This window comes from Heterodontus francisci, chromosome 25 (assembly GCF_036365525.1).
Source record: "Heterodontus francisci isolate sHetFra1 chromosome 25, sHetFra1.hap1, whole genome shotgun sequence".
NCBI classification, from domain to species: Eukaryota; Metazoa; Chordata; class Chondrichthyes; order Heterodontiformes; family Heterodontidae; genus Heterodontus; species Heterodontus francisci.
Window position 1 is genome coordinate 55,583,412 of NC_090395.1, and position 72,089 is coordinate 55,655,500.

Genomic DNA, 72,089 nt, shown 5'->3' on the forward strand with positions numbered 1-72,089 from the left:
TTAAAGGGATCATCAACCACTTTCAGGTTAGTTGCTGATTGATTTCTGCTAGCTGTTGCTGAGTTAGTAGAAGTGTTTGGAGCTTTGTACTGCAGCCTAAAGTTGATAATGTCTACAGGGTGTGACATTGTGAAGGTGTTGGTCTTCACTTCAAGGGTTCTGCTCACACCTTCAGCATGACGGGGTGAATGAGCAGAGGAATCACAGAGGAGGACAAACTACTTGAAGAGGGAAGAGAAGGAGGGGAGAAGGGCTGTCAGTAAGAAGTCAGTTTGATAAGGTTCCCCATGGTAGGCTATTGCAGAAAATACGGAAGTATGGGGTTGAAGGTGATTTAGAGCTTTGGATCAGAAATTGGCTAGCTGAAAGAAGACAGAGGGTGGTGGTTGATGGCAAATGTTCATCCTGGAGTTTAGTTACTAGTGGTGTACCGCAAGGATCTGTTTTGGGGCCACTGCTGTTTGTCATTTTTATAAATGACCTGGATGAGGGTGTAGAAGGGTGGGTTAGTAAATTTGCGGATGACATGAAGGTTGGTGGAGTTGTGGATAGTGCCGAAGGATGTTGTAGGGTACAGAGGGACATAGATAGGCTGCAGAGCTGGGCTGAGAGATGGCAAATGGAGTTTAATGCGGAAAAGTGTGAGGTGATTCACTTGGTAGTGTAGATGAGCAGAGAGATCTTGGTGTCCAGGTACATAAATCCCTGAAAGTTGCTACCCAGGTTAATAGGGCTGTTAAGAAGGCATATGGTGTGTTAGCTTTTATTAGTAGGGGGATCGAGTTTCGGAGCCACGAGGTCATGCTGCAGCTGTACAAAACTCTGGTGAGGCCGCACCTGGAGTATTGCGTGCAGTTCTGGTCACCGCATTGTAGGAAGGATGTGGAAGCTTTGGAAAGGGTGCAGAGGAGATTTACTAGGATGTTGCCTGGTATGGAGGGAAGGTCTTACGAGGAAAGACTGAGGAACTTGAAGTTGTTTTCGTTGGAGAGAAGGAAGAGGAGAGGTGACTTAATAGAGACATATAAGATAATCAGAGGGTTAGATAGGGTGGATAGTGAGAGTCTTTTTCCTCGGATGGTGATGGCAAACACGAGGGGACATAGCTTTAAGTTGAGGGGTGATAGATATAGGACAGATGTCAGAGGTAGTTTCTTTACTCAGAGAGTAGTAGGGGCGTGGAACGCCCTGCCTGCAACAGTAGTAGACTCGCCAACTTTAAGGGCATTTAAGTGGTCATTGGATAAACATATGGATGAAAATGGAATAGTGTAGGTCAGATGGTTTCACAGGTCGGCGCAACATCGAGGGCCGAAGGGCCTGTACTGCGCTGTAATGTTCTAATGTTCTAATGTAAAAAAAGAAGCCATATCCACTTAGAGTCTTCAGGGAGCAATTTTCCTATCTTAGCCTGAGTGAAGAATGGTATGCACAACGTCTTGGTTTCACTAAGGTGATTTTTTTTTCGAGATACAGCACTGAAACAGGCCCTTCGGCCCACCGAGTCTGTGTCGACCATCAACCACCCATTTATACTAATCGTACACTAATCCCATATTCCTACCAAACATCCCCACCTGTCCCTATATTTCCCTACCACCTACCTATACTAGTGGCAATTTATAATGGCCAATTTACCTATCAACCTGCAAGTCTTTTGGCTTGTGGGAGGAAACCGGAGCACCCGGAGAAAACCCACGCAGACACAGGGAGAACTTGCAAACTCCACACAGGCAGTACCCAGAATTGAACCCGGGTCGCTGGAGCTGTGAGGCTGTGGTGCTAGCCACTGCGCCACTGTGCCGCCCACAGATGCTCACAGAAATCTGTAACCTGCTGCCGAGGAGCAGGGTGCGGACGGCATTGTCAGTGGCTGTAAAGGTGACTATGGCCTTGAACAACTTCTTGTCTGAAGGAGAGGGTGGAGCACGTGACACCTCCAACATCTCATACCTCGCTGTCCATTGTTGTATAGGGAGGTTGCTGGCACTCTCTATGCAAAGAGAGGGGAATACATTTAATTCTCTTTTGCCAGAGAGAAGCAGTCAGAGTGGCAGCCTTCCCCACAGTATAGGGTGCCACTGACTGCACACACATCGCTTTGCAGGCATACCATGTCAATTCAGAGATATATCACAACCAAAAGGCTTCTAATCCCACTATGTCCAGCTGGTAAGCAACCATGCTCAGTACATCATGCAGGTCAGTGCCCAGTATCCTGGCAGCAGTCATGATTCCTTTTATTCTGTGCCTGTCTGCTGTACCATCAGTATTTCAAGCACCACAATAAACCAGAGGGTGGCTACTGGGTGGTGAGGGCTAGCCACTGACTACCTGGATTATGTCTCCGGTGCACAAGGTACGTATGCATGGGCAGCACACATATAACGAGCCATGTTGTCACATGAAATGTCATCAAGCAACACTTCTGCTGCCTGGACTGCTCTGGAGGAGCCCTGCAGTTCTCCAGAGCATGTGCGATGACTCATCATGGTTTGCTGCATCCTGCACAACCTCACCATCATGAGGAGACAGCCATTGCCGCCAGGTATACGATGAGTAGCTGAGGAGGAAGAGGAGGAGGAAGGGAGAAGGCGAACAACACAGCCTGTTTCCAGCCAAGCTATCCATGATCAGCTCATCGGACTGCAGTACCAGTGAATGCAAATCCAATTCAACCTTACCTTCCCTCCTGTTACTGACCATCACAGCATCCTCTTGGCCGTAGTGCTGAAATAAAAGCAACCACATTCCAAACCAACTTTTTTTTCAATCAAACCATCCAATATGCCATATAAAAGTCAACTAATCACACTTTTGCATTCCCTTAATGCCTGTCTTCCATGTGTCCTGGTGTTCCTATGCAGTGTTACCCAAGTAGCTGCAGCATAGCTGCTAAAAGATGGCTGACTTTCAGTGGGGGAGACTGCAGGTGGCCTTGCGAGGCTTTGGCTTTCTAGCAGTCCTGCCAGTGCACCAAGCTTTTCTGTGTGTTGCTATGAAAGTGCTTCAATTTTTTAATGTTTATTGAGGACTGTTTAAAAATTGTGGAAATTGATTCATTTGAAAGACAGAAGAAATTCCATAGATGCTGGACTTTTTTTTTAAAGGTCACTGGAAGGGCTTGGGACTTTAAAAACAAACCCTTACTGGAAGTCAGATGCCTTAAGTTAAGTAAACAGCAGGAGCCTTGATAACTTTGGGAGTTGTTTACAGAGAAGTGACATATTGAGATTTATGGTGATCAAGTGTTGGTTTTGTTTTTGGATATTGTTTTGTGTCAGTTGGAGGTAAGCCTGTGAAGAGAGAAGCCACCAGCTCATCCTTTTTCTACCTCTTTTGAGAAACCCTGAGAATCCAGTGTGATAGCTGAAACCCCTGATGCAGTGATTCTCCTGGAAAGCTTGCCAGATTAATCTTTGACGTTGCCTGAAAAGAACTGCTCCAAAAAGATTCCAGTGACCACCGTCTACGTGTATTTGGACACCAGAATAAAGGACCAGCTGGGAATATACCATATCTTATCCTTTTACTTCAAGAATTAACAAGTACTTGGCCAAAGATTTTTTTGTCTTTTTTGTAAAGAGATCTCTGCAGAGATCTTTATTTTTTCTTTAACCTGTGTGTGTGTGTGTGTGTGTTGGGTTAATTTAGAAAGGAACTTTCATATTTCAGTGTGTTAATAAGCTTTACATCTTTATTGAATAAGTCTTGTATTATAATTAAATAATTTTGTTGTTTGGTAAAGAAACCTGGTTAGTGAATTTTATTCTGAAACTAAAATAGATAAAGTATATAATTGGCCGTATCGGTAACTGGGTAAAACATTGAAATACATGTTGAGACCCGTGGGGAGGTGGAATTCGAGAAAGACAGTGCATTCCTCCAGCCTCAGTCGTAACAATGTATGATCATCAGTTTTTTTCTGTACGCTGTCCATCGACATCCTTATCTGAGACCTCTGCAGCAGAACTTGTGTGTGACTTCATCCTCCGGGGAGTTGGCACTTCTATCCTTTAACCAGCCCACCACCACCACCACGCACCCCCGTCACCCCCATGCCCTGGCTATAGGTGCTCATGCCCAGTATCTCACCATGTGCAAATCCTGCCTCTAAGTTACCATTTATAGTACAAGCAATATCAACATCTGAGCTTGTGGCTGCAAGCGTGAGAACGAGTGACAGTGCTTCTTCATCAGCCTCTTCTTCCTCTTCCACTTCTTGCTCCTGCACCATTGCCTGGCCAGGTTGCTGTTCTTGGGAATCTGAAAGGAGAAAGCACAAGGGTAGGGTTGTAGTGAGGGGACAGAAGGAAGTAAGAGGTTCATGCTTACACTATCTGCGGCTTGTAAATCAGAAGAGATTGTGGGATCAGTGGGAAGTGGGATGTGAGAGGAAGGATTAGCAAGAAGCATACCATCATCTTCGATTCTTTCAGCCCCGCCACTGACCATGGCCTCAGTCATGGCCGCTCTAGTGATGGCAAGTGCCAACTCCTCCATCGGGTTGAGGACATGCAGCCTTGCCTATCCCCCACCTGTTAGGTGCTGTTACCTCTGGTTATGTGCTAACTTATCCTGCAAGACAGTGGGAAGTATGGTAATGACTGTGGTACGATGTATTTGGGCCTGTCAAGCTTGAATAGCTCTGTGTGCAAGCTACGGGATGTGGATGTGAGGCTTGCAGCGGTGCTAAGTGTGTGAGGGGGAGGTGAAGCTATGAATGTTAGGTATAAGTCCTGATTAGTAGAGATTGTTGGTAGGTGAGTGATGGCAGTGTAGTGAATTGAGCAGTGCCTGAGGTGGTTGGTGCAGTTGATATGATATGGCATTTGAAGATGTGTTCACTGACCTCGATCACTCGTGTGATGTAATTGAAACTCTTGCAGCACTACATCCAGGGGTTCTACTTTGCATAGGTCTCTTCGGCTATCTACTCCCACTGCCTTTGCAGTGTCTGCCTGGAGAGCCTCCTGATTCCCTAATGAATAAAGGATCTCTCTCCTTTTGTCCATTTATTGTACCAAGGCCTCAGTGCTGTGTGGAGAAACGTAGAACCTGCTCTCTGCCGTGTTGTGTCATTCTTGAAACTTTCCCAGGTCAAGCTCATTCTGGATTGACTTGCAGCACCTTGACAGGCCACAACACACATCCCTTTTAAGAAATGCAGGCTGGCCTCTCTGGCAAATTTTATGCTCTACCCTGCGGAGGGTTTGGAGGTGGAGAGAGCATAAAATCGGGTAGGACGGAGGGTGAGGGTGCTTCCCGTCTCTGCCAAAATTTAGTCCGGGAAAGGAAGGCCTTCATTGCCAATTGAGGCCCTGAACTGGGCAATTAATCCCCAATTAAGGGCCTCATCCCACCGCTGCTGCAATTAGCCATGCGGTAGATGACCTTGTCACCACACTGGAAGCACAGTACAAAAAATCATGTGGGCTACTTCCCGGCTCCAGGGGGTGGGGGTGGTGGGGAATGCGGGTGCCTCTGTTACAAGTCACTTGGTGCCTGAACAAGGGACCTGGCATTGGGATGGCGGGGGACACTGAGAGTCACCCCCCTGCCCTTGCTAGTGACCCCCTGTGACCCCAAACACTACAAGAGGCCTCGCACCCTGACCAACCTGTGGCCTGGGTCCAGCGTCGCTACTGGACCTCAGGTAGTTGGTCCACTGGCAGCAGCCTCCGCCTGTGCAGTAGCAATACTCGATTGACTGGCAGCTCTCTGAGGGCTCTCTGATCTCGTGGAAGGCCTGCCGTTGTCCACGTAAGTGCCTGATTGGCACTAGATTCGGCGGGCCTTCCGGAGAAGAGGCGACACAGGATTCTCAGCATCACCTTTTCTGCATGTCGAGACCCCAGTCGCCAGCATAAAATCCCAGCCTCAGTATTCTGCACCCCCTGCTCATCCATGTGGTACTCAACAGCACACTTAGCGCTGGCTGCACTTTGCAATCATGTAAATAAGTAGGTAGCACAAAGTTTTCACTCTGCCTGCATTGGAAGGAACAGACGCTGGTTCGTTGCACATCACAATCCCCACATTCGTTTTTGGGCCCTAAAGAATTTTGCAGCCCTGCTGATTTTTGCACTCAGCATTCTTCATCAGTAACTTTAATTATTTTTTTATTATTATGCAAACCATTTATCTATGGATCTATCTATTTGTCTGAATAAAATTTTAGCAGCATCTGTCACACTTCAGATGTCACAATTCCAAGTGTCATTGTGACAAGAAAGAAAAAGAAAGCCAGTCATATAGAGAGTTGGAAATTGACACTTACCAATCTGTAAGCTTCACTCACCAAACAGTGATGAAACTTCGATTGATCTCATGTAATGTTTACCTGCAGGAATTCAATTGTTGGTTTCAAGGCAAGCTTAAACCCAAGCAGCAGAATAATATGGTATGGTATATATGGTATGGCACTTTTGTCACTGCAAGGATTCCTGTGGTGTTGCAATAAATCTCTAATAAGTAGAGCTAATAAGTTTGGAATCCTGACTCTAAATGAGGGAGAAATGTCAGATCAATAAAGATTTGATTTTTTTTTAAGGAGCGATTGTAACTTTAAAAAAAAAGGACAGGTTATTCAGATAGGGTGTGGATGTCAACTGCATTAAATTTCAGTGATTTTAGTTGTGGTACATGGCTACTATAAGCAGAGAGGCACTTCAGTATTTAGTAAACCATACCAGCAAATTTTGCACACAATGATAATGCTGTTTTATTTATAACTTTGCTACTGCTGGAATGAGTTGCCAAGTTCTGTGCAGGTTTAAGATATTATTTTACATTTAAGAGCCCCTCGTATAAGTATTTTTGCATAGAAAACTTTGCTTTGAACGTAACGAGATTGTTAATAAACAAGAGGGAACGGCCGTGCGATGTTGCAGAACTTTCATCATCTTAGGCATTGCTCTGTCCCAAATCAGGGGATTGGAGTTATTTGAATAATTGAGGCAGCCAACAATGTCCACCCTGTTCTACTGCAGAAATCTTGCCACTCTAACGGGAGGAACTTTATTTATGGCTTTATCTGCAACAACAACAACTTGCATTTAGATAGCACCTTTTAAAATAGTGAAACAACCCAAGGTGCTTCACAGAAATGTTGCATGACAAAATTTGATACTGAGCTGCATGAGCTATTAGGACAAATGGCCAAAAGCTTGGTCAAAGAGGTAGGTTTTAAGGAGCATCTTAAAGGAAAAGAGAGAAGGGCAGAGAGGTTTAGCAAGAGAATTCTGGAGCTTAGGGCTTAGACAGCTGAAATCACAGCCCCCGATGGTGGGATGAACAAGAGACCAGAATTGGAAGAACACAGAGTTCTTTGATGGTTGTAGGGCTGGAGGAAGTTACATAGATGGGAGAGGACAAGGCCATGGAGAGATTTGGACACAATTAAATAAATATTTTTCATTCTGCACAGGGAACATTTGCCCAACAGTTAAAAGATAAGCTATTCCTCTGGAATTGATGACATTTGCAAAATTTCATCTTTAGGCCTTTCTTTGACCCACAATGGAACCCATACCTGCTGTCAGCTCCCCTACCTAACACACTGAAAATAATATATCCTGCTATAGCTTTTTATAATGTTAAAGACCTTCTCTACCACTTAACCTGCTCAGCTCTAAACGTCTTCTCACGTTTATCTTCAAAACAGACTTCCTAGGACATTTTAAAGGAATAAACAATTGTCTTTGTCGCATTTTGGGTTTAATTCTGGTACTTGGATTCAACTTAACTGATTCTGTAAGTGGACCTCATATCTCCTATGAACTGGAGTGTGCCTTTCCCTGCCTCATAACTAGGCAATGACAGCAAGACCCATGGATTGAATACAGATTCCTTGCCACTGCATGCTTGCTTATTGGGATGTATGACATGCTAGCATGTGATTCTCCTAACTTTCAGTTGACATATTGAAAGTATACTCTATCAGATTTAGGCTCTGCTATAAACCAAGAGATAATTTATTTACTACGGGACAGGTAAATTAATGATACTCAGTGTGAAGCAATGTATTTATTATGACAAATAACATTACGGTGGTATAGTGGTTATGTTACTTAGACTAGTAATCCAGCGTCCTAGCCTAATCCAGAGAGCAGAGCTTAAATCCATTCATGGCAGTGAATGTACATTAACCTACAATCTATTGTTTTCCTTCATGATATAACAAAATAATAAAAATACCTTCCATGAACTTTGTTTGAACATAACGAGGTTGTTAACAAACTATTAAGCTGTGGAATTCTCTCCCTATACCTCTTTGCCGCTCTCCCTCTCTTTCCTTCCTTGACATTCCTTAAAATCTACCTTTTTGACCAAGCTTATGATCATCTGCCCTAATATCCCTTTATATGGCTCGATGTCAAATCTCATTTGATAAGACTCCTGTTAAGTGCCTTGGGTTGCTTTACTATTTTAAATAAGCTATGTAGCAAGTTACTATTGTTCTGGCTGTAAAAATTGTGCTATGTAACAAATGAGCAACTATCAGGCCATGGAGTCAAATTATGCCTGATCCTCTGCTGGTTTAGGCAACTCCCAATACATCCACAAATAGAAGCCCTGGCTATAGAACTGTCCATCAAATGATTACAATTAATCATTTACTTTGCCCCTTCTTACAGATCTCAGCCACATCTGCCAATCAAAACCCAGCACCCCAGGCTGGCTTTGTTCTTTGATCTTTATCAGATAACGTGAACTTTCTGTTCAAGAACCCGTGAAAACAAAAGATACTGCCAAGCTGTAGCACTTTTAAATACATAGATTGGCTGCCGCTTCAGTGTGCAGACACAGACATTCCTGTTGTGCGGAGAAGCTTTGAAACTAAGATAAACCTTTAAACAATTGATATATTAATGTCTTCATTATCAGAAAGGAATCAAAACTCAGAAACTGTGCCTCGAAGAAACAGACTGTGGCTGAAACTAAAATTAAACCTATGTGTACTGCAGCCCACAATATAAAAAGCAATCAATAAACTAACAGACAAAAATGTTTCATCTTTGTCAAAGTCCCCATCATCCATTCTCAGGCCATTTCCTCATAAGACCCTGTAAGAAAGCAGTAAATAATTTGCCGAGTTACTACATTATCTGGACGCAGAAAGTTGTACATTGCTGCAAAGCAATTGGCTCTGCATGCAATGCAAATAAACTGATCGGCTTTATTATTTGCCTTGAGCTCCATTTACATTAATTAAAGATCTAACAAAGCTCATACCCTAGTAAATTACCTCACCCTATAGGCATGGCTTCAATGAATGTACAATTAAAAAAAAAAGTCTAATTGTAGAAGCTATAACGAAAGCAAATGGGAGGAAATTCTGCTTTTGTAAACTGATGGACTTGCAACAGAATTCAGCTGTGTTCAGGTTGACTCTTAGAAGGCTTGAGGTTAACAGGGAGCAGATAGTAGAATGGGCTACAAATGAATTTTCTGCTTTTGAATACCTGTCAGAAATGATCCTGTATATTTATATTACAGAAGTAGAGTTAACAAAATGTATGGACTAATACAGTGTCATGATTAGGAACTAAGAATAAATTGAGGGACTGTAATGAGTGTAAGGGCCATTAGGATCCATTGTGCAATACAATCACATTATCTTAGACAAATTACTAACATACTAGGCACTATATCTATCATTGTTGGATCCTAATGGTAGATCAAAAAAGTTTCCCTTTCAGTTTTGTTTAATCACCTGCCAATAAACTAATCAGATTAACATTAAGTTGTCTAGATCCCTTTAGCCAAGCCTATGAATAATCACTTGGGAAGGATGATAATAGCATTCAGTAACCAAGTAATTACTTGGAGATGATACCAACAGATTAAAAGAGAATAATTCACAGTTCACAGCATTCTCAATAATCTACAGAACTATATATCAGGGTGAAAACTGCTTTAGGCCCTTTCGTCCCGAATGGTAGGCCCAATTTAGGTTAATTGGGTGAGCTGGCAGCATCTGTTGTGCCTCTTTGAAAAGAATTTCAGACTGCATGCCTCGCTGGTATTGGTGCAAAGGCAACTCCTGGGAGGTGGCAGAGGGCAAAGAGGAGACCTTGGTCATCAGATAAATGGCCTGAGCCAATATCAAGTCTTTGAACGTTGGTCCCCGAAATTGGCCCTTGTTATGCACGCTTGATGCCTGTAAAATGGGTCCAATTTTACCTCTATATGCTTTGAGTTTATTTTGTTAGTACAATTCTTATTGCTATGAAAAGGATTATAAGGGTTTAATTTTTTTTTGTTTATTTCTATCCTGTTAGTCACTTGACTTACAGTCCTGTTACAAGTCTTACAGTTATAAAGAGAGGGTCTCAAAAAATTTACTCAATTCTGCACTGGACAAAAAAATTGCAGGGAAATAAATTGCAAAATTGACAAATTTAATATTTTAATATTATCAAGACCAAGAGGAGTTTAAAGGGATATGCACTTAGTGTAGCACAATTTCAGATTTTTAAACTGACCAGAAGTCAAGACGATAGTAACAAGAATGGTACAGTTTTACCCTGGTGTAATGACTGTTGCTCCGCTTCAACAGCCCATGAAACAGCTCTATATGGCAGGAGTAATTTGGTGTTCCATCATGTGTCTCTATGCTGTGAATATGTTTGTGGGAAGCATTTTTCATATCAACTATTAAAGTCTGTAGAAGAACCCAAGCTCTGTGTTAGAGCTGCAACTCTATGGAATTTTTTACTTCCATAGTGTAATGAGATATCAGTTTAAGTATGAGCAGTTGAAGACATTTCCTCAATACCAGTATTAATATTGTAGTTAGGCAACAAGTTAAATCCAAATTGAGTGTGACCAGTCTGCAAGATGAAGGTTGTAAGCAAAGGCTGAGTTCTTGACTAAATCTCTAAATTAATTTATTTAAGCTGTAATAAGTATATTTATCGTCCATTCAAGATTATTGAGAACCTTAGCAACAATATAAGAATACACATAGTGTTGTGTGTTGTTGTATTCAGTAGCGTAGCTGGGGAATTCTGGAGAAAGTCACAGACTCAGGATAAGGTCAACTAAGAAATCTATTATTAACAGAACACTATATACACTCTCATCAAGCCTCCTAAGTTAGCATCCTTTGTGCTGCTGCCTCTTCTCCCAAACCTAACCTCATGTGACTGTTACATCATCACTCTTACAGTAGGAAGGGTTACTCTCTCACTCTTCACCATTAACCCTTTACATTCTTAGCATTCCTGTGGTACTACTCCCTCATCCCAGCACAGGAAAAGCAGTTCATGGAGTGCTGAGAGTATAGCAGGCTTGGCGCTCTTGATTATTTCAGGGGTAATGTCGTCCTTCCCAGGGGCTTCTCCACTGGCTAGAGAATCAATGGGATCACTAAGTTCCGATTTTGTTGGCTGTTCGTCCAGCTCATCCATGACTGGCAGAGACTGGGCTGCATTGAGGGCGGTATCAGTAACAACATTTTCCCTGGAGTACAGTTCTAGGTAGTGCTCCACCCAGCAGTCCATTTGCTTGCATTGGTCAGTGATTGTGTCCCCTGATTTAGACTTGAGGGGGGCGATCTTCTTGATGGTTGGCCCAAAAGCTCTCAATGCCATCATACATTCCTCTGATGTTTCCGGTGTCGGAGGCCACCTGAATACGACTGCATAGGTGTTGCCAGTAGTGATTTGCACAGCGCCTGGCTGTTCTTTGTGCAGTGCTTCTGGCTACTTTAAGTGCTACGGATGTTAACTCGCTGGGAGCTTCCTTGTAGTTCAACAGTGCAGTGTGCTTAGCGGCTATGACAGGTTCCAGCTCTTCAAAGTGAGATTGAAACCAGTCTGCATTCTGCTTCTCACGTTTGCCAAAGGTGGTCATTGCTGAGTCATAGATGGCATCTCTGATGTGGGCCCACTTGGTCTCTGCACCCCCTGCAGGAGTGTTTTGAAAGGCTTTTTCAAGTGAATTTAAAAACTTATTTATTTATTTAGAGATACAGCACTGAAACAGGCCCTTTGGCCCACCGAGTCTGTGCCGACCAACAACCACCCATTTATACTAATCCTACATTAATCCCATATTCCCTACCACATCCCCACCATTCTCCTACCACCTACCTACACAAGGGGCAATTTACAATGGCCAATTTACCTATCAACCTGCGAGTCTTTGGCTGTGGGAGGAAACCGGATATATGTAACAGCTGTGGATAAGAAATTCTGTTAGTGTTGATGTGCAGGCTGCCCTTCTGCTTGGAGTGATGTAGCTTTTTTGGTTTGAGTCTAACTTTGCTGCACACCAGGGAGCGGGATAAGGGAGCAGTAGCACAGCACGTGCGCGATGCCAATATCATCACCTAGGAACAAGGGTGACCGCGGTGACTGCAACAACTACCGTGGAATCTCCCTGCTCAGCATAGTGGGGAAAGTCTTCGCTCGAGTTGTTTTAAACAGACTCCAGAAGCTGGCTGACCGTGTCTACCCTGAGGCACAGTGTGGCTTTCGAGCAGAGAGATCCACCATTAACATGCTGTTCTCCCTTCGCCAGCTACAGGAGAAATGCCGCAAACAACAGATACCCCTCTACGTTGCTTTCATTGATCTCACCAAAGCCTTTGACCTCGTGGTCTCTTCAGACTACTAGCAAATATCGGATGTCCACCAAAGCTACTAAGTATCATCACCTCATTCCATGACCATATGAAAGGCACAATTCAGCATAACGGTGTCTCATCAGACCCCTTTCCTATCCTGAGTGGCGTGAAACAGGGCTGTGTTCTTGCACCTACACTGTTTGGGATCATCTTCTCACTGCTGCTCTCCCATGCGTTCAAGTCTTCAGAAGAAGGAATTTTCCTCCACACAAGATCAGATAGCAGGTTGTTCAACCTTGCCCGTCTTAGAGCGAAGACCAAAGTATGGAAAGTCCTCATCAGGGAACTCCTCTTTGCTGACGATACTGCATTAACATCCCACACGAGAAGAGTGTCTGCAGAGACTCATCGACAGGATTGTGGCTGCCAGCAATGAATTTGGCCTAACCATCAGCCTCAAGAAAATGAACATCATGGGACAGGACGTCAGAAATGCTCCACCCATCAATATCGGTGACCACGCTCTGGAAGTGGTTCAAGAGTTCACCGACCTGGGCTCAACTATCATCAGTAACCTATCTCTCGATGCAGAAATTCAACAAGCGCATGGGAAAGACGTCCACTGCTATGTCCAGACTGGCCAAGAGGGTGTGGGAAAATGGTGCATTGACACGGAACACAAAAGTTCGAGTGTATCAAGGCTGTGTCCTCAGTACCTTGCTCTACGGCAGCGTGGCCTGGACAATGTATGTCAGCCAAGTGCGACGTCTCAATTTATTTCATCTTCGCTGCCTCCGGAGAATCCTTGGCATCAGATGGCAGGACCGTATCTCCAACACAGAAGTCCTCGAGGTGGCCAACATCCCCAGCATATACACCCTACTGAGCCAGCGCCGCTTGAGTTGGCTTCGCCATGTGAGCCGCATGGAAGATGGCAGGATCCCCAAGGACACATTGTACAGCAAGCTCGTCACTGGGATCAGACCCCCCGGCCGTCCATGTCTCCGCTTTAAAGACGTCTGCAAATGTGACATGAAGTCCTATAACATTGACCACAAGTCGTGGGAGTCAGTTGCCAGTGATTGCCAGAGCTGGTGGGCAGCTATAAAGGCGGGGCTAAAGCATGGCGAGTCGAAGAGACTTAGCAGTTGGCAGGAAAAAAGACAGAAGTGCAAGGGGAGAGCCAACTGTGTAACTGCCCCGACAACCAATTTTATCTGCAGCACCTGTGGAAGAGTCTATCACTCTAGAATTGGCCTTTATAGCCACTCCAGGCTCTGCTTCACAAACCACTGACCACCTCCAGGCGCTTACCCATTGTCTCTCGAGACAAGGAGGCCAAAGAAGAAGGCTAGTTAGAGCACTTGTTGTGGTAACAGAATATGAATGTTTTATATTCAGTCAGGTTAGAGTTACTATCGGGAATTTTAAAAATCCTGTAGGATTTTTTGTCATATTTTTTCATGTTTTTTAAATGAATTGATTTGAACAATTTTGGGAAAGGAAAATAGATTTCATTGACAAGGCCTTTTAAATCAGTTACATGCAGGACAGAAACAATATACAATGTTTTAAAATTCACTTTGCTATTTTTCCTTTTGAAGCCACAACTATTTGGACTGAAACAGTGTCCACAAGGTGCCAATTTAAATGATTTCATAGCCAGAGTTCTAGTGAGTGAGGAATTATTTGCATCATTATCAGTGAGCCAGACTGAGTTTGGATTTTTGTATCACTTTGACCTGAACTGACCCTTGTTCAAGAGACATGAAACCGAATACAAATCGAGTCAAAGTCAAAAGTACAAGTGAAAATTTGGTTAAGCGCCACATTTTTTTGTGTGTGTTGAGGGTTTGTATTTCCTTTTTTGCAAGAAATCTGAGCCCGTGTGAGCAAACCGCACAAGTTGAAGAAAGTTTGACTCTTGAACCCAGAACCACATTCCTTATTGCTAATGCAGTCGTGGCATCTCCAATGACACATCCCTAGCCATATGCCTCTATTTAAATTCGCAGCAAGATTTAAGTGGAAAAAGCTGTGAAACCTGTCCTTACCACCTTCATTATCTTAAATTGATAGTGACACTCTAGTAAAGTACGTTGCAAGGGCATTTTTTTTCTATGGTCACAGTTTAAATGAAATGCATGGAGACTAATATCTGCACTGAATTCAAATCTAACAATGTTGCAATTGTGCAAGTTCATGATAAAAACATTATGAATTAAATGTTCTGTGATTATATAGATTTCTTATCCCAGTGAAGCACAAGGTTTATTCCAGTAGATTATCTCAATCATATCTTTATTCTATCTCATGGTTTTTTAAATGTGATTATGAAAGTCATTTGTGTTGCTTTCAACTGGAACAAATTCATTTTTAAAATCAAAATCCAATTATAGTATTTCTTGAAAATCATGCTTCCCAGCTTTCTTTGTCAAACAATTTTTACTTTAGCTTTGAAAAGCTTGTGTTGTCTGATTGCACTGCTGTGATATGGATTTGATGGTGAATCCCTTCAGTTTAAGTTTCCAACCAGAACAAATGAAAAGCATTACTCTTTCGACCGAGAGCTGCTTCATGATATCATAATTCAGCTGTGCATTCAGTTACATCACGACCATCACTCTGTCGCTGGCTAAACGCCTTGTTGTGACTTTCCTTTAACTTAATGCATTATGCATAAAGTATGTGTCATAGCTAACAAAGTGATTGATAAATATCATCTCAATTAAGGCTGACCAATAACTCTCAACCGTGCTATGGTCAGCTTAGTAAGCAAAGATGCTCATTATCTGACACTGCTGGCATTTTCTACTTATAGCATAAAAAATGCATTTTAATGAACACTTCTGTCATTTTTACAACCTAGAAAACTCTGTTGAAAGTATTTGTGAGGTTCCCATATCATTAAGGATATACATAACTTCCCTATCCCTCAAATTGTTTTCATGAATGTTACAAATATGTGATAATCCAAACTGAGATTTAAATTACCATTCCTGGACTAAAATGCATCTTCTGAATATTCTATAGGCACAGTAGTAATTTAAATTAAGATTTCCTTTTGAGTTTACCTTCCATTGATTCTGTAGCTGGTGTTGGTAGATTGTAAAATACAAGCAAGTGCATTGGTGAAGAGAATGGCAGCATTCATGCTTGCCTTTCTAGAATGAGTTTTATCTCCATGATTCAGTTGTAACCTCACCACGGAGGAAAATTTTCCCTTTGTATAGCAAAATTGTAAAGGTTCAAAGGATATGTTCAAAATCTTATTACACAGAGAAAACAGGAGAGATCTTTCCCTCCATGCATCTGTTAATGGCCATAATAAATTTAGCTCAGTTACAATTTAAATGCTGTCATGGTCTCCAGCACTTCAGATGCTTATTGGGTGATCATGCTTCCAAACACCTCGCTATGTTGAACAAGATCAGTGGGGTATTTGGAACATATCATGAAAAGGATATCATCCAAGTGACACTATATTTCTTATGCTTGATTTATTTTTTTTGTTCCCACCTATTCAAGACACCTGTGGAATGCAATAAAAGTTTTGTAGGAAATGGTTTAAATCATCATCATACATTTCTCAAAGTGACGCCTGACACTCCCAGGACAAATCACAAGAATCTGAAGGCTAATTACACATCATTTTACACCACTACAACTATTTATCCAAGACTCTGCTCTCCATGGATTGTGTAGTTAACCTTTATAGAATCAGTTATGATGGTTTTGTGATTGATGTAGTCAGAGTGAACAGTTAATGGCACAATATGAACACAAGCACACGATTGAAAAGTTAAGGAAGAAGAGAAAAGGTATAAGCTATATCATTCATCCTGCTTTTAATCTCTTTGCTCAATAATGAGTCAGAATTGACTTACTGATTTTTCCATTATTCACCTGAGAGGTTTCTGTGACCCAATATATTATAATTGTTTGTTTAGCTGGATGGATGGTTGATTGCATCATCTATGGAATAAAGTAACATAATTAACCTTAATGAGCTTTATAGCAGGTGGGAAGAGATATTTAAACAAAATGAGCAAGTTTATTCACACTTTCCTTTCCTTTCACTGTTGATCTTGTGTTCTGTGACTTGACGTGTTCAGAATCATTCTTGTTCACACATGGGCTCATCAACAGTAATGCGAGTATAATTAAACTCCTTGACTTTTCTTTCTTAATTAATGACGGCCTCTATTTAGACAATTTATGTGATTCATAAATTACTCACCTGTATATTTTTTCAATCCTGTTCAACTGTATTTTGTATCAAATATTCTCCATGTCTTCGGCTAGGTTTTACACTTCAAGTTAAGACTTAGGCCTTTTCATAATATTATCTGAAATAATTTTAAATTTTCCCCTCGACGCAGTATTGTAGGACCAACTTGAAAAGAAATTGAAAGCTACTATGATATAAACACTGATTTTATTGAAAGCAAGACAAATTCTGTTTTAGGTATTCAAACTTTCATACATGGGTTTAAAATTGGGGCCTATCTGCACCCCCGCCGTTACCCTAATTCATTAAAACATACCAGGGCCCCATATTTCCATAGAGCCCCTGGGCAGTGGCCCCATTAATTACCTGGGACCCTGGTCATGGGCCCTACAGACTCATGTGCTAATTTATGTCCCTCCCCCACTAATCCCCAACACACTGATCTAAAGCATTTCATGATTATTGAGTTATCTTTAAAAATATTGAATAATTTATTCAGATCTCTGTAAAGCCTAATTGGTAATGTAGGTAAAATGAAGTTTCTATAGCCCCAATTTTAACTCATGGCTTAAGGGACCAGTGGGGTGAGTGTCAGGCTCTCCCCAGTTTCCCAGTTTAAGTACCAGGCCACTTTAGCTCCCAGGCCTCATTTTGCATCAGAAAGGCTCAAATCCCATTTGAAACCGATGCTAATGTCATGGAGCCAGTGGCCAAATGCAGCTGGAGGTCATGGCCAGGAATTTTTCCTGGCATTCAATCTCAGTTGAGAAGCCTGAGCCCCAGGGATTTTCTTTTGAGGCATGGGAGGGTATATAAGGTTAGGGTAGTTTTAAAATGTATGTTGGGTTATTGGCATAAAGTGAATTGCAAATAATAAGCATTTTAGTTGGTGAATTGGGGACAAAGGCATTCTTGGTCAGAGGACATGGTGATAGGCAAGGTTCAGGATATGGGAGTTTTAGACAAGTTTATAGATGAAAGTTGAGGAGAATGGTAAAATAAAGTCTAGAGGTGTCAAAAATGTGGATAATGGTTGTAAAAGTACTGTTGGGAGCAATGTAAGGGAAAAGGTGAATGATGTTACAAAGTAAAAAATAAGCAAGCTTGGTGATGGATAGGATAGAGGGTTTGAAGTCCAATGCTTGTTGAAACAGAAGGCAAAGGTTGCACACATTTTGGCTCAATTAGAGCAAAGGTAGTCAGTGGTAAGAAGGCAGGGGCCAAAATGATCACTTTGATCATCCCATTGTTTAACTGGAAGAACTTCTGGCTTATGCCAGGCAGTCTGACTGCACAGAGGCACTTGTGGGATTGAGGGAAGTGGTGTGGACAGGTAAAGGTGAATGACATCAGCATACCTATGGATACTGAAACCCGGTCTACAGATGATGTCATTGAGAGGTAACATATAGATGAGATGAGGAACGGGAGGGATCCAAGAATGTTTTATCAGGAAATTTACTGGTGATGTGTCTGGGGGGTGGGGGAGGGGGGTGGGTGTGGCGGAGGAGGGAGGGAGGAAATGCCATTGCTATAAATATGTCCCAGAGGCTGGAGAGGATAGGAGCAGAAGAAAGAACCAGGAGGCAGCCTGCGGGGAAGCAGCAGTTCATATTTGAGTGAAGAAAGCTGAGCATTGCTGGCATAGGGTTCCATCAGTGGAAACAAGAAGTCAGGTTGCTGAGAGTCTGGGCTTCTTCTTCATGATTGATAGCCGAGCTTAGTATATTGATCAGGGCTCAGCGTCTACAGTCCGCCAGATGAGAGCGTTGGTCTGCTAGATGGGGTCTGTCACTGTTGGGTGGTTGTCAATCCAAGGCTATCGGGCAGGCAGGCAGACTGGTAACTCCAGCTGTTTGGCTCTTTCTGGTAAGTTGTGCTTGATGTTTTGACATTCAGTGATCCAGAGATCCAGGGGATGGCTTTCAGGAGCCTGAAGCATAGTGGTCTCAGTTCTTGATTATCTGCTTGGTTGACATCTACTGAGTTAATCAATAGTAAGTAGCATGAACAATATTAATTTCTACTGAGATCTGTGGTAGCTGGCAGGAGTTGGATGTCCGATATGTCATTCAATCACATTGTTTCCAGCAGAAACCTGGAGACGCAGCATGGTGTCTCCATGGAGCTGTTTCCACATCAGATAATTGGAGAAGAGTAATTCTCCAACATTATTTTAATACTATTTTGTGAGGAACATAAATTAAGTTAAAAGTACTTCTCCACTCCCCACTACTGTGTGTTTGCCCTTGCCATGATTCCAGCTGGAAAGACTAAAGCTGCACTGTAACTATTGTGGGATTATACATATATTACCATATTATCTGTAAAACAAAAACATATCAAAGGAAATAATGGACTCCAGGGAGTGATTAAAAGGCAGTCATTTTGAAGTTCCGATGTGGTCATAAACAAAGAGAGCTGAACCATAAGGTTATTGCAGCATCAATTCAGTTTTATCAAGAAATTATATGATGAATGACTTATTTCTAATGGAATCATTTTATGATTCTGCATAGCTAATACTGTTCTTTGAAGTATAGAAAGAAGTATTTTACCTAATAAAAAGTCATACTCATTATTGTTTGGCAAATGTCAACCACAGCATATGATTATGATTAGTTTTTATACTTAGAATTTATTCACTGAAACCTTGGCAAACAATTTTAGATTAAATTTATCCACAGTTATCTGGAAAAAATTATTTTGAGCATTTTCTATCCTACTCCAAAAAAAGGCCTATTCCTTTTTGGTTTACTCAAGTGACCTTGGGTTAGATTTTCAGTGGCATCACAGCGCAAATATAGGGCTGTAGCAGTTGTAAAATGGTGGGGAAATCTTACCATGCCTTTCAAGCTCCTGATCCATCCCTCTCCCCTGACATCACTTCCCCTTACAATGGACTTATTTTTGTATATTCATCTGAAAATACACAAGTAAAAAAAGAATCAGAGCTCAACATGAGATGGCTGTGCTAATACTGTTCAGTCTGCGGAATTATATATCTATAACATTCATTGCATACAAAATTACTTAGTTTTTTTTTATAGGGCACTGGGTAAAAACGGGAGGGAGAAAGTAAAAACTTCAGAACTTGGAGGAACATTACAGGAAGCCTGAAAGGAACCTCTGTTTTTACTTTCCCCTCCCCTTTTTATCCAGTGCCCTATAGAGACTATTGATCAGCTGAATGCATTTGAGACGTGGACATATCTGAGGATGTTCCGCATATCTTACACAGACAGAAAGACCAAATCAAAAGTGCTGGAAAAAGAGGAAATTAGTGATTCACATCAAAGAGAAAAAGATACAATACTTTGCTCTCATCATTAAAGCAGAACGTAGACAGAAACAATTATCGAAAGGAACGATCAATGGAAGAAGTAGGAAAGGGAAGCAGAGAAGAAAATGGATGACCGATATAATGGATTGGATGCAGCTGACCTATGCAGGACAGACAGAGGTGGAGATCCATGACAGTCAACCTTCTGGGAAGAAGATGACACCAACAAACGAATGAGTGTTCCTTCAACACCTCTCTATTTGAATTTGTGCTCAGTTAACCGACCTCGGATGGAACAACAGTCGGATTCCACAATCAGAATGTCCTAGGTGAGGGAGGGGGGATAAAACTAATCTCCCAGCTCCTGTTTGCTAGCCAGTGAAACCCTGTTCAATGTGTATATGTGTGGGTTTCACTGGAGGGCATGACTGACCACTGTTAAATATCTTGTCAAGATTAATTATTCAGCCTCACAAATGAAGAACACCCATTTGTGCAAGGGAGCTGAGAGTGAATGTTACCTGTGGAACCAATATGAGTTACTGCTCAGAAAAGGAGCAATAAAGGGAGAAAATGGAAAGGAAACTTGAAGGCACCTGAAAAAAAAATGTTCTAGCATACTTTAGCCACATCTGATCCCACCTTCCTCTTGATGAGTGACAACCAACCTTCCATCTCATGGGTAAATGATGAAACACTGTTTAGCCTGAAAGCCCTTCACATTTATTTTTATTTTATTGCAGCTCTTTTGCACTTAACTGACTGCATTTTCATATAATTTTTTGCAATGTATATGAATAATAAATACTTATGAAACTCTTGACAAATAGTACTTATTTAACAAAACAGCAGCACAATCACAATTAATTTTTGACTGTACAAAAAGAGTACATTTAAGATGCACTTGCGCATTTAACTGCACGTGTGCAGATCCCAGAAGTTGTTTTCAGTTTCACAGGGTAATACGGCAAATGCGGAACGTTCCACCGTCATTACAACTGCAAAATCCGGGCCTTTGTCAATGAACCTTGGCTCCCAGTCTTGGCTTCAGTGAGCAACAGCAGGGGACAGTAAGAGCCAAATCTAAGTGAAGAGGTATCACATTTAAATGGCAAGTCCTGGAAACTTCAAACAGGTAGCAGCCTAAATCAGAAGGCCTGAAACCCCATTGTAAGTATTAAAATAGACTAGAATATGTTTTATTTTAATTATTTAATATTGATGTATACTTCAAATGCACCTTCAAAAGTAAAGTCACTCTCGGGCTTTATTTTGGAGTCTGTTTTTCAAGTTTTCCATTACATGCGTCTCAGACTAATTATATAATCCACTAACCTAAAACTTTATAGAGTGGCTTTTATTGTAAATGTATTATAATGCTCATGTAATCAAAAAACAACATTTGGTGCGATATTATAAATTATAAGATATGGTTCAAAATAATTATGTAGAATAATCAGTTTACAAAACACTAAGTGCTAGATTCTCCTCCTGTTGGCAGGTTAAGGGCAGAGCAGAGCAAATGCCCAAACACATGACTTCACCATTCCCTCCCTGCAATTTCCTCCTGGCTCACTCACATGATATAGGTCAAGTTTGGAGTAGTGATACCATTTCAAGCACGGTCCCTGGGTGCCCATTTTCCCGCCTATACCAATATGGTGGGCGATGCACTGAGTATGCCTCCTGCTTATCCTATTGGAGGGTTAGGCACCGGAGTAGCACCCAAAGAATGAACACGATGCCATCACAATACTTACGCAAAGCTGAGTAAAAAGATCAATATGCAGACTAACTAACACCAACCTTTAGCGGCACTCAAAATGGTCTGCTCAATGTAATATCTGCCTCGGGGATTCCTACTGCTACTTACATAAGAGTGGTCATTATTTGTGGTGAGCTTGGAGTGGAATTTGGAGGAACTGGCCTCTGACTCTATTTGAATGCAACAGATTAGGCTCACAGTGAGTCTCAAAGTGAACTTATTGGCAGAATAATTCTAGTGTAGTTTCTTTAGCTATTTTGAGTGGTAACCTTTAAATATTCATTTTACTCTGGTTTATGTCCAAAAATACACCCCAAAACAGTTATAAAATTGACCATTTTTGTGCTGATGTCTGTAATAAAAAATATCCTTTCTGCAAGCATAAATTATCCTTTGATACTTGAAGAATGAATGGCTGGCAATTTTATTACCTTGAGTGCTTGCAAAGCAAGTGATGAAATAATCAAAATCAGACATTAACTGCTCCTAACTGACCTGAATCCTTAAAGTGCTAAGTGGAAAATACATAGAAAAAATGGAAATTAAAAATTAAAAATGCAAAATAGCCCGAGAGAAAAGAGGAAAGAACAAAGGGGAATTAAGGAAGCTAATGTGGCGAAATTAAGTTTTGTGATGTAAAGTTCAGCATACACATGCAATTATGGAAAAACATCACATCCATTAATGCTATTAATTATTTTTATTGATAAAATTGTGCCCTCAAATAACACCACAGGATAATGGCATATGAAATTTTATGTGCGAGTCTGAAATTCCTGATACTTTAATGCAGGTTGTGATGGAAATTCCACATGCCAAATGAAAAATATTAATTTTGTCATATGGAACTCTGCCTAAGACCTTTTTACTGGACATTGTTACAGCTAACTTTTAAGAGGCAGAACAGAGCAGCTAAAGATGGCCATGCACAATTTGCATATGAGAAGCCAAAAGCTGGCTGGGAAATAAGTGATTAGCTAGAACAATAGGAGTGCACTCTGATTCAATCACCTAGAATGGTTTGGTCAATGTTGGTCATCAAAAGCCATTGACACCCATTGACTTTGAAAGAGCCAAACCACCCCCTACCAAGTATGTCTGAACAACTTTGAATTTCAACAAACATTCCAGAAACTTCTGTTTCAAACAAAGAGGTGATCACATGACATGACTGCCTGTGTGACTGAGAGTTTGTGAATTGTGCTTTTGAAAGAAGACAGTAACTGCACTTTAAGGAAGAAAGCACCTCTCTCGTCTGTCTGTCTGTCTGTCTCTCTTTCTCTCTCCAGCAAAGTCCCAGGGTAGCCTCAGTGGCAGCTACTAAGCCTCAAGACTACAGATCGAAGGGACAATGGTTAAAGTCCCTCTCCTGCCTTCTGGAATCAGAGAAGCAAGCCCGAATTGTGCACGTAGCTCAGCGAGGACCTCAAGACGTTAACTCAAACGAAGGGCATTGAAACTCAGCATTTGAATTCCATTTATTACAGATTTTACTTCAACCTCACAACTCTCTTTCCCCCTCTGTATCTATTTGTGTGTGTGCGTGGGTTTCTTGTATGAATGTGAGCGTGGATGCATCGTGTATTTTAGTAACTGGTTTAGAGTGATAAGGTTAATAAATTTGCATCTTTCTTGTTTAAACTCAAGAAAACCTGTCTGATTCATTTACAATTATAAATAGAGGAGCAGGAGCAAACGCTCACTGAGACAAGTTAAATCACTGTGTTTAAAAGATAAACCCTGATGCGGTCAAAACAGAGAAGGGGCAAAAGGGGAGCCTGAGACTCCTTCCTCACCTGGTTGTAACAGAGTATTAACTCATTTATTTTAAATGGGTTTAATTTCATCTTTAAACTTGTAGAGAGGAATTTCACACAAACACATTGAACAATTGTACACTAGCATCCCACTGCAAAATGTCAGTATCCTGTTTTACATTAATAACAGTGGTTTATGCTGAACAGTTTTTCTCTGCTCTGTCATTATCAGAACTTTACATTCTGACTGTCCGAATAGAAGAAGTTTAATTTTTCAGAACCTATTCCACTCATAACTGTCCTATTTCTTTTAAGTTTTAAATTAATTTTTCAATATTCACCCCCGGATTTCATGCCATTTCTGAATTATATCACTTTTTACAAAAAACACATTAGTAAATCTGCCTAAAATCAATAGAAGCTAACCACAAATTAATGTAAATTTTAGACAAATGTCTTACAATTTACATGTGCAAATATGTTAATCTATACAAAATATGTTTCATTGGTGTCCATTTTTTGATTTCAGTAATACACTTTCAGATAATCTGTGTTAAAGGTGCTATATAAATGCAAATTGGTGCACAATTAAAGGGTTTATGCACAAAAACCTCTATCATAACTTTTCTATGCTTTTATGGGATGTGAGAGTCGCTGGCAAGGCCAGCATTTGTTGCCTATCCCTAACTGCCCTTGAGAAAGTGGTGGTGAGCCACCGCCTTCTTGAACTGCTGCAGTCCACATGTCACTGTAACACTTGAAAGTTATGCACTTATCATTCACTGCACTCATGATATGATATAATCGGGTAATACTTTGGTCAGTGCATACTCACCTCAGCCCTTTGCAGTCTTCTCCCAATTTGACAAGTTTGATCTTGTTATTAGTGCCTGTTGAAGTGAACAGAAATTCACTTTTGTTGATGTCATAAAGCAGAAAAGGTCTTGAGGTGAAGGAATCAGCCACATTAATCACTTGGATTCAGTTATCTGACCTAGGGTCATTTCTATCTGATTGAAGTCAAAATTATCTGGCTCTTCTCCATTGAAAATATGCTACAGTTATTAATCCTTTCATGATGTAAAGAAACAGCAGATAAATCTCAGAATAAACATTGAGATAAAACTGCTATTACTCACTTCAATAGCAAAAAATTTCCTAACGTGATGATTGACTTCTAACTGGCTCAGAAATTTAGCTGGAATCTGCAATATGTTATGCTTTCTAAAACGAAGCGAGAATTCACCTCAATGTAGCAACCTTTCTACTGGTTATTAGGTGTGAAATACTATTCAACTAAGTTCTATTTGATAGTAGAGGGGTAACTTAGCCTTGTCTAAAAAATTGCTTTAATCTCATTATTTTGATGACATTCACAGTTCTATGGGCTGAATTTTGTTGAGCTCCTGATATCGGGCTCTGTAGTGGGGGATGGGGAGGTGCTGGAAGATTGCAGTGGCAGTGGACCGCCAAGGAGGCCGACATCAGGAATCCCAGGCCCAAACTTCCTGGTGGCGGGGAAGCTCTGTGGCAACACATCCACCGCTCTGCGGCGGGAACTGGATTTCAATATTCAAATCACCTATTTATGTTCATTTAAATGGAAGTCGGAGTGATCTTGCCAGCAGTTCTGGATCTTCCGAGTGAAGTGCAACACTCCCATGCCTTCACTTTCCCATCCAGGGAAAGCTGGCACCACCGAGATGAGGAAGGGGGGATCTTTGCATTTGTAGTGAAGTTGGGGTGGGGTGCGAAGGGATCAACTCTGCACTTAGGTCATTTGGGGGATTAAAGGGGTCAACTCTGCACTTAGTGCAGTTGCAATGGAAAAGGGTAATCTGGGCTTTTCTGGTGTATTTGGGGTGGACGGGTCAAACTTTATTTTTTTGTTGAGGCTGTGGTGGGGGAGGGGACAGGGTCAACTTTGATCTGTCAATGCAGGCCCTTTAAAAATGGCGCCAGAACTTGCACAGAAACAGGTGACGCAATTGCCGAGGCCACGTGATTGGGGGAGGCAGGGGGCGGCCATGTGCATATTATAATGAGCCGCAACATGCTAGATTGCAGCTGCGCGCGGGCTGCCATTTTTGACAGGTGAATAACAGGGCGGCGCAGTGGTTAGCACCGCAGCCTCACAGCTCCAGCGACCCGGGTTCGATTCTGGGTACTGCCTGTGTGGAGTTTGCAAGTTCTCCCTGTGTCTGCGTGGGTTTCCTCCGGGTGCTCCGGTTTCCTCCCACCTCCAAAAGACTTGCAGGTTGATAGGTAAATTGGCCATTGTAAATTGCCCCTCGTGTAGGTAGGTGGTAGGAGAATAGTAGTAGAGAATATGGGATTACTGTAGGGTTAGTATAAATGGGTGGTTGTTGGTCGGCACAGACTCGGTGGGCCAAAGGGCCTGTTTCAGTGCTGTATCTCTAAATAAATAAAATAAATAAAATTCAGCCCATAGCTCTGTTCTTTTACCTTTCTAATGTGCATGCTATACGGTGGAGTATTATGGTAGAGGAGGCTGTGTGCATGAAGTTTGCAGTTTTGATAAGGAGTAAGATGGGTTTAATGGAGGATCTATGCTTGAGATTGGTGGTTTGCATAAAGTAAATCATGGATTTGCAACTTTGTAACTTTCAAGTGTCATATTAAAGTGAGTTGTAATCATGATACTGACCTTTATTTTGCATTAGCCCTTGCATTTGCAGCAACTTGCATTTATGTTGCACATTTAACATAGAAAATATCCCAAAGTGCTTCATTGCAATCAAATAAATGGACACCACACCACCATATTTTATATAAATTGACACATTTAAGTCGTAAGACTTTGTCTAAAATTTACATTAATTTTTCCTTAGCTTTTGTTGGTTTCAGGCAGACTTACTCATGGGCCGGAATTTTACGCCGCCCCAGCAGGTTGGATGCTGGCGTGGGGGTGGCGTAAAATTGAGTGGCAGTCTCTGGGAGGCCTACCCGCCCTGATTCCACCTCCGGACAAGTTTACAGAGGTCGGGCGTGGGGGTGGGAAATGGCCTGCCCGCCCGACCCTCGATCAAGACCCTCGACCCACTTAACGGCCACTTAAGGGCCTTCGCTCACCTCCACGGGTATTTTACCCATGGCAAGCGAGTGTGCTGGGGATGTGAAAGGCCGCCCAACGATGGCTGCCAGCCTTTCCACGCCCCTGGGTGTGGGGCACGGTAGTTGGGCACAGGGTGCCTGCCTCCCAACCCACCCCCAGGATCCAAGACGCCCCCTCCCCCCAAACGACCACCATAGCCTCACCAGAGCACGACTGATCCCCTTGGTGAGGCAACCCAAACTTACCCACTCTCTTGGGTCCATGGCGTCGGCTGCCCTGCAGTCCCAGCACTGGCTACCACTCCTGGTGGTGCTACTGAGACTAAGAGCTGCTGGCCCGCTGATTGGCTAGCAGTTCACTGAGGCGGGACCTCCTCCCTCAAGTGGGTGGAATTCCTGCCTCAGGACAATTAAAGCTCGGGGATCCATAAAATATGGGACGGATCCCCGGGCTAGGCGGAAGCGGGTTCATCACCAACATTTGCGTCTGAATCCGCCCACTGTAAAATTCCGGCCAGGGTACTCGTGGCTTTAGTAAAAAGTGATATAATTCAGAATGGCATGAAATTGGGGAGGGGGCTGACTGTTTAAAAAATAATTTAAACTTAAAATAAATAGGACAGTTATCACGAGTGGAATAGGTTCTGAAAAATTAAACCTCTTCTATTCTGACAGTCTGAAAGTGAAGTTTTGATAATGGCTGAGAGCAGAAAAACTGTTTCGCATAAACCACTGTAATTAATGATCAAACAGGATACTGAAATTTTGCAGTGGGACTCCAGTGTACAATTGTTTCATGTGTTTGTGTGAAATTTCTCTGTTACTTTAACGATAACGTTAAACCCATTTAAAAGAAATGAGTTAACACCTGCATTAAAATATCAGAGGAATTTCAGACACGCACATAAACATTTATACTCCAGTATACTGTGGTGGTATTTGAGGGCACAATTTTATCAGTAGAAGTAATTAATATCATTAATGGATGTGATGTTTTTCCCAAATTGTATGTGTTTTTTGAATTTTACATCACAAACTTAATTTTGCCAAATTATTTTCCTTCGTTCTTGGTTGATTAATTTTTGTTGCTTCTCTCTCTGGCTATTTTGTGTTTTATTTATTTTCTTCTCAGTTTTTCTTGTTTTTTTTTAATCAATTAGCATTTTAAGGATTCCGTTCATTTCAATTCATACCTTGTGATATCAAGGAATGGCTGAGCGCACTGATTATTTATTTATTTATTTTGAGATACAGCACTGAAACAGGCCCTTCGGCCCAACGAGTCTGTGCCGACCAAGAACCACCCATTTATACTAACCCTACAGTAATCCAATATTCCCTACCACCTACCTACACTAGGGGCAATTTACAATGGCCAATTTACCTATCACCTGCAAGTCTTTGGCTGTGGGAGGAAACCGGAGCACCCGGCAAAAACTCATGTGGTCACAGGGAGAACTTGCAAACTCCGCACAGGCAGTACCCAGAATTGAACCCGGGTCCCTGGAGCTGTGAGGCTGCGGTGCTAACCACTGCGCCACTGTGCCGCCCTACAGCAAAGGTTATGGGCTCTAACAACATCCCAGCTGTAGTGCTGAAAACTTGTGCTCCAGAACTAGCCAAGCCCTTATCTAAGCTGTTCCAGTACAGCTGCAACACTGGCATCTACCTGACAGTTTGGATTTGTCCTGCTTCTTGAGGACATGACATACCTGGGCAATTTTCCAATCTAGCCAATTACCGGCCTATCTGTCCAGTCTCAAACAGTACAAAATTATGGAAGATGTTGTTGATATTGCTATCAAGCAGCACTTACTCAGCAATAACCTGCTCACCAATACCCAGTTTGGGTTCCAGCAGGATCACTTGGCTCCAAACATCATTACAGCTTTGGTCTAAAGAAGGACAAAGAAGCTGAATTCAAGAGGTTAGGTGAGATTGACGTCAAGGCAGCATTTGACCAAATGTGGCATCAAGGAGCCCTAATAAAATTGAAGTCAGTGAGAATTGGGGGAAAACTCCTCACTGGATAGCCAGAGTCCTACCTAGCACAAAGGAAAATGGCAGTGATTGTTGGCAACCAATCATCTCAGCCCCAGGACATTGCAGTAGGAGTTCCTCAGGGCAGTGACCTAGTCTTGACCATCTTTAGCTGCTTCATCAATGACCTTTCTTCTGTCATAAGGGCAGAAGTGGGAATGTTCACTGATGCTTGCATACCTCTTGTAATGAGTTCTTTATGTTGTCTGATGCAACATAAATGAGATGCGTGGAGTCCAGTTTGCTGAAGATCTCAAACAGGTTTATTAACAGCTAAACTATGATGTACAGTACAGAGCAAACTATTTACAGAACCTGCATCTGGGTGTTACAGTGCTAAAGTGAGTCTGGTTTCAAGTCACAAGACAACATCCTGGTATTTAGCTCATTAGCATACTGAGATCTTAAAGGGATATCACTCTTAAGGTAATCATACAACATCCCCTTTCTTTCCAAAGATACGTCTTGTATGCTACAAGTAAAAAACACATAATATTAGACAACATCAAAATTAGTTTTGCAGGATAGAGATTATAAAATTTACAGGTATAAAAACTTAAGAGTCCATATATTGTTTTAGTGGTTTGACAACTCTTCCAGATTTGATTATGGTATGATCTTCTGGGGATGTGGATTTTACCCTTGGCTGTTTTTGTTTTGCAGGCATACTGTCAATGTGTTGGTTGTTGTCCTGCTGTTCCCTCAGGCCCTTTATCATTGGAGTCTGTTCTTACGAGTCTGCAATGCGCAATTGGAGTATTGCACACTTCTCTTTGTTGGTTTCGGTTCCTTTTCAACACTGCTCCATTAGATGTTGTTATCTCATAGGACCTTCGCTCACAGCATACTTTGGATACCTCTGCAGGTAACCATGTTCTCATTATGGGGTGTATGACGCTGACCTTTTATCCTACGTGTAGCTGAGGTAGTTCCACCTCTGCATGTCGGTCATGCACCATCTTCATTTTCCCCTGGTTTTCAAGCAGTGTCTCCTGCATCTTGGAGAATTTGGGCAGATAATGGCTTTGTAGAGTCATTCACACTTGTCTGCCAAACATGATCTCTTCTGACGACAGTAGGCCCATATCCATAGGTGTAGCTCTGAGGTGGAGTGTGGCAACACCTTGTTTCGTGTCCTACACTTCAGGATAAGTGATCTGACTGCGAACCATTCGCTCGGCAAGACTATTAGATCGAGGCTAATGTGGCGAGGATGTCATATGGGTTATGCCCCATTTGGCGCACATATCCCTGAAAGGTTTGCCTGTATACTGTGGCCCATTGTCAGAAATGATTTCTTCATGTGCACCAAATAGACTGAATATGGCACTCAAATGTGTCTGCGACAACCGCGCTTGAAGTGTCTTTTACTTGTCTGACAATTGGAAATTTTGAGAAATAATCAGTGACTGGGATAAAGCTGTCTCCATTAACGGAAAATAGATCAGTGGCGATTTTGGACCAAGGGACATTTGGAATCTCGTGAGGGTGCAGAGGTCCGTTGTATTGTTGTGGCTGGTGGCTATGGCATGCCTCACACATCCTCACTAACCTTTCAATGTCACCGTTGATCCCTGGCCAATAAATGGCATCTCGTGCCAGTCATCTTGTACGCTCTGCCCATATGGCCTTGGTGAAGGTGTGACAAGATGCCCTGTCAGAGAGTTTTGGGCAGAATCACTTGCTTTCCCTTGTAGGTGACATCTCGAGATATCGAGTTTCTCTCAGTAAGGCCAAAAGCATCTGAGCGTTTCTGGCACCTCTTTTACTGTATCAGGCTATCCTTCTATGATGACTCTCCACAGTGCCTTCAGTAATGGGTCATTGGCTGTTTCTGATTGTAGTTGGTCACATTTGTGCTGACCAAAATGCATTAAATTGATTTTAAGTACGTCTTCCACCTTGATGTCCATGCTGTCTACTTGTAGATCCAGTGGAACTTCTTCATTCTTATTCAGGTTTGGCAATCTGCTCAGCATATCCGAGGTGACCATTTTGGTACCCGGTTTGCAGCAGACGTCGAAGTCGTACTCCTGTACTTTCACTAAGAGCCACTGTAGTTGAGGTGGTACACTTGTCAATGGTTTGCGCCAGATCATCTCCAGTGGTTTGTGGTCAGTTTCCACAGTGAACCGCTTGCCGAACAGGTAGGTGTGGAATCTTGTGATCCCAAACACCAGAGCAAGTGTTTCATGCTCTGTTTGAGTAATTGGATTTTAATGAGGATAAATATTTGGAGCCAAATGCAATTGGTTTGCCACCCTGCAGGATGCATGCTCCTAGCTCTTTGTGAGATGTTGACTTCCAGGATTGTTTTCTTCCTTGGAGCGTAATACTGCAAGGTATAGGTTTCTGCTGACAATGTTTGTTTGAGAGGCTGGTCCTCCTGCCATACAAATGGTGCATCTTTCTTTAAGAGCTCTCTGTGATGATGCTTTGTCAGAGAAATTTGGAATGTATGGTGCCAAGAAGTTGAAAAATCCAAGACATCTCTGGAGGTCGTCTTTGTCTTGTGGGGTAGGCATATGCTTTACATCTCCGATTTTGCCTGGGTCTGGATGGATTCCGCAACCTGAATAGATGGAGCCAAAGAAATTGATCTGACTTACGTTCACCTGGCACTTCTTGCTATTAAAAATGAGCCCTTCATGACCAGATACTGCCATCAGTGAGTGAAGATTTCGATCATGATCTTTGGTTTTGCCCATTACTGCAATGTCATCGGCAATGCATATACAGCCAGGCACGTTTTCGATAATTCTGTCTATATGCTGCAGAAGCAGATCTTGAATGACAGATAAGCTGAAGGGTAGTCTCTGGAAGCAATATCTTCCAAATGGGGTTCTGAAGGTGGTGACTTCCTAAGATTCCTTAGCTAGGTGTACCGACCAATATCCATGTTTAGCATCCAACTTGGAGAAGAATTTGGCTCCTGTGAACTTGGGATACAATTCTAGTGTTGGAATCTTGTGGGGACATCTTTTTTGGGAGAGGTTTACATGCCTTGGGATCTAGACACACCCTGATTGCACCATCCTTCTTCAGTATGCACGTAATTGAGCTGCACCAGTCTGTGTGATGCACACGATGGATGATGCCATTGCGTTCCATGTCATCTAACTCGCGCTTAAGATTTTCTTTCATGTGCACGCTACACTTTCTGAGAGGGTCAATTGACAAAATTGCATCCTCTCTGAGGTGCAGTATGACATTGCCTTTGAGATCTCCTATGGCATCGAACCTGTCCGGGTACATTTGTTGCAGGTTGTGGACTGACTCAATGCAGGTACTCTTGGTCTTTTCTGCTGTAATTGGTGACTTTGTGGATAGTCACAATGTTGAGGTCCCTACACACTGGTAGTCCTGCCAGTGCTGGTCTGCTCGTGTTTAACAGGTAAATTATTTGCAGTTTCCATGCCGACATACCATAGCTGCATTGCATTGTCAGTGTGCCAATGCAAGGGATGGGTGACCCGTTCTATGCAGATAACTTTGCAATTGTTGGTTATATCATTGATTTCCAATGACTCCGGTACATATCCTTCTGGATTCAGACTGGTAGGATATTTACACTAGCTCCAGTGTCAATCTTAACGCTGAATGTGTGTTTGCCAACTTTCTTTGGGCACATGATGTTAATGGTACCAAAAGCTTCCAGTTGATTGACTTCATCAACACAATGTATCAAGTTCACAATGTGAAATGCCTTCTCATGCCGTGAATTACTTCACTGAGTCTTGTCTCAGGTCTGTTTCGCTGTGGACTTCCTGCATTGGCTTGCATTTATGTTGGTTTCTGGAGCTCTCCTTGCCCTGTTTGCTTGGTGTTCTACTGTGACTTCTGGCTGCATTTTTGGAGCCAGATTTCTTGCATAGGTGGGCCCAGTGTCCTTTTGTACCACATGCCTTGCACAGGTCTCAATGCAGGACAACTTGGCAGTGAGCGAGACAAACCACACTTATCACACAGCTTGCTTGCTCTTTTCTACCTGGTTATCGTACCAATATAATTGGCTACACCTTGTGCTTGCAAATGCTGTTGTCCAGCTACAATGTCTTCATATTTCCTGCCATCTTCTAGCAGCGTATCAATGCTGTGACCTTTCTTTTACCCCAAGTGGTCTTTCTGAAATGCTTCGATAGATGTTGAGACAATCACCAGCTCCATTAGATGCTCCGACAGCTCAGTTTCTGAAAAATCACATTCGTCGCCCTTGCTACAGCATCTACTGATGAACTGGTCTATTGATTCCTGTGACTGTTGCCTGTAGGACATCAATTCCAGGCAGTGAATTCTAAAATTTACTCTTAATCAGAGCACTTTCCATATCTTTGCAGTATCTTTCTGGTCCTCTTCAGATAAGCCAGTTGTGTTGATTCTGTGTAACTCCTCATTTCCAACTATTGTCATTATTTTTACAGCCTGCTTCTCTGGATCTACAGTCACTTGGTCTGTGAAGTAGAACTGCATTCTTTGTTTAAAAAATTTGAACTCAGATAGGATATCAATGGTCTTCCAGTTCATGCTGGGAAATTTGGTATCTGTCTTTCTGCTGTTCTTTTGCTTCTGCTCTATATTTAACTTTGTTCTATTCACTCTACGCTGTTTCCCCTTTAAGACATTCTCTGTTATCTAGACTAGCTGCTTGGATGGAAAGGAGCCGCTGTTAGACAGTGTTCTGTGTTTATTTTGTTTTCAGCACTTAAGCCTGTCTGTTTACACAGCTGTTCAATAGGCAGTTCAATTGTTTTTTTGTCAGAGTTTGTTTATGTTCTTCATGCTGACTTTGGCTGCGTGAATGGAGTCTCTGCAGTGATCGGGGTTTACCCATGCTTTTTGCTATTGGACGCCTCTTGTAACGATGCGACCTCGATCAGCCTGGGAGAGGAATGAGGTTTTCCCCCTTTTTTTTCTCTCCCACCTTTGAAACAAAAATCAATTTCTTAAACACTTCAAAGTTGTTTTTTTTTCAAAAATTGGAATTCCTCAACCGTCAGCACAATGACTCACCCGATCGCAGGAATTAGTTTGCAGCCTGTCATTCTGTGTTCTGTATTCTACAGCTGGAATTAGGTTCTTTCTTCTTTCCACTGCTTGGGCCAGTATTTCTTTTGAACTTTCTCTCTTTTGACTGTAGGAAGGGTCATTTTTCAAAGCTGTTTTATCTGTGGTCTTCAAGCTTAGATCTTGTATTTTCACCACAGCTGCCACCATGTAATGAGTTCTTTATGTTGTCTGAGGCAACATAAATGAGATGCGTGGAGTCCAGTTTTCTGAAGATCTCAAACAGGTTTATTAACAGCTAAACTATTATATACAGTTCAGAGCAATCTACTGAGAGCCTTCGTCTGGGTGTTGCAGTTGTAAAATGACTCTGGCTTTGTGTCGCATGACTACATCCTGGTACTTGGCTTATTAGCATACTGAGATCTTAAAGGGACATCATTCTTCAGGAAATCATACAACACCATTCACAACTCCTTAGATAATGAAGCACTCCATGTCCACATGCAGTAAGACATGGACAACATTCAGGCTTGGACTGATAAGTGGCAAATAACATTTGTGCAACACAAATTCCAGGCAATGACCATCTCCAACAAGAGAATTAAACCACCTCCTCTCGACATTCAACAGCATTGCCATCAATGAATCCCTCACCATCAACATCCTGGAGGTCATCATTGACCAGAAACTTAACTGGACCAGTCACACGAATACTGTGCTTACAAGTGCAGGCCAGAGGCTGGGAATTCTGCAGCAAGTAACTCATCTCCTGACTTGCCAAAGCCTGTCCACCATCTACAAAGCACAAGTCAGGAGTGTGATCTAATAGTCTCCACTTGCCTGGATGAGTGCAGCTCCAACAACACTCAAAAACCGAATGCCATCCAGGAAAAAGCAGCCCATTTGATTGCCAAACATCCACTTCCTCCACCACTGGTGCACAGTGGCAGCAGTGTGTACCATCAACAAGATGGACTGCAGCAACTCACCAAGTCTCTTTTGACAGCACCTTCTAAACTGTCAATCTCTACCACCTAGAAGGACAAGGGCAGCAGATGCATGGGAACACCAACAGTTGTAAGTTCCCCTCCAAGCCACACGCCATCCTGACTAGGAACTATATCACCGCTCCTTCACTGCCACTGGGTGAAAATCCTGGAATTCCCTTCCTAACAGCACTGTGATGATCTATCCCCACATGGACTGCAGCAGTTCAAGAAGGAGCCACCACGACCTGCTCAAGGACAATTAGTGATGGGCAATAAATGTTGGCCTTGAAAGCGACACCCTCATCCAGTGAATGAATAAATAAAAAGTGCACTGAATTTCTGATCAGAACCTTTTGCCTGAGCAGCACAAATTTTGTTATTGGAATAAAGTGCACAATTAATCGAAGTTGCTAGCAGTGAGGAGGTTAGAACTGCTGAATTCTGGATGTCGAAGTAATCTATACAGTTTTGAGACTGCATTTCCTCTCATCTGTGACCTTGTGTATCTCTGCTAAAAATTCTGCAAAACTAAAATAAAAAATGATTTTGATAGGTTACAACCACATTTCTTGAAAGAATAGGTATACTGATAGACATGTCTGAATCCTGACCTGGTTAATTCTCATCATTCAGTCAAACTGATGAGTTTACTCCACATGTCACATTTCATATTTGCTCTTATCCATCTGAGACTGAATAGAGTAACAGCCGAGTGCCAGAGGTCGATGTGAATTCAATCGAGGCTGGAAAAGGCCATGAATGAAACATGATTATATAGACACATACATAGGTACAGGACAGGTGAGTAGATGTAGATGGATGATAGGGAAGAAAGCAGAAAAGTTATATTTTTTAAAGTAAGGTAGACAAGCCAGTCCCTTAGTAAATAAGTCTTTGAATAATATTGTGTTTCACAGTTAGAGTAATTTATTATGAATAAGTGGTCAACTAAAATCATAATCCAAAGTTAATTCTCAAGTGGCTCAATGTCCCAAATTAAATACTTTCTAGGTTATGCCTTTAAAAGAATAGTTGTGCAGATACAACGAGGAACAATATGGCTTCTCACATATGCTCACTGCTGCTTCCCATACTTCATTGTTAGCTTCTTGCCATCATAGTTGGCATCAAGTGAACCATAAAACATTTCCTGCTCCTCTGAGACTTGCATTTGATTCATGACAGCTCAGTTTGGAGCAGGGTGGGAGAGGATGAAGGCAGTCTGAATCCAAGCAGGCTACACCTGGTAATGTTAAAACATGAATTTTAAGCCTGATCATAACACTTTTTAAATATATAATTTTGGGAGGGTCTGAACTTGGTATTTGCAAAGCAAAATAGCTGATGCATGATGAATGCTGTATTTTCTCATTAACATATCATTTGAATTGTTATTATTCCCTGGGTGACAAATTTGTACATGGATGAAAGTTGGTTGCATTTCAAATTGTGCTAGAGTTATTGTTTTAGGGTGATGAATGATAAACTTGGGTTGATTTGTTGTACTCTGTATAAATATTTCAAATAAACATTATAAGAGAGCATTTCAGAGCAGCTCAAGGAATGTTAGGGAGAGGTACAAGGTATATCTATCTCATGGACTCTAATATTGAATGAGTTACATCAAGTATAAAAGTGACATGTTTTAATGAACTTTTGTTTTCAATTTTTTTCTCTGGTATCTCAAACAGTTTTTGTATGAGAGGGTGGGCAAATCTGTGTCAATGTTCTAAAACCATTGATAGGAGTTGGGTAAATGCTTTCCAATGATGACTCTTCTGATTTCCCTCTCTGTTCTAGGGAAATGTTTGGTCTTCCTTCAGTGCCTGTCCACAGCAAGGTGATTAACACTGAGAGCTCAGCAACATGTCGGATCAAAGTTGTATCAGTCATTGCTCATTGGTAGTCCACCACTATATCACCACCGTCTTTAAGCAGGGCCTATATTTAATTGCAGTGGACTCACACAATGTATTTTTGGAAGATAGAAGCCATTATCTTTGGTGCCGACAACAAACTCTGTTCCGTATTGCCGCCAATTCCATCCCTCTCCCTGGCCTCCGAGGCTGAACCAGATCGTTTGCAACTCTTCCAGTGCCCTCCTGGCCAGCCTCCTCTATTCTATCCACATACGTTTGAGCTCATCTAAAACACTGCTGGCCACACCAAATCCCATTCACCCATCACCCTGTGTTTGTTGACCTAAATTGGCTTCCAATCAGTCAACACCTCGATTTCAAAATTCTCAGTCTTGTTTTCATGTCCCTCCGTGGCCTTGATCCATCCTAGCTCTGTAACCTCCAGTGGTCCTACAATCTTTTGAGATGTCTGAGCTCCTCCAAGTCTGGCCTGTTGTGCATCCCCAATTTTAATAGCTTGATGATTAGCAGCCATGCTTTCAGATGCCTGGGCCCTAATCCTGGAATTCCCTTCTTAAATCTCTCCACCGTTCTACCTCTTTCCTCCTTTAAGAAGCTCTTTAATGCATATCTCTGGTCAAAGTTTTGGTCACCGGTCCTAATATCTCCATAAGTGGTCTGGTGTCATAAATTTTATTTGATACCACTTCTGTAAAGCGCTGTGGGATATTTTGCTATGTTAAATGCGCTATATAAATGCAAGTTGTAATTGTTGACTTCCTGCTCATGTTGAAGCCAACATTATACAATATTGCAACATATGCCAGTGACATATGTTTTTTGTAGACAATTTAATAGGACTGATGAATGATACAGGAAAGGAAACATTGACATGGAATATAAAATGGTGAATGCGAAGTGTATCTTCATAACTAAAGCCAAATTAGATTATGATCCATTAATGATATACTCATTAACTGTCATTAAGTTCATGATAGTAAAAGGAAGGGAGAGAACTAGAGTTCCACTTTCCATGGTTTGATATCTTGTAATGTTGCTTTGAAAGAACAGAATTATTTCATTGGAATGAAGTGAGTTAAAAACCAGACATGCTTAAATAGAATGGCCTTGAAAATGCATGATCCTGGAATCTCAGCAGCTGTGCTGCGACTGTGCACACTAGGAACCTCTGTTGCTGACTTGTAAAATTTCAGAAGCTGAGGGAGTTCTTCACTTTCCAAGCAGATGGCAGGTGCCCACCTGCCCCAATTGGGCTACACATCTATCAATCACCAAAGTATCGAGGATGTGGTTTAGGTTCTCCTCCCAGAAAAAACATAGTTATATTCCCAGTGGCTCCCATTTTTTTTTTTTTTTAAAGAGGTCCACATTGTCAAGTTCAAGTCTTTTCATTGCCAATTCTGTTTCCTGTTCAAGCTTTTAAATTTTTCCATGTCTTTTTCTTTTTCTTTTTCAAGCTTAACTTTTTCTATTTCTAAGTCCAACTGAACCCTAGCTAATTCAACTGCACTACCATCTGGTTCGCCTTTTTCTTCTTCCAATTTCAAATGGTGTGCTATTACCTCCATTATATCTGCTTTCTTAGCCTCTGCCAATTCCTTGAGTCTAGCCTTGGCTAAGTTTCTCAGATCATTCAGGGATACATCTTCCTTCCCCAGAACAACTGACATAGACATTCCGGTAGTGTAAACTTTAATGCACAAGAAACCTGTTTTTTTTTACTTTCCCTCTTTTCAATTATTATTCCCCCATCACATCATCGGATTTTGGGTTATCCCGCACAGAGCCCCCAATTATATATTACCATCGAGGTAGGAGGAGTGCACTGTCTTTTCTAGTCCCACTTCTCCACAGGTCACAACATATATTTTAGAAATGTTTACTCAGTTCCTGATTCGGTCAATCTTATACTGTACTCTTTATCCCAGAATAAAATACACCAACCAGGTTTCTTTAATAAAGAACAAAATTATCAGTTTATCAGACGAGACTTATCCAGTAATGAAGCAAAGCATTAACACACAGATTGAAATATGAAAATTCCCTTTTTAAATTCTCCCCCATACACACACTGAAAAAAAATGCAGAAATTCTTTATGCAGAGGTCTGTTACAAAAAAAAAAGACAAAAAATGAATACTTTGGACAAATACTCACTAATTCTTGAATAAAAAATGGGACAATATGGAAGGAAGTCAGTTGTCCTTTGTGGTCTGGCGTCCGGGTATACGGAGATGAGCCATTGGGATCTGTTCTGAAGCAGTTCTTTTCAGGTGGCTTTGAGAATTAATGTGGCAGACTTTTCCAGTTTCTCAAGAGAGATGCAGCACCAGGTATTTTAGCTCTCCCACACTGGATCTTTGCAGGGTTTCTTCAAAGAAGTAGAGAAAGAGGTGAGCTGGGTGGTTTTTCCTTGGCAAGTTGATCTCGAACTGTCTTTAAAGCAATTCGCACCCCAACTGAATTGAAAACAGTATCTTCTCCAATCAGAAAGTCAACCTCCTGACCTCCATAAACCTTGACATGTAGCTTCTCTGTAAACATCTTCCACAGGTCACCAAGGTTTCTGTTGTTGATTGAGCTAAAAGCGCATGATTTCCAGCACAGGTTGTTTTCAAACAACATCTCAAGTGTCCTTTCAGTGAACTTGGTAAATAAAAACACATCCATGGAATTGTTTCCGTTTTAACACAAATGCTCAAAAAAAATTTAAAAATTGAAGCACTTTTGTAACAACATTTAAATAACAAAGACCTTTTCCCCTCATTCTTGGGATAATGGGTATCACAAGCAAGGGTAGCATTTATTTTCCATTCCTAGTTGCCCTTGAAAATGTGGCAAGCCACCTTCTTGAACCACTGCAGACTGTGGTGAAGGTGTTCCCACAGTGCTGTTAGGTAGGCAGTTCCAGCATCTTGACCCTGCAACAATAAAGGAATGGCAATATATGTCCCAAATAAAATATAATAAAACCAACTGACTGTTTCTTTGGGGATTGGCCTGGAACCCATAGGCACGGCCCACATGTGCCCTTCAGTACGTTGGTAAGGCTAGCCTCACCACTGCCAATCCTAAACTGAGTCCCTTGAGGGTCAGTGACATTGGGATTCCCCAACTCCTCCTACAACAGCAGCCTTTCTAGAAGCAGGCAGAGACTGCACGCTATGCAAGGACTTGAGCAATCTTTGTTGTTTGGCCAGAATTTCCAGCGTATCTGAGTCCCAGCCTAACTTCATGCCCTTCCCCTACTCTTACTGAGGATGGCTAAGGATTTTTGTTCTCTATATTCTTAAGCCATCTACTTAAAGGGTTAAAGCTGATTAAATCTAACAATTACTTCCTGAAATATGAATTCCAACATTAGGATTAAATTGGGCCTACTTCGAACTATTTTACAGGCATATAACGGGCACAACAAGGGGCCAGTTTTAGTGTCCAGAATGGAGGAGGTGCTGAGGATGCAGCTAATGTTGCTAACCAAATCTTTTCATGATTTTACTTTGTAGAAAAGCTGTTAACATTAAATATATTACTTGAAATATTTATTTGCTCCTCACAAAAAAATGTGTTGTTTGCACCCCTTTAAACAAAACGGAGTGGAAATTCCTTCAGGCCCATGTTTGGCCCTGAGATGGCCACCTCTCATAAGAGTATGTGCCCAACAAGGAGGCCCAAGGCTGGCCTGAAATTAGATCGTGGGCTTCCTTAACATTATTTGGGTGAGTTGCCTCTGATGGTGGGATAATTCTTTAAATAATCTTTTATTGTTGGCCACTGCCTTGGCAGCTTAAGAATTCCAATTGGTACAGGCTCTTGCTGCACTCACCAAACTTCAATATTAGTAATGGGGTCTCAACAGGTGTTAGGACTCTCATTTGCATCTGCAAGGGGCCTAATGCCTGTTTGTTCACTAAAATTGATCCCTTGTGCCTGTTATATGCCTGTAAAGTAGGTCTAAGTAGGCCCAATTTCTAGCCCAAGGTATTTTGATGAAAAACGTTCGATTTCATATTTCATGTGAAGAGGATCATATTAACTGACCTGATTTGTTGATTTTAATTCAGGAAATAAAACCTGAAAATCAGAAGGCCTAACTATGCAATTCTTGCCCTCTTCTCACTACCTAAGCCTTCCTGAGCCACAGAGCCCTTCAGCCTCTGTCAAAGCTTCTCGATAACTGTCTGCTCAGGAGTGAATAAGACCAGTCTTGAGTTACTTTCCGGTTTTTATTTTCCATCCGACAGGAAATTATCTCTGGCCTTCTCTGGACCACTCCTGATAATGGCATGGCTAAAAGTTGAAACTAACTTGGTGTTGAATCGTTTCATGCAACATGAGCAAAGCAGAGCTCTGTACTAATTATTCCCAAGGTTACTAACACTTCTTTCAGGATCTGTTGTTTGCGTAGCCAAGCAGTAGCTCTGACAGCTATGTGAATGAATTCCAGATACTTGAATGTAAAGCCAATGTCTTTTCTCTTGTGTACCTGAATTTATTTCTGCAGCAACACATAACCTGATCCATTGGGTCCTCAATCGTGGCAGTCTGAAAATGAACTGTTAGCAAATTACTAACGCGAACCCGAATGATCAATAGCTGTTCTTGTCAACTGGAATTACTGCACAAACTGTGCAAACTGAGTTTTATTTGCTATCAACATAGTAGGCTTTAAAACATTTCCAGGATTGGAGTTTGCATATAGAAAGTATACTCGATATAGCAGCTCAATCACAGTTTGAAAAGCTGAACATGTCCATATAAGGACATGGAAATAAGAAAGGTGTCCATAGCTCCTTGTGCTGAAATCAGAAAAATTTCCGAATGTAGAACAAAGTACACATTTTACAATAAGCTTTGTGTCACTTATTTCTTTATAGTCTTTAATCAGCTCATGTACATATCGTTAATGCAACTGTTCATATGGATTGATTATAGTTATTCCTTAATACTTCTACTCAACTAAAATTAAATGGTTACTAAATGCAGTTTCAGATTTCATAATTGAAGAGCGATGTTTTAAATGACAGCAAATCAGAAATAATAAGGCTACTCAAATGCCGTAAATATATAATTATTTGCAAAGGATTATTTATTTAGAAATTCAGTATGCCAAAGTGACCTGCTTATTTCCCTCATTTATTAAAATATATATGATTCGACAAATCGGCCTAAAATGATCAGTCAAATTGTTCTTTTGTGTTACTATTACCAGTTCTTCAGTTAATGGGATGGCTATTTTGGTTCTAACCCTAACCCTGCTTTTGGTGTGATTATCGCACTGTCACATTTTCAGTTAATCACAGGCATAATGTATTACCACCCAAGGAGAAAATCAGCAAGCAGGAGGCCTGACAAATAAGCCAACCAGTAACTCTGTACATCAAAGGCCAACAGTGTAAAAATATGGCATAGGTCATAATCTTAGCAGCTACAAACAGCATTCGCAGAAACTTAGACCTCTTAATTCTTCAAAGATACCACTTCTTGCAACTCCAGCATGGGATAAGAACACAAGAAATAAGAGCAAGCCCCTCGAGTCTGCTCTGCTCTGCCATTCAATACAGCACAGCTGATCTTTTGCCTCACCTTCATTTTCCCGCCGACTCAATCCCTCGATTCCATGAGTGACCAAAAACCTATCTATCTTAGCCTTGAATATATTCAGTGATGGAGCATCCACACTTCTCTCCTGATGGAGAATTCCAACGATTCATAGCCATTTGAGTGAAGAAATTTCTCCTCATCCCAGTCCTAACTGATCAGTCCCTAATCCCTGTGACTGTGCTCCTCTGTTTTAAATTCCCCAGCCAGGGGAAGCAACCTCTGTGTGTTCCCTATCAACTGAACTGGTTTGGATGTTGTGGCGCTGTCTCTTGCTGTGGAGCCTTGTTGTAATATCACTATTGGACAGGCTTGGAGGTTGTGGTGCTATTGCTGAATTTGTGCACTTTTGCCTTAGCCCCATCCACTGATCCCTGTGGCACTCCACTAGTCACGGCCTGCCAACTTGAAAATGCCCCTGTTTATCCTCTAGTTACATCCTCAAAAAACTCTGACAAATTTGTCAAACGTGATTTCCGTTTCGTAAAACCATGTTGACTTTGTCTGATACTGTAACTTTCCAAATGCATTGTGAAGATTTTCTTAATATTAGATTCCAGCATTTTTCCCGATGACTGACTGTTGTCAGTCAACTGGCCTGCAGATTTTTGTTTTCTCTCTTCCTCGTTTCTTGAATACAGGGTTACATTTGAAACTTCCAATCTGCTAGGACCGTTCTAGGATCGAGGGAATTTTGGAAAATCATAACCAGCATGTCCACTATTTCTGTAGCTATCTCTTTTAGAACCTTGGGTTGTAGACCATCAGATCCTGAGGATTTGTCAGATTTTAGTCCCTTATGTTTCTCCAAAACTTTTTCTCTGCTGATATTAATTACCTGCTCCTATGAGGGAGAATGAAGAATTGAAGGAAATTAGTATTAGAATGAAGTTTGTATTGCAGAAATTAATGGGGCTGAAGGTTGATAAGTTCCCAGGACCTGATATTCTACATCAGAGTGTTGAAAGAGGTAGCTATGTAGATAGTGGATGCATTGGTGATCATCCTCTAAAATTCTTTAGATTCTGGTACGGTTGGCAGGCTGTGACTAATGGGGTACCACAAGGATCAGTACTTGGGCCCCAGCTGTTCACAATATATATAAATGATTTGGATGTGGGGACCAAATGTAATATTTCCAAGTTCGTAGATAACACAAAACTAGGTGGCAGTGTGTGTTGTGAGGAAGATGCAAAGTGGCTTCAAGGGGATTTGAACATACTTAGTGAGTGGGCAAGAATGTGGCAGATGGAATTTAATGTGGAAAAATGTGAGGTTATCCATTTTGGTAGGAGGAACAGATGTGCAGAGTATTTCTTAAATGCTTAGAGATTAGAAAATGTCGATGTACAAAGGGACCTGGGTGTCCTCATCAGTAAGTCACTGAAAGCTAGTATGCAGGTGTAGCAAGCAATTAGGAAGGCTAATGGTATGTTGGCCTTTATTGCAAGAGGATTTGAGTGCAGGAGTAGTGAGGTCTTGCTTCAATTGTATAGAACCTTGGTTAGACCGCATCTGGAGTACTGTGTGCAGTTTTGCTCCCCTTACCTTAGGAAGGATATTATTGCCATAGAGGGAGTACAACGAAGGTTCACCAGACTTGTTCCCTGGATGGTGGGACTATCCAATGAAGAGAGATTGGGGAAACTGAGCCTGTATTCTCTAGGGTTTCGAAGAATGAGAGGTGATCTCATTGAAACCTACAAAATACTTAAAAGGATAGGCAGGGTAGATGTAGGTATGGTGTTTCCCCTGGTTGGGGAGTGTAGAACCAGGGGACACGATTTCAAAATAAGGGGGAAGTCACTTAGGACAGAGATGAGGAAACATTTCTTGACTCAGGAGGGTTGTGAATCTTTGGAATTCTCTATCCCAGAGGGCTGTGGAAGCTCAGTCATTGAGTATTTTTAAAGCAGAGACTGACAGATTTCTAAATATCAGTGACATAAAGGGATATAAGGATAGTGTGGGGAAAAAGGCATTGAAGTGGATGATCAGCCATGATCGTATTGAATGGCAGAGAAGACTCCTGCTACTATGTTTCTATATAGTTGGCAGCAAGAATTGCTCCCTCGTCATGGCGTAGTTGTGCTGCAGACCATTACGAATCTTGACACCTGCTTTGTCGAGTACTTCAGGAGTCCTCCAGAGCCATTTGGGAAGTGGAAGCGTTGTTTCAGCACATCAGTGGTTGTCTTAGTTACATTTTGTATGGCAACATGGTTTTCATTTTATGCATGCTGCTCACGACCAGAGTCGTGAGCTATGTGGTCAGTGGACAGTCCTTGTCGCACAGTAGCCATTCTTTGGTTTGTCAAGTACAGATGTCAACTACCGCTGAATGAAGGTATTGTGACTGCTGCAGGATATTGGGCATTAGCCTGCATGATTCAGTGTATGTAGTCGCACATCAGCTTGATTTTGAAGGAGTGAAATCCCTTTTGGTTGTGGTATGTCGCAAAGTTGACATGTGGCACCTGCAAAGCCACATGCGTACAATCAATGGCATCCTGCACCATGGGGAAGCCTATAATTCTCACAAAGCTGCATACTCATTCCACCTGCTGATCTCTGGCAATGGAGAATGAAATGTAGCCACTTCTCCTTGAATAGAGTGTATTAGTGATTTCCCTTATGCAACAGTGGCAGGCAAACTGCAAGATGTTGAAAAAACATCCAGCTCTGGAAGAAGCTAAAAGCATAAAATTTCTTAGCCATGGTCACCTTCACAGCCACTGGCAATGCAATCCTTGGCCTGCTGTGAGTTGCAGTTATGGCTGCAGCGAGGTACAGATTTCAGTAACGACATCCTGACTGAAGTGCAGACACCTGATACACTGTTCCTCACCAAGCTTCAGCTCAGAGAATTGTTCCCTGAACACCCAAGGTGGCTATGACCTCCTGCTCCCCTTTCTCCTCCTTCCTCTTCCAGCAGCTTTTCCTTTTCTGTGTGCTCATTCTCCAAGTCATGTTGTATTCCAAAGGGAATGCTTACTACTGCACCCATGCCTGGTAGCAACTTGGTTGTGCAGAAGTCTTGCAGTCAGGAACAAGTCCTCCAGCACCTGCCACAACACTTACTGTAAACTTTAGCAACTTTAAAGAACTCGAGAAAGCAGCAATCACTTATACAATCGTAGCAATAGCCAGTCAAAATCAATCAGCAACTAATATGAAAATAGTAGATGATCCCTTTAAAATAGAGCTGGTTGTGCTGTTTCCTGCTGCTGAACACATGTTCACCCTTGTGTGATTAAGAGAGGGCATTAGTTGGAGCGTTGAACTCCAAAATGACACCGCCAGCATCAAATCAGCGATTACACACTGATGAACATCATGATCTGCCTACTCTGCATGCTTCTGGTAGCGAACTCCCTTACCAAAATGACATCCAGCACAACTCGCACCAGAAGTGTGTGCCACAGTGCAGATGGACCTCTAAAGCTTTGGCCTCCTTGTCTCGAGAGACAATGGCTAAGCGCCTAGAGGTGGTCAGTAGTTTGTGCAGCAGAGCCTGGAGTGGCTATAAAAGCCAATTCTAGAGTGACAGACTCTTCCACAGGCGCTGCAGATAAAATTGGTTGTTGGGGCTGTTACACAGTTGGCTGTCTTCTTGCACTTCTGTCTTTTGTCCTGCCAACTGCTAAGTCTTTTTGACTCGCCATCCTTTAGCCCCGCCTTTACGATTGTCCGCCAGCTCTGGCGATCACTGGCAACTGACTCTCACGACTTGTGATCAATGTCACAGGACTTCGTGTCGCGTTTGCAGACATCTTTAAAGCGGAGACATGGACGGCCGGTAGGTCTGATACCAGCGGCGAGCTCGCTGTACAATGTGTCCTTGGGGATCCTGCCATCTTCCATGCGGCTCACATGGCCAAGCCATCTTGAGCGCCGCTGGCTCAGTAGGGTGTATATGCTGGAGATGTTGGCCACCTTGAGGACTTCTGCGTTGGAGATACGGTCCTGCCACCTGATGCCAAGGATTCTCCGGAGGCAGCGAAGGTGGAATGAATTGAGATGTTGCTCTTGGCTGACCTACGTTGTCCAGGCCTCGCTGCCATAGAGCAAGGCATTGAGGACACAGGCTTGAAACACTCGGACTTTTGTGTTCCGTGTCAGTGCGCCATTTTCCCACACCCTCTTGGCCAGTCTGGACATAGCGGACGCCTTTCCCAGGCACTTGTTGATTTCTGCATCGAGAGACAGGTTACTGGTGATAGTTGAGCCTTGGTAGGTGAACGCTTGAACCACTTGCAGAGCCTGGTCACCGATATTGATGGATGGAGCATTTCTGACATCCTGTCCCCTGATGTTCGTTTTCTTGAGGCTGATGGTTAGGCCAAATTTGTTGCTGGCAGCTGCAATCCTGTCGATGAGTCTCTGCAGACACTCTTCTGTGTGGGATGTTAATGCAGCATCGTCAGCAAAGAGGAGTTCCCTGATGAGGGTTTTCCGTACTTTGGTCTTCGCTCTTAGACAGGCAAGGTTGAACAACCTGCCACCTGATCTTGTGTGAAGGAAAATTCTTTCTTCTGAAGACTTGAACACATGTGACAGCAGCAGGGAGAAGAAGATCCCAAACAGTGTGGGTGCGAGAACACTGCCCTGTTTCACGCCACTCAGGATAGGAAAGGGGTCTGATGAGGCACCGCTATGCTGAATTGTGCCTTTCGTATTGTCATGGAATGAGGTGATGATACGTAGTAGCTTTGGTGGACATCCGATCTTTGCTAGTTGTCTGAAGAGACCACGAGGTCAAAGGCTTTGGTGAGATCAATGAAAGCAATGTAGAGGGGCATCTGTTGTTCGTGGCATTTCTCCTGTAGCTGGCGAAGGGAGAACAGCATGTCAATGGTGGGTCTCTCTGCTCGAAAGCCGCACTGTGCCTCAGGTTAGACACGCTCAGCCAGCTTCTGGAGTCTGTTTAAAATGACTCGAGCGAACACTTTCCCCACTATGCTGAGCAGGGAGATTCCACAGTAGTTGTTGCGGTCACCTTTGTTCTTATAGAGGGTGATGATATTGGCATCGTGCATGTCCTGTGGTACTGCTCCCTCATCCCAGCACAGGAAAACCAGTTCATGGAGTGCTGAGAGTATAGCAAGCTTGGCACTTTTGATTATTTCAGGGGTAATGCCGTCCTTTCCAGGGGCTTTTCCACTGGCTAGAGAATCAATGGCATCACTGAGTACTGATTTTGTTGGCTGTTCGTCCAGCTCATCCATGACTGGCAGAAACTGGGCTGCACTGAGGGCAGTATCAATAACAACATTTTCCCTGGAGTACAGTTCCAGGTAGTGCTCCACCCAGCGGTCCATTTACTTGTGTTGGTCAGTGATCATTTCCCCTGATTTGGACTTGAGGGGGGCAATCTTCTTGATGGTTGGCCTAAAAGCTCTCTTAATGCCATCATACATTCCTCTGATGTTTCCCGTGTCGGAGGTCAGCTGAATACAATTGCATAGGTGTTGCCAGTCGTCATTTGGACAGCGCCTGACTGTTCTTTGCGCAGCGCTTCGGGCTACTTTAAGTGCTACAGATGTTAACTCGCTGGGGGCTTCCTTGTAGTTCAACAGTGCAGTGTGCTTAGCGGCTATGACAGGTTCCAGCTCTTCAAAGTGAGATTGAAACCTGTCTGCATTCTGCTTCTCATGTTTGCCAAAGGTGGTCATTGCTGAGTCATAGATGGCGTCTCTGATGTGGGCCCACTTGGTCTCTGCATCCCCTGCAGGAGTGTTTTGAAGGGCTTTTTCAAGTGAATTTAGAAACTTATGTAACAGCTGTGGATAAGAAATTTTTAGAGTTGATGCACGGGTGGCCCTTCTGTGCCCAAAATACATACCATACATCCACATTTTGTGGAATTAGTATCTTATTAATAGTGAACTGTATTTCTCAACTATAAAAAACAGCCAATGAGTCTTTGCATTTCAAATCTATAATTATTTGCAGCTCTTGTAAATTAATTTTTTTGAACTTTTTATACAAAAGTTAATGAATAAAAGGATTTACATATCTTTATGATTGCAAAACATGCATCATGATTGTGCTCAACTTCTCCTGCAAACTGCAATGGTAACTCGTGGCTGGGGCTCAGGGAAACATATTGGTAATATCGCTGCCGCTATCATTACTTGCTCAGCTACCTCCAGAAGTATTGTAATAACTACAGAATTTTCCTTAAGCACTCTCGATATTGCTACGATGCTGACAAATAGCAAAATGTTTTAGAAAAGCAAATTATTGCAGATGCTGGAAATCTGAAATAAAAAAGTAGAAAATGCTGGAACTGCTCAGCAGGTCTGTCGAAAGATAAACAGTTAAACTTTCAGGTCGATGACCCTCAAATGTTTGAGTCTGCCTCTCCAGCTCAGTTTAGAAAAAACCCGGGGCTGAATTTTCGGGTTGGGAACCCCCTGCCCAGATATTTTCCAGGTTCCAGCCCTGTGCCTCAGCTGCAACGTAACATGACATGATTTTTAAATGTTAATGTCCTAATTGGGCAGTATTTGAGCTCAGTGTCCAATTAGTGGTACCGAGCGTCTGCATGAGGAGGGCGCTGGCTACAGAATGTGAGCGGCAAAGGCAGGTGGCAGCCATGATGGGGCCAGTTGTTCCCTTGTCGATGAGATCAGGCAGCTCCATGGAAGACCTGTGGAAGTAAAGGCGAGGCAGCGCCTCCAAATTTAAAAAAAAAAGTCCTGCAGTGGGCCCGTGCAAGATTCCCAGGGGCCCGCCAAAAATGTTTGCCACCTGCCTGCTGTGAGCCCGACAGCTGTGCATCAGGCTGGTTGGGCTCACTGGAATCCTCATTGATAATTTGTCGTATGGACACCCACCCGGCCCCTAAACGAGCTCCTCCATGAGCTTAGTGGGCCATTAATTGGAAGCAAGCAGCTTCCCCGTTCCCTCTCCTATGCCCTCACATTGAAGATTGCGGACTGTCCTGAAGGTCTCAGGTTCCGGAGACAACCTCTGGGGCTCCAATTTTTGAATCGAGTCCGCACCAGGTCCCATTGAAAATCCGGTCCCTGGAGCGCATTACAATGGCATTATGTTTTTACCATCCCATTATATGAGTCTGTAGCCTCTTTGCTTTCTTGCTCACCAAAGTGATATTAATTGGCACTAATTAACATGTATGGCCTGTACAGATGTATGTATTATAGTTGTACAGTATATGAAAACTATCAACTTATTCACTGTCTAAATTCTGTTTACAAATTGTTGGAGAGAAATTACTCCAAACCATGAGATCAATTATGTAAAGTAATTCTTCATCTCAAAGCCAATTTTCTTACCTGGGATGATTACACAAAATGTTGGTAAAATATGTATGATATGCCACTACTGAGTGCTTTTAGGCTTCACAAATTGCTTATACAATGTTTAAGATGCTAACCTTTTGAGTTATCTTATTTGGTGAATCAATGGAAGTCTAAAGATGGAAGCTCGACTACTGCAAGGTCAATTAAATCAATTGCATCTGAAAGAAAGAAAAACTTGCATTTATAAGCTGCCTTTCACAACTTCACTATGTCCCAAAGTATTTTACAGCCAATGAAGTACTTTTGAAGAATAGTCGCTGTTGTAATGTAGAGTTATAGAGACATTTACAGCCCAGAGGAGGCTATTCGGCCCACCGAGTCCATGCCAGCTTTCCAAGGAGCTTTGCTGTCAGTCCCACTCCCTGTAGCCCTGCAAGCCTGCGGGTCACATTCTCCCAAGCCTCGCCAATATGACTTTCAAAGCCGAGACAACTCAATCTATTTGCTCTTCTATGCCTCATCTGTTCATTTATCATGTTAAATTTTGCTGGTCTGGAGATTTGGAAAGGGTTGTTCACAGCACTGTTGTGCTACTGATGAATAAATCCGAAACTAAAACACAGAGATCTGCTAATGTCATCTGCTTGAAAGACATGCAAATTAATGGGAACACTGCTTTAACCATTAGAGGTGGCGTCTATGGCACTCACTTTTACAACCTATGAAGAAACACTTTCGAATTAAACCTCCTCCTTCGTGAAACTCCGGCTGTGTTTTTAGGCCCTGATGGGGATGAGCATGGAGGCAGGTGGGTGCAGAATTTCACGTCACTGCCAGCATGCCAGTTCCCCAGCACCATCCCGACCCTGGGCCATTTTCCCAGAGGAGGGTGTAGCTAATTTAGCTTGTTAAAGGCCTATTAAGGCCTATTGTCAGAGGCCAACTGGAACTTTCCAGTTGGCTTCCAGGTCCGCAGAGGCATCGGGGAACAGTGTGGCTGAATGGAGGCAGCCTCCTGGGAGTGAGGTGGAGGGGGGGGCGGGGGGCAGCACTCCAGGCAGGCTTTGAGATCCTCCGCTCCCTAGCTTCAGTCGCAGCCACAGGCCACCCTGTGGAGGTGGCTCAGCAGCTGAGGGCTTTATTTATTTTAACTTTAAAATAGTTGGAGAGAGAGTACCTCATAATAGCAGCGCCCTCTCTCTTACTTACCTAACAAGGCAGCCTGCTGCTGCTTCAGTGCTGGAGAGCCTCCTTTTGGCTTTGAGAGCCTGCTCTGCATCCTTAATTGGATGGTGAGCCTGCCCCCTGGTCAGTAATTGGCCAATTCAGGGAAAACACAGCCCACACAGTGCAGGCTTTTTACCCCCATTTAATGCTGAGGGGTGTCCCAAAGCCCAAGGGGAAAATCCTGCTCGAACGTTTTGTGATTATTTTCTGCAATATTATGCTGCTGGTAATAGCCCACAGTAACTGTTGAATGAAGGAACTAAAATTTAAGTTTTTTAAATGTATTTTGATTTGATGACATTACAATTAGCAACAAATTCAAATTAACAAATATAGTAAATTACACATTAATGCCTGGGTGGTAAATATGGCTAATTACCCTGCATTTATCAACTAGATATCCTTAGTGGGCACATGCAGGGTTACTCTGCTGAACATAAACATAAACAATGGCAAACAGTTCAGTCTTAATAACTTCATCGTGTATAATTAGCAAAATCTGTCAAAAATATATGTAAAAAATCCCTAATGGCATTAATAAAAGGTAATAACAATCCACTTTTAAAACACTTTAGTCATCAATGTCATGTAAACTCAATTGACCTTTCCGTTTGCTGAAGTATTAGCAAGTATGTTGAGAGTATTGGGGAACAATTAGCCCCACCTTTAAGATTTTCAGCAACAAATTTTAATAATTAATCATTGAAAGGCGATTTATTTTAAATCATATGGCTTTGCAATCAACTCTTATTTGTAGAGACTGTAAGTTCTGGTCTGAGACTTCATTTCACAGTTAAAAGGAACTAGAGTTTATCTTACCTCTATAATTCTTCAAAATTATGTACGCTTTCTGGTATTTTCCAGTGTTACCAAGTTGAACTGGTAGTGAGAGGCAGCCTGGAGGCAGTCATTTTGAACAAAGGTCCCCCTGTTGTGACACCATTAATAGGAACAGTAGGTTGTGGGCAGTATTCCCAGACTGACTGTAAGCAGCAGTTCCAAACATTAAAACATAATAAGGTATGACTGAAAGACACTGTTTATTAACAGAAATATCTCTTTATAATGCTCGGGATCTATCAAACAATTCAATAGAAGTTCCTACACCATTAAGAATACCAATTTATCAAAATTGTATGGAAAATAAAATTCACAATAGTTGTTCATCTCAAGATTCTGGGAAGGGCAGGCATAATGGCAGAGGTATATTTGTTTTATTCACAAACTATTTTGTTACTTTTCCTTTTTTATTCTCCTCTTACTCCTTTACTGTGTTTGGTTGCTTGGGCAGCCTGATGACATCACTCCAGCTCCAAACTGGGAATGCCCAGTAAAGAATGCTACAATCAGTGGCAGTACCATTGCACAACGGTGGAGCTGAAATTGTCACCAGAGAGATAGCTTGATGTCTCAGCAAGACTTACTTTGTAGTCAGCGGCAAGTGACCTTGGCTTCACCACTAATTGCAAAATCCAGCCCATGTGCTCATGTTCCACAAATGCCTTCAGCCCTCTGGTACCTCATCACAGTGGCCAATCGTCACATGAGAGTCTGAAGTTGGTTGTTCATCTATAGAGAGTATTACAGTCAAATCCATTCCTGCTTCTCCTCTGACATCTACACGTATGCTTTCAAGCAATGATCACTGGATGGCAAACAGGCATGGGATCTCTGGCCAGTTTTGCTGTCGTCCGTTGTAAACCCAAGCTGACATTAACTAACTCAGCATAGTCCAGTGATTAAATCTGGAAACTTCTGGTCTGAATGACTTCGTTTACAGCAGGCACAGTCTTTATCCATCATAGAGTTATAGAGTGGTACAGCACAGAAACAGGCCCTTGGCCCATTGTGTTCACACCGACCTTCAAGCCTATCTATTCTAATCCCATTTTCCAGCACATGGCCCGTAGCCTTGTATGCTATGGCTTTTCAAGTGCTCATCTAAATACTACTTAAATGTTGTGAGGGTTCCTGCCTCTACCACCCCTTCAGGCAGTGTGTTCCAGATTCCAACCACCCTGTGGGTGAAATGTTTTTTCCTCAAATCCCCTCTAAACTTCCTGCCCCTTACCTTAAATTATGCCCCTTAGTTATTGACACCTCTACTAAGGGAAAAAGTTTCTTCCTATCTAACCTATCAATGCCCCTCATAATTTTGTATACCTCAATCAGATACCTCAGCCTTCTCTGCTGTAAGGAAAACAACCCTAGCCTATCCAGTCTCTCTTCATAGCAGAAATGCTCCAGCCCAGGCAACATCCTGGTGAATCACCTCTGCACCCTCTCCAGTGCAATCACATCCTTCCTATAGTGTGATGAACAGAACTGTACACAGTACTCCAGCTGTGACCTAACAAGCGTTTTATACAGTTCCATCATAACCTCCCTGCTCTTATATTCTATGTCTCGGCTAATAAAGGCAAGTATCCCTTATGCCTTCCTAACCACCTTATCTACCTGTGCTGCTGCCTTCAGTGATCTATGGACAAGTACACCAAGGTCCCTCTGCACTTCCTAGGGTCCTACCATCCATTGTATATTCCCTTGCCTTGTTAGTCCTCTCAAATGCATCACCTCACACTTCTCAGGATTAAATTCCATTTGCCACTGCTCCGCCCATCTTACCAGCCCATCTATATCGTCCTGTAATCTAAGTCTTTCCTCCTCACTATTTACGATACCACCAATTTTCGTGTCATCTGCGAACTTACTAATCATACCTCCTATATTCACATCTAAATCATTGATGTACACTACAAACAGCAAGGGTCCCAGCACCGATCCCTGTGGTACACCACTGGTCACAGGCTTCCAATTGCAAAAACAACCCTCGACCATCACCCTCTGCCTCCTGCCACTAAGACAATTTTGGATCCAATTTGCCAAGTTGCCCTGCATTCCATGGGCTCTTACTTTCTTGACCAATTTCCCATGCGGGACCTGATTAAAAGCCTTACTGAAGTCCATGTAGACTACATCAACTGCTTTATTCTCATCTACACAAATAGTCACCTCCTTGAAAAATTCAATCAAATTTGTTAGACATGATCTCCCCCTGACAAAGCCATGTTGACTATCCTTGATTAATCCCTGCCTCTCCAAGAGGAGATTCATCCTGTCCCTCAGAATTTTTTCCAATAGTTTCCCTACCACTGATGTTAGGCTCTCTGGCCTGTAATTACCTGGTTTATCCCTACTACCCTTCTTGAATAATGGTACCACGTTTGCTGTCCTCCAGTCCACTGGCACTTCTCCTGTGGCCAGAGAGGATTTGAAAATTTGTGTCAGAGCCCCTGCAATCTCCTCCTTTTGCTTCACATAGCAGCCTGGGATACATCTCATTTGGGCCTGGGGATTTAACCACTTTTAAGCCCACTGAAACCATTAATGCCTCCTCCCTTTCAATGGTAATTTGTTCAAGTACATCACAATCCCCCTCCCTGATCTCTAACCTACATCATCCTTCTCTATAGTGAACACAGATGAAAAGTAATCATTTAAAACCTCAGCTACGTCCTCCAACTCCACACACAGATTGCCATTTTGGTCCCTAATGAGCCCTACTCTTTCCCTGGTTATCCTCTTGCCCTTAATATACTTATAAAATGCCTTGAGATTATCCTTCATCTTGCCCGCCAATGTTTTTTCATGCCCCCTCTCCTAATTACTTTTTTAAGTACCCGCCTACACTTTCTATACTCCTCCGTTGTTTTCAGCCTTCTGAATCTGCCATAAGCCTCCTTCTTTTTCCCCCTTATCCAATCCTCTATATCCCTTGATATCCAGGGTTCCCTGGACTTATTGGTTGTACCCTTCACCTTAATGGGAACATGTAGGCCCTGATCATAAAGTCTGTTCAAAATCAAACTAAAAAGTTACCACTGCATCTCAGCACCAGTTCAAGTTAAACTTTTTCCAAATTGGAGTTTTTAATTTGCAGTCTACTAACCAAATATTTTCTTTATGTATACTAGATAATCTTTTTGATGCAGGCCGTATATTTTGGTCAAATTAGATTTCACAAGCCTGGATTTCTCAATGTGTTACAGATAAGAAGTATTCTTAAGGGTATGATGGCGGCACAAGATTCCTGACCAGTAACTCAGCAAATGTATGTACCACAGCAAAGAAGACTATTTCTGGACGACTTCAGTTTACAAAGCGTTGCAATATTGGGATGCAGCAAGGCAACATTGTGCTGGTCCTGAAGGCGAGCAGACGGGCTTCTCGCCATGGAAAGACTGCTGCTTGGGTCACAGTTTCAACTGTTGCAAGCTGTTATATAACTATACTGCAAACTCCAAACAAGGTAATCTCTCCTTTAAGTGTTGTTGCACAAAGCTACTTTGCTCGAATGTGGAGAGATAATTGTGTGGTTATTGTTTAAGAAACTAGTCTTGATTGCCATGGTGGTAAAAGAAGAGTGCTTGTGGGAACACAGGAAACTAAGAATAGTGCTGATCCTATTAAACATTGCTTGGAATGGGGATGTGTGTTCCGCAACCAGGGGGAGGGGAACAGATGGTGACTTTTTTCTGAGCTGAATCTTCTTTTCTGTGGAAGGCATTGCTGACAGGAGCACAGATGCTACTGAATTTGTACTCATTTGGCTTGGAGATTAGAAGTGAGATTTTTCATCAGAAATTAAAATTCTGTTCTAAAATAATATGCTAAAACCATGGGCCAAAAAACACATTTGCACATACTTTATAAATATAGAAAAATGCTGTGACTTTATTTGGCTGCAGTGAAAGTGTTCTATTAATTTTCATCCAGCTTGTTGAACAGGATTCCGATGTGGCGGATGGAACTAAAACACAATTAGTGCTTAAGAGGATAACAAATCCCTGAGGTTAACAATATTTATTTTATAATGAAATCGTGATTTTAAAAGGTAAAGGGTTTTGCAAGACACCAGCTTTGTAAACAGAAGAGTGGCAGCAGAACCATTCAGGCCACAGTGGTAATGTTGCAGAATCAATGGTTGGCTTCTTCAATAACTTTGCAGTCTTTGATTACATACAAACATTGAGGGGATGAAACATCGGAAATTTGTGCTGTTGTGGACATAGTATTTCCTGTGCCAGCACGGGGAACTTTCAGAGTAGCTACATATTGCCTGTTTCAGGGACTTGGTCTGCTTGGAAAATATCCTATTGCCGTAACATTGCCTTTTATATGATTCTGAATTAATCAGGAATTAGCCTGCCTGAGTAGATTGTTGAGTAAAATTGAAATTTCTGATTCTTTTGGCCAACAGGCAGTACATGCAAATCAGAAATCTCTAGGCTAAAAAGCAAGTAGGAGCAATTTTTAAAAAATGTTTCTGTACTTTTCCTTGTCTGGATGTCCCATGGGGGGGGGGGGGGGGGGGGGGCGCGTGCAAGAGCAGCTCAGGGTGGCTCTCTTGATTTTCTTCTCTTCTTCCCTAGGCCTGACAATTGCTTAGCATTTCCCTGTAACAGATTGCCTATGTTTGGGAACTCATCGTGTACAGGGAATCGTGAACTTATGCCACAGCTCTCTGTAACACAATGTATTGGAGCCCAAATTCACGACGCAATGTTACCCTCAAACCTAAACCTTTAGAGTTTCTGGGCTGGATTTTAATGTGCAGACATGCTGGGATTGGAGGGGTCAATTGCCTGTACCACTGCTCAAGCCATGTGGGTTGCACAACATGGAAACACTTGGAAAAGGAGCAGAAGAGATTTGTAGCTCCTCAAGGGTATGCTTATGGGTGTCCTAGATATTGTCATATTTTTAAGTGTTATTTTCATCATTTGTAGCACATGGATATTAATGTTTTGCACCACTTTTCGGTGATGCATATTCATGTTTGCTGGTTGGTATTTGGCCTTTGCAGTTGTTTGAATGGGAAGATCTGAATCAATGCCGAGCAATGAGAAAATGTGAAAGGGAGACTTAGTTGTTTGTAGGATTGCTTTGCGTTATTGGCATTTTGGGGGGGTGGAGGTGGCGGAGTGGGGGATGGTAGTTGGGGAGGTAGGGGGTTGGTGCAGAAAGTGTGTTTTGCATAAGATTGTGAGATGATTGCACTGGTGGAACCTCAGTGAATCTCTCTCAATAATCCAGGCATCCCATACGGTAACATGTCGGATAAAAAATCATAATCTGACAACTCACAATTTTTGACTGTCAATGAAATGTAAGAATAGCTTATCTCAAATATTTGTTAGTAATCCAACATGTTTATGATATAGTTTTGTGTTTCAATTCATTTTGCCCATTTGTCTCCTAATTCCTGCATAAATTCTATTGGATGCTCCATTTAATCGAAAGTCATAAGAATATCCAAAGAATTCAGAATTTGGGAGATGGGCGAGGGATCATAAAAGGAAAACCCGATCACAATCCGCCTCCAACACGCCCACTTTTGGCGTTAAGGGAGACAGGTTGGGGGCGGGCGTCCCACCTGCTCTCCAGAGGTAGGTCAGTCATTAAAATATTTTAATGAGGCTGCATGCCTAATGCTGTTCCAGATTCAACACTGGCTCGCCGGGTTTCCCAGGGCTTGGAAACCTGGCAGCTGAAGGGAGGCAGGAGGCCCACCAAACTAATTTGCTTCCATCTTTGCGATCAGACCCCAGCACCCCCCCCCCAACAAATAGGACCACCCTGTGATCAGACCCCTGCAATGTCCAACTCCACCCCTGAAATGTGCAACTCCCAACCCTGATGTCTGATCCCTGGGTACAGCCTGGTCCTACAGGCCTAGCTGCCCAAGAGCCAGCCAGCGCCTCAATTTAGCTGGCTGCAGCCTAGAAATTAATTCAAAAGATTTAAAAGGCCCTAAATTGAGCAGGACCTCTATTTCTCGGCTGTTAAACCTTCCCCTTCTCCTCGCCCTCACCCTTGCTCTTTTCCCCACCTCTTCATTATTATGGAGCTACTGGCTTAATCTTAAACAGATCCTGTTACATGCAGAATTCCATTTCTACAGAATACTATTTATGTTTGTGGAAAATCAGTATGAAAGTGTTAATTAGCTTGAAAGTTGGCTCGATGATGAGAAATGAACAGCTGAACTTATTTTGACCAGATTGCAGTATTGTCAACACATACAGGATAATTTATGTTTAAATTATTGACTAGTTTTATATTTTTTCTATATATTTGTTCAGCCCAATACTTTTAGAATACAAACAGCTTAAAGTAAAGGTTGTTATCTTTGCAATTCCACAAATTTTTAACACGTTTATGGAAGATATCTAATTACCATTAAATTGGTGTGTTTTTTTCAAATGAATAGAATCATAGAATCATACAGTACAAAATGAGGCCATTCGGTCCACTATGCCTGTGCTGGCTCTTTGAAAGAGCTATCCAATTTGTCCCACTCCCCTGATCTTTCCCCATCGTTCAGTAAATATTTCCAATTCATGTATATGATCAACCGTCTTTTGAAAGTTATTATTGAATCTGCCACCACCAACTTTAGATCATGTCAATGAGGGGCCGAATAACTTTTTTAGCACCCAGTCCCTGGCTATATTGGATTCTGCACACAATTCCTCAGCTGTCACTGCAGTCTTAGCAGGCACTGTCACAAAATATACACTTAAAATTAAAAAACTCTTGTAGAGCTAGGAGGAGCAGAAGTGAACTCCTGACCACAATTGTCACAATTGCCAACTTCCCCCCCACCACCCGCATCCCCTCCCTCCCCCACAACCTTCTCGTTGCAGGTCCACCCACTGGGGCTTATCTTCGTGTTGCTGCTGGTGAGGCAAGTGGCCTAAAATTCATCTACTTAAAACGGCCGTACTGCCTATGGAGGCAAGTCAGGTGACGTCAGCTTGTTGAAATAATGTAAATGAGTCCCAAGGCCCAATTTTGCAACAACCTTGAGGCATAACCAACTTCCCCCCCTTTGTCTGTTATGATTTTGAATGGTGTACTGTGTTTCCTAAAGTCAGTGTAATGGCAGAATATTGTGACTGTCCTCACAAGTCTATCAAAAACAGGTACAGACTTAATAACAAATCATACAGACACCACCCTTCGCTTCTGGCGTGCTTCACACAATAGCCAGGATTTTCAGTTGCCAGTGCGGTTGAGCAGAGCTGCAGGCACGATCTGAAAATTGCCTTCCGGGAGGGTGGCACTGGATCCCACTTCCTCCGGAATGCTGGCAATTTTCAAAGGGAGAGTGTGAGGGGGGGTAAATGGGGAACCAGCTCACCTCCAATTAAGGGCCCATTAAACTCATTGAAGAACAAAATACTGCAGATGCTGGAACTCTGAAATGAGAACAGAAAGTGCTGAGTATTTCTGGCACTTTCTGTTCTCAGACTCATTGAAGAGCTTATTAATGGGCCGGGGAGGGTGAGAAGGCTATTTTAAAAGTCAAATCAATTAACCTGAACAGTCTGGTGCACATTAGTGGATAGCTGGCAGGTTAAAAGTGGGCGCTTTACCTTCCATTTGGCTGTTTGGACAATTCTGTACTCGTTGAGGCTGCTGGCCCTCCCAGGTGCTACCTTTTCTCCTCGACAAGGCAGCGACAGGCCCCATCATGGCTGCCACCTGCCTTTGCCACTCATGCTCTGCAGGCAGCTCCTGCCTCCTGGTGACATTTGGCAAGACTAATTTGCGCTGAGCTTGCCTCTGGCCCAATTAGAGCACTTGCATGTAAAAATAGCATCGAATAAGCGACACAATTGCAGCGTGGGGTTGGGACCCAGAAATTATCCGGGCTTTGGGTTCCCGGCTCGGATTTGCAAATCCAGCCCAGTGAGTCTGGTGCTCAAACTGAACAGTAAGATATGTGACGAACCCAGTTAAAATTTGTTGGGCTACTAAGTGGAGGCTCCCTAGATAAGAGCTGCATCTCCTCAGACAGTGGGCTGAATTTTCAGGGCCCCTCCAAGGTGGTAACGGAGGCTAGGGGGGGGGGGGGCCTGAAATTTCCGCTGCCAGACAGCATGTTAATTTCAAGGTGCCGATCCTGGCACTGGCAATAATCACCAGGGCGGGACAGGAATCCCATTCTCCACCCCGTTGAGGCCAGTTAAACTTGTTAAAAAGCTCATTTAGGGCTTGTTGAAGGGGAGGGTGCAATATTTAAAGGGGCACATGGGTTGCAGAAGCTTTCAGTTTCTGATCTGCTGAGGGGAGCTGGGTACAGAGTGGGGAGCCAGTCATTGCTGTCCCAGGGCATCACTCCAGCCCCATAAGAGGGTCAGCAGGAAAAAGGATGACTGGGAACTTGGTAAGGGGGTGCCCTTGCTGCTGCACAGTTGGCAGGGAGAGTGGGCACCTGGACTTGACTGGGGTCAGTACCCCCAGCATCGCAAGGGCAGAAGGGCAAGGACAATAGGGCAGCCACTCCCCAGAAGGAAGGCTCCAGCTGGCAATGGGGATACGCCTGTCAGATTTTGGGCCCAGTGATGATGAGCAGCAACACCCTTCACAGGACAGGCAGAACCCCGGGCATCAGGAGAGCATGGAAGAGGAAAGAGGGGAAGAAAGGTAACACAAGATCGAAAGCCGAGGATAGGGCTAGCTGAAGATGACCGAGAACCAGTACCACAGAAGACTGCAACTCTCCAGGCAGATGGTCACAGACATCTGTGCCCTCATCACCAAAGACCACACAGCATTGGTCACCCTGCCCTGCCAATGGCCACCAAAGTCACTGTGGCCTTGAACCTCTTCACTTCTGGCTCCTTCCAAGGATCAGCTGTGGAGCTCTATGGCATCTCTTGCTGGTCGTTGGTGCCCTCTTTGCCAAAGCTAAACAGCACATTCATTTAATGACAGACAAGGCCTTGCAGGGAAAGAGACCATTGGGTTTCATTTCCAGTGCTGGATTACCCCAGCACAGGGCATCATCAATTGTACCATCTGACCTCCCTCCATTACTGCCCCTACTGGCTCTAAATGGACAGGAAATCCATCTCCATATCAATTAAGGACTCACTCCTGTGAAAGTCTGAACTTGAATCAGTTTCCCACCGGAGGTGGGTTTCTGACCCAGAAACAGACCCGGCTCCTGTTTCCTGTCCTCGTGGCAAAAATTCAGCCCAGCAAATGTTACTGTGTAGTAAGGATATCTTTTATTGGCTGAGCATGGAGAGAATCAGCTTTGAAAGATTATACACCCTGGATTCCAAATGATGAAAGATTCATTGATGCAGGAATCATTGAATGAGATGAACAATAGAAGGGTAGTAAGTGAGACTTAACATATAACTGAACATACTGTGATCAAAGGAGACCATAACAAGGTCTGTAGATGCTGCCAATTTAAGCCTTTGTTCACAAACCTTTTGTGTACATAAGAACATAAGAAATAGGAGCAGGAGTAAGCCATTTGGCCCCTCAAGCCTGCCCTGCCATTCAATAAGATCATGGCTGATCTGTCCCAGACCTCAACTCCTCTTTCGTGCCAGCTCCTCATAGCCCTCAACTCCCTGATATTTCAAAAATCTATCTATCTACCTCTTTAAATACTTCCAGTGATCTCACCTCCGCAACTCTCTGGGGTAGAGAATTCAAGACATTCCCTACCCTCTGAGAGAAGAAATTCCTTCACGCCTCAGTTTTAAATGAGTGTCTCCTTATTCTGTAACTATGTCCCTTAGTTTTAGATTCACCCACTTGTGGAAACGTCTTCTGAACCTCTACCATGTCAAGCCCCCTCAGAATCTTGTATGTTTAAATAAGAATACCCCTCATTTTTCTAAATTCTAATGAATAAAGGCCTAACCTAAGCAGTTCTTGGTAAGTCAACCCCTTCACCTCAGGAATCAGCCTAGTGAATCTCTTTTGAACTGCCTCCAATGCCAGTATATCCTTTCTTAAATATGGGGACCAAAACTGTACACGATACTCCAGGTGCGGCCTCACCAACGCCCTGTACAGTTGTAATAAGACTTCCCTATTTTTAAACTCCAACCCTCTAGCAATAAAGGCCAAAATTCCATTTGCCTTCTTAATTACTTGCTGCACCTGCATGCTAACTTTTTGTGTTTCATGCACAAGAACACCCAAACCCCTCTGTGCTGCATTTTTTTGGAGGTACATATTTCTTCATAACCTTTGAGGTAAGAAGACATAGGTTTGAACTTGTCAAAAACAAATTTAGAACTGATACCAGGAAGAATTTCTTCATACAAAGGAATCAACACTTGGAACAGACTTTCAGACAGGGTGCTGCAGGTGAAAACCTCACTTATTCAAGAGGCATTTGAATCCTATACTGGGAAGATTAGGCTTTTCTTTCTCCACAGAAAAACTAAGATGGATAATCCATCCTCATATATGTTTGTCTTGTAATCTGTCAAAATAAAATTCTCTCCATTTGTTACTAATTGTAGCATAAAACTAGTGTACTACCATTTGCTGATGTTTTGCCCATGTTGCTTACTTATGAACTGCAAAATTGTATGAACATAATTGTACTAACACTTATTCAAATTACAAATTACCATCCCTATGTGACTGATGCAACTTTGCCCTGTTGCAAATTGCCACTTTGTGTAGAAACAAATAAAAAGAGCTTCAAACTCCTGCTTTTTTTCATGAGATACAAACATCATATTACAGTCCTGTTGATTTCATTTTTCACAATGGGATTGACCTTTTTCCCTTTAATATGACAAGAGTTTTCTAAGTGTCCACAGCAACAGCAGCAGGAGGTTAGCAAATAACAGGATTTCCAAATGTCTCAAGTCCAATCCATTAGACAAAAGTGGCTCTTAAATCACCTGCCTATTGTGAGGCGATGTTTTGGAAAATGTTGCGTATAAAGTAAGTCCACCTACTTTGATTCATGGTCAGTCATCCAGAATTTGTTTCCTCTTCAGCTTCTACTCCATGGTGGGTCTTTGGGTATACTGCTCACATTTTCCTTCAGATATTACCTTTGCCTGGTTTAACTCTAGGAAGATCTGCTTTCTACCCAAAGCAGACTTATATATTGGAATTGTGACGAAAGTGCTTCCATTTTGCTATTTGTTTTGAGGACTTGTGTTAAAACTGAAAAGATTTCATGTGTTTTTTTTAACCAAGTTATGAAGGTACTTCTATATTTTTTTGTTAAGCTTTCTCTTTGAGGACTTGTATTTTAGAATTATGAACATCGTTTTATTTGGGAAAATGGAAAAGGATTCCATGGATATTTTTTTCACTGGGGTCATTGAAAGGACACTGAGAGGTCCTGTTTGAAAACAACATTTGCTAGAATTCACCTGTCTTCAGATAAATACCCAGCAGGGGCTTTTTGACTTGGGGGCAATGTTTACAGAGAAGCAACAGGTCAAGATTTAAGGGTTCAAGAGGCTTGACTCTTGAGATATTGGTTTTGGTATCACTTTGTGTGTTGGGGTGTGAACTGTTCTGAAGGCAGTTGGAGAAAACTAGCCAAGAGAGCAGTCAGCATCAGCTCACCCTCTTCCATCTCTTTGAGAACTTCCTGAGAATCAAGTGTCAGCAATAAAGAAACTAATGCTGCATTTCTCCTGAAAAGCCTGCCAAACTGATCATCAACATCGCCTGAAAAGAACTGCTGTAGAAAGATCCTAGTGACAATCGTCTACACATATTTGGGATGCCAAACCAAAAAGGGATAACTGACACCTTTCCATATCTTCTCTTTTTTCTTCAAGAATTAGCAAGTATTTGACCAAAGTATTCTTTTTGTCTGTTTTTATGTAATAGAGCTCTAATGAAATAATCTCTATTTTTTAGTCAACTTGTGTGTTTGTGTGTGTGCGTGTATGGGTGGATGTGTGTGTGTGACTTTCATATTTCAATCTGTGTGTTAATGCTTTGTTTTGTTACTGGTTAAGTCTTTTATAATAAACTGATAATTTTGTTGTTTATTAAAGAAAACTGGTTGTTGTGTGTTATTCTGGGATAAAGAGTAGAGTATATGATTGACCAAATCAGTAACTGGGTAAACATTTTAAAAATATATGTTGTGACCTGTGGAGAAGTGGGACAAGAAAACACAGTGCACTCTTCCCACCTCGGTCGTAACATATAATTTGAGGGTCTGTGCGGAACAACCCAAAAGCCGAGGACGTGCAATTGTAAATGGGGGAATAATAATTGAAAAGAAGAAAAGTAAAAACCAGGCTTCTTGTGCATTAAAATAAAGTTTACACTACTGGATGTCTTTGTCATTTGTTATGACCTTTCTATGGAAGGAAGATGTATCCCTAAGTGATTTGAGAAACTTAACAAAGGTTAGACTAAAGGAATTGGCAGAAAAGTTGGTGTTAGAGTTGAAACAGGAGCTAAGAAAACAGATATAATTGAGGTAATAGTGCACCATTTGAAATTGGAAGAAGAAAAAAGCAAACCAGATGATAGTATATTTGAATTAGCTGGGATTCAGTTGGAATTGGAAATAGAAAAACTTAAGCTAGAAAAAGAAATGGGAAAACATAAGCTTGAACAGGAAAGAGAATTGACAATGAAAAAAAATGAATTGACAGAGAGGAAAGGGTAAAAGAGAAGAAAGGGAATTCAAAGTTAAAAAGCTGGAACTAAGTCAAAAGATTGGCTTTGGCTCCAAGGAAAATTCAGATGAGGAAAGATCTGACTCCAGCCCAGGACTCAATGGAGATCTGTTTAAATTTGTACAAGCCCTTCCTAAGTTTGAGGAAAGGGATGTTGAGGCATCTTTCATTTCTTTAGAAAAGACAGCTAGACAGATGAAATGGCTGAAGGAAAGCTGGACACTGCTTATGCAAAACAGGTTGATGGGCAGAACTCATGAAGTTTATGCCATGCTTTCTGAGGAGGCTTTTGCAGATTATGAGATGGCAAAAAAGGCTGATCTCGCTGCTTATGAGTTGGTCCCTGAAGCATACAGGCAGAAATTTATGGAACCTCTGGAGGCAGCCTGGGCAGACTTATAAAGAGTTTGAGAGGGTAAAGCAAATTAATTTTGTTCATTAGATGTGGGCACTAAAGGTAAAGGCCAGGTATGAGGACCTTAGGGAAATAATTCTCCTGGAGGAATTTAAAAGTTCACTCCCTCCGTTAGTAAGAACCCATGTAGAGAACCAGAAGGTTTCAACAGACAGACAGGCAGCAGAAATCATTGATGATTACGAGCTTATTTACAAGTCCAAACCCTTTGCCCGTCACCCCACAAACCTGAGAAGGGTGAAAGGAAGGCAAGTAGCCGGGGACAAGAAGGGACAGCTGGAAACATCCCGGGATTTCCTCCTCCGACCAGAAAGGAAGATGCTGAGGGTGGAAGTAAGGTCCGCAAGCCTAAGTGTTACCATTGTCACAAGGTGGGACACTTTTGTGCAGAATCCTGGAAGTTGCGGGGTAAACCCATGGGACTTATTGGGGTACACAAGGCCAATGCAGAGAAAGGGCCCTGACTGAGAGTGCTGCAGATCAGGCTGTAGCTCTGACAGCAGCTGTAAGGTCAAGTACAAAAACCGCTGTGAGTGCGGGGACGTGAACAAGATACTGCGAATTATAGGGAATCATTGTCCAAAGGAAAAGTAACTTCTTATCCCTCAATTGAGGCAGGTAAACCTATACTTAGGAATACAGGAGCCACTCAAACTCTCTTGCTGGAGAAAGGCATGACTTTTCCACCAGAGGGCGCACTGAATGCCAAGGTTTTAGTGAATGGTATCAGCGGGGAGTGTATCCCTGTATCTTTGTATGGGGTGGACCAAGGGTGTGACCTAATGTCTGGAATGGTAACTGTAGGAGTTGTTCGTAGGTTGCCTGTAGACCAAGTTGAGCTATTTCTGGGGAATGATTTGGCTGGACTGAGGTAGTAGCTTCTCTAGTAGTCATGAAAAAACCAAGTGAAGTCAAAGAGACAGACCAGTTGCAGGAAAAGATTCCAGGAATTTTTCCTTCACGTGTAGTGACCCGAGCAATGGCTAAACAAATTCCATTGTCGGAGGTCAGATTGACACCACAGACAGATAGTTGAGTATCTGAAACTTTCTGTGGAGATTTGGATAATCCAAAGGAAATGTTTAATAAGTATTCTCTGATCAAGGCTTAGCAAGCCGACTCAGAGATAAATAAAGTCCACAATCAGCTCTAACTGAAGCTGAGGCGAAGGCAGTTCCCGAAGGCTATTATATCAAAAATAGGATTCTGATGAGTAAGTGGAGATTCTCACAGACCCGAGGACGAAGAATGGAGGGTTGTTCATCGGATAGTGGTACCACCGAAGTATCGCCGGGAAATATTAAGGATAGCCCATGAAATTCCTATAGCGGGACATGTGGGGATCCAGAAGACCAAATCACATGTCAGTCAACATTTTTACTGGCCAGGTCTTTCCAAGGACATGGTGCAGTTTTGTAAAATGTGCCATAAGTGCCAGATTGTGGGGAAACCGCAACCTGCCATAAAACCAGTGCCCCTAATTCCCATACTAGTTTTTGGGGAACCATTTAGTAAGGCGTTGGTAGACTGTGTAGGACCTTTACCAAAAACAAAAGCGTGACACCAATATATACTTACTATCATGGATATGGCTACTCAGTTCCCAGAGGCCATCCCCTTGAGAACAATTTCTGCTAAGGTAGTGATAGAGAAGTTAACCCAGTTCTTCACTCGATACACACTACCGATTGAGATTCAGTTGGATCAAGGTTCCAATTTTATGCCTAAAATTTACCAGGCAGTTATAAATAATTTGGGTGTAACACAAGTAAAGTCTTTAGCATACCACCCACAGACACAGGGGCTTTAGAACAGTACCATCAGACCCTCAAAACGATGATCAGGGCATACTGTCATGAATATCCCCATGAATGGGATAAATGGCTAGAAGTTCTTTTATTTGTCACTAGGGATTCACCTAATGGGTCAACCAGTTTTCATCCTTTTGAATTAGTTTATGGACATGAGATAAGAGGTCCTCTAAAACTAATTAAAGAAAGGTTTTTAGAAGAGAGGGATGAATCTTCTGTGTTAGATTATGTAACCATGTTCCAGGAGCAGCTCGTGAGAGCCTGAAAAGTGGCTCAGGAACACCTTAAAGCTTCCCAAACAACCATGAAGAAATGGACAGACAAGCATGCCAAGACCCGAACATTTCAACGAGGGGATGAGGTATTAGTATGACTGCCTTTACAGTGTGAAGCACTGAAAACACCTTTCAGTGGTCCATATAAAGTGGTCAAAAGAATTGGTAAAGTAAATTATTTGATTGACACCGCAGATGGCCAGAAAAAAAATCGGCTGTGTCATATCAATATGTTGAAACAATATCATCGCCGGGAGGAGGATAAGCAAACACAGGTAAGTCAGGTAGTTGGGACAGTGAAAGATGAAAGGGATAGTGAGGATGAGGCAGAAGGAGACCTAGACAATTCTCAAATGGAACCTCCTACTATCTGGTTAGCTAATACTGAATTGTTAGGGAGATTGGACACTATGCTTTCATATTTAGATACAGAACAACGAGAAGACCTAACAAGTCTACTCACAGCATTTAAAGGAGTCTTTGGGAAAAGCCAGGATGTATAACCTTAACCATGCATGATGTGTATGTAGGGGAATCCTTTCCTATAAAACAGCATCCTTATTTCTTAAGTCCAGAGAACCAGGCCCAGGTAAAAGCAGAAATCCAATACATGCTGGAAAACCACTTAATTGAACCCAGTCAAAGCAGCTGGAGTCCCCCAGTTGTATTAGTGCCAAAATGTGACAGTTCAACTAGATTCTGCATGGGACTACAGAAAGGTTAATGCAGTAACAAAGACAGGCTCCGATCCAATTCCTTGCTTGGAAGACTGTATTGACAAAGTGGCAATGCACCATTTCTTACAAAGATAGATTTGTTAAAGGGATATTGACAGGTTCCTTTAACACCCCGAGCTAAAGAAAGCAGCCTTTGTCACACAAGACAGTCTTTTCCAATGCCATTCGGGCTAAAAAATGCCCCAGCCCTTTTCATAGACTAATGAACCAAGTGGTAGCCAGTGTTCCTAACTGTGTGGTTTATCTTGATGTGCTGGTACACAGTGACGCTTGGAACAACTAGAAGCTCTGTTTAGAAAACTACAATCGGCTGATTTAGTGATAAACCTTGCCAAAAATGAATTTGCAAAAGCGAGAGTAACCTACCTCGGGTATATAGTAGGGCAAGGACAAGTGTTACCAAGAACAGCAAAAGTACAAGCATTGGTGGAATTTCCTGCTACTAATACTAAGTGAGAAATCATGAGGTTTTTGGGTATGTGTGGTTTCTACTGCAAGTTTGTACCAGGTTTTAGTAACAAAGCTGCTCCACTGACAGGTTTGCTGCAAAAAAGAAAGGTTGAGTGGTCAGGGGAGTGCCAGGCATCTTTTGAGAAGCTGAAAGACATTTTGATTAATGAACCAGTGTTGGTTGCTCCAAATTTCACTAAGCCCTTCCAGGTAGCAATTGATGCTAGTGACCTGGGGGGTCGGTGCAGTCCTGTTAAAAGGTATATCAGGCATAGAAAGGCCAGTGGGATACTTTTCCAAAAGCTAAGTTGACAACAAAAAAGATGTTCAACCCTGGAAAAAGAAACCCTGGACTTATTATTAGCTCTTAAGCAATTTGAAGTCTATGTCTGCCACAACTACAGAGAGACACTGGTATATACTAATCATACCCCCCCCAGACTTTGTGGAAAAATTTAAAAACCAGAATGCAAGACTATTCTAATGGAGTTTACTATTGCAACCTTATCACATAACGATTTCCACATTGCAGGAAAAAATTATGTAATTGCGAATGCTTTGTCTAGAATCTAAGTTTGCTTTGAGTTACCTGAGTGCAAAGATGGTACAAAGCCGATTTATATTAGCAGCAGGTAAAGAGTGAATGAGAATGAGTGTGTAAATGTGTTTTAATTTTTTTTTTCACTCTATGTAATGAAATGCATTTAAAAATAGCATTTCATTCCTCCAAGGATGCAGGTGTTACAAAAGTGCTTCCATTTTTTAATATTTTTTGAGGACTTGTGTTAAAACTGAGAAGAACATCAATGGATGTGTTTTTTTTTACCAAGTTCATTGAAAGGGCACTTGAGATGTTGTTTAAAAACAACCTGTACTGGAAATCATGTGCTTTAAGCTCAAAACGACAGAAACCTTGGTGACCTGGGGAAGATGTTTGCAGAGAAGACACATGTCAAAGCTTATGGCAGTCAGGAGGTTGACTTTCTGGTTGAGGTATGAACTGTTTTGAAGACAATTGGTGTTTTGCCTGCTAAGGAAAAAGAAACCACCCAGCTCACCTCTATCTCTACCTCTTTGGATCTTTGCAGGGTTTCTTCAATGTGTGAGAGTTAAAATCCCTGGTACTGCATCTCTCCTGAGAAGTTTGAAAAACCTACCAGATTAATTCTCAATGCCGCCTGAAAAGAACTGCTTTAGAAAAGATCCCAGTGACTCGTCTCCATATAACCAGACGCCAGACCAAAAGGGGCAATTGACTTCCTTCTGTATCTTTTTTTTAATTCAAGAATTAGCAGGTATTTGGCCAAAGTATTTTTTGTTTTGTTTTTTATTGTAACAGACCTCTGCAGAGAGAAATTCTATATTTTTTTCAGTGTGTGTGTGTGGGGAATTTAAAAAGGGAACTGTCATATTTCAATCTGTGTATTAATGCTTCGCTTCATTATTGGATAAGTCTTGTTTGATAAACTGATAATTTTGTTGTTTATTAAAGAAACCTGGTTTGTATATTTTATTCTGGGATAAAGAGTAGAGTATATGATTGACCGAGTCGGTAACTGAGTAAACATTTTTTATATATATATTGTGAACTGTGGAGAAGTGAGACTAGCAAAGAGAGTGCACTCCTCCCACCTCAGTCGTAACAGAATCCTTGCTGAGACCTGGTCTGTAGCTAGTGACCAAATAATGAAGCTTATGATTTTTGTGTACAGTTCCTAAACTTCAGTCCTTTATGCTTTATCACTGCTGGATATTGCTATTATTTTTATACTGACATTCTAATAAAGCCCTGGTATAAATTAAGCTAATAAAGCCTCATGCAACTGGAGTCTCACAGTGATTGAGAGAATAATGGAGCTGCCATTCCGTCTGGCATGGTACTTTCTTCATTTAAGCTGTATCACCTTTTTAATAAGCTAAGCGGCTTCTTCAAATTCAGACACAACCGTGTATTATCTAATTAGTTATTTCACAATTCTACAGCCACAAGTTCAAACCCCACAGCTGCCTTGTACTGAAATCCATCAGTCAAATCTGTCATGACTATCAACCACTCTTGGTTAAGCTGCCAGACATCAAGCAAACAGAAATCGGAATGCATTGGATCTGTCCTGTCTTGCAGCACACGAGCTTCTCACCCCAGTGGAATTTTCAGCTCAGTGGGTGCAATTGTATGGGTGACATTTAATTAAGGTTTTGACATTGCACTTCTATCAGGTGTTCCAGTTACACCAGCTTCAAAGCTGAAATCACTGCCAGGGGTGTAGCTAGGGGAAAGAGAACAAAATCAGCGCAATCAGAAAAAAAATCTAATTAGCTGACAAATTCCAGAACTCAGCACCAAAATGTACATTTTGTGATGGTAATAGTTTTTGTCAGAAAAACTGAATGTGTTGTTTTGGGCAAATGCAAAGATGAAATAAGAGAATACGAAACATTGATAAGGAGGTGAGAGTTTCACAGGAACATAGATTAGGCTGCTTGTCTTTTCAATGGTCTCAGTAAATATTACCATCCAAGCAAATACGCATTCAGCCAGAATTTACTGTAACTGGCAAAAAAACGACACCCACCATTCATTAGACTTGGCCTTGTTTGTTTAAATTCCATGAGCTTTTGCATAGCAAGTTGCTGTTAGTGGGAGAGCAAAATGGTGCAGTACTCTCTGCAGGGCATGTGAGACCCGTGTGAATAGAGCAAGCAACTGTGTGCCCTCTTAACCAATCAAGATCGAAGAATTGTTAATGAACAGCACAGGGTCAGAACCAGGATGTGTGAGTGAGAATTGTGAATTCATTGTCAAATTCAATACAGAAAATGAAATAGAGAGAGAAGAAAGATTGGATTAAGTGAGAGAGAGAAAAAATAGAAAAAAGCTTCAATTTAAAAAAAAATCTCCAATAATTAAAAACTGGAAGAATGCGATTCCTCACTTTTATACAAGTTAATTTTCTGTGTGAGAGGAGTTTGGCAGTAATTAAGACTTATCACACTGTTAAAAAGGGTAGTTAGACTGAAATGGGCAAATTCTAACTTTCTGTGGTGAGTTTAGTCCATACCTTCCATGCAACTACAGGGACCTCCCACCATTTAAATGGGGAGCCAGATGGCAAGATGCCATTTTCATGCAGAGGATTGGCACATGTCAGACAGCAACGTATGGATTTTTGCATTTAACAATGCATCTGCTCTTGTCAGAAGTTGCTGTGTGACTTTTGCATAAATAATGGTGAGCACTTTTAGTCTTCTTGTTAATTGTATATCAATTTTCTTTAATTATAGAAATGGGGAGGGCATTAATTGAGGTTTAATTTCAGCACAAATAATGAGACACCTAATGAAACTGTAGTGTGGTTGAGTTAGGAGGTGTATGCTTGCAATGTTTCACTTTGTAAATAAATGTTAGACTGAGTAAAGATTGGTTCCATTACTATCCTTAACCAACTGGCTTTCTGGCAAATTAACATGGTAGCAGAGGGTGGTTGACTTAAGGTGAAGGTTGGAAATGGAGAAAAAAAAAATTCAGACAGAAGAACAAATCCTAGTGAGAATGGCAGAAAGCAAGTGTAAAATGTTTAGGTATGATTACCCTCTGATGTTTTTGGAGTCTGAACCATATGACCAGTGGAAGAATGAAGTGGATATATGGTTGAGGGTTATGTCCCTACTAAAGAGGAAACAAGGTATGGCTTTGGCATTGTCACTTCCTACAAGAAGTAAAATCAGAAATAAAGTATTTTGTGAACTGCATGCCCATCGGTTGGATACTGACGAAAGTTTACATCTTTTATCAGCGTTCTTGAATGAAATTTACAAGAAAGATGATCTATTAAATGCCGATGAGGCATGGTCAGATTTTAATAGATTTCAGAAAACAGATGGTTATTCAATGGAGGAATATATTATGGACTGTAACAGACTGCATAAAAGATTGAGGAAATTCAATTTAGAGATCACTGGTTCCGTGCTAGCATTTAAATTGCTGGATTGTGCTAAGGTGTTGCATATGGACTGGCTCCTGGGTGTAACTGGTGTTCAATTCTGAGAGAGACACTCTCTCATAGATCAGATGTCTGCAGCCTTGAAAAAGTTCCAGGGGAAACAGTCATTTCCTGCAGCTTTGGTGGAACAAATGGGACATTCCGTGGTGACACAAAGAATAGAAGACTCAATTATTGCCAGATTTTGAACTGGTCCAGATACTGG